This window comes from Microcaecilia unicolor, chromosome 6, assembly GCF_901765095.1.
Source record: "Microcaecilia unicolor chromosome 6, aMicUni1.1, whole genome shotgun sequence".
Taxonomy (NCBI): Eukaryota; Metazoa; Chordata; class Amphibia; order Gymnophiona; family Siphonopidae; genus Microcaecilia; species Microcaecilia unicolor.
Genome location: NC_044036.1, coordinates 137,022,980 through 137,093,882, shown reverse-complemented (window position 1 = coordinate 137,093,882; position 70,903 = coordinate 137,022,980). Strand labels below are relative to the sequence as shown.

Genomic DNA, 70,903 nt, shown 5'->3' with positions numbered 1-70,903 from the left:
GGAATAAAAACAAACCTAGTAAGACAAAGCATGAGGCAGGTACAAATGGACATACTGGGTGGCCAAATAGGTTCTTTTTCTGTCAACATTTTTTATGTTTCTACATGTTTTAATGTTTTGATCATCTTTGGGTATCAGCCAAAGAACAGATTATTTCCTAAGACAATATTTGCATTTTTCAACTGAAATACGATATGTAATGGAGACATATATCTTCAATGCTTGGTTGACAAAATACTTTGGCCATAGAAAAAAAAATCAATTTTATATGTTCAGGCATTATAATTGCTTTAGTCACAGTAACCTTCCAGTTCCATTTATTAGCTGATATGAATAAAATGAGTGACCTATCTTGGGGGTAGGAAGTCATAATTTGTTTGAAATGTAGAGGCTTACATGAATAACCTCCATCGTTTAGTCTGAAAAAACAGCTTTAAGGCCCTTAACTCCCAGCTTGAGTATCACATGACATCTGTGCCCGCCAAGGCACCAAAATGAGGCAGACGTGCTTGTGAAAAGCAATCTTTCTAAAAATTAGCTAGTTTCATTTTGTCAGAATATAAAGTACAAGATATTGTAAACTGCCTAGATGGCCTGTCTATAAGGCAATATATCAAATAAAAATGAAACTTCAAATTTGTTTTTCTAGATTAAAGAATTGCATTTGATCTGTATCTTTGAGAAAAATAGCACAGAAAGCAAACTTTCTTTGCTTTTTGAAGAAAACTGTATTGGTGTTGAGGGAATGAGAAGACAGTGTGCATAAATGAAAATTGGATATATTCTGCAATATTTCAAAAGCACACAAGACAAGTAGTAATACTCATAATTTTCCAAGTCATTGTGTTGTTAATTCTTTAACCTACTACTCCACAATACCCATAAACCCCTACAAACAGCCATGTTCAAAACACTGTCATAAGTTACCATATGTGACAATCTCTATGAAAAAGTGACTAAAGGCACCAGAAACGTTAGGTTTTAATTAATTCTGTTAGAGCAAACAATTTGTAATACAACAGTCCAAATCCCATCCTAAAAATAAAAAAGTTACAGAAGTTCAAATGTAATATTTTTCAGAGTGCTTATGAACCCTATGACATGAAAAATTGACCACTCTCAACATTTTGGATTTACTATTTTAGTCATCTTTTCCCAGAAACGGTCAAATATCTAAAACATAATGAAACTGGTTCATGCAGTGGGCATGGAGTAATATGCTATTCTCTTGCTAACATGGCTGATCCGATGACTATAAGAAATTGCAGCTCAGCTGCTTAAATAACAATAATAATGAAAGAATAGAAAATAATAGCAGATAATGTCCATATGGCCTGTCCAGTCTGCCTATTCATACTATCTATAACCCCTTCCTCTCCCGTAGAGATCCTATATGCTTGTCCCAAGCTTTCTTGAATTCAAATATACTACCTCTATCAGAAGGCCATTCCATGCATCCACCACTCTTTCTGTAAAGAAGTATTTCCTTAGATTACTCCTAACCCCTTTTACCTTCAATAATAAAGGTACATACACAGCCCACCTTTTTGATGCTGCTTTTAACGCCTAACCCTTATTCACTTTGTTCAGAACCCTTATTTTATCATCCTCACTTTAATATTTCCTTATCTCTTGTTTGTTCTGTCTGTCTGTCCTAATTAGATTGTAAGCTCTTTATGTTCAAGTGTACAGCACTGCGTACATCTAGTAGCGCTTTAGAAATGATAAGTAGTAGTAGTAGTACATACCAGATATGCACAACACTGTACAGAGGCACACAAGAAACAGTCCCTGTTCCTGGAAGCATATACTGAAGTCAAAAGAATCAAACGACACATTTATTTATTTATATCATTTATGCCCCACAGTTTCCCACCGTTGACAGGCTCAATGTGGCTTACAACATTTAGTAAACAAACAGTAAAGTACAATAAATTGAAAGTGATATGGGTGGCGTAAAAGTACAGGGTTACGAGAAAGTAGTTAAGTTCACAAGGTCTTTATAGGAGTTGGAGTCCAGGAATCATGGAGGCAGGACGGGATCTGTAGGGTAAGCTTGCCCAAATAAGTAGGTCTTGAGAGACTTCCTGAAAGTCAGATGATCTTGAACCGTTTTTACAGATTTAGGCAATGCATTCCACAAATGAGTGCTGATATAGGAAAAGGTAGAAGCATATATGGTTTTATACTTGAGACCAGAACACGCAGATAAATACAAAAATATCAAAACAAGTAAGAGGCTTTGATTTAACGTGAGTTGGGAGGAAACCATAAATGGGAAAAACTAAGGGTCCTGTTTACTAAAATGTGCTATAGACGTGGTAGTTTTTTTTTAGTGTGCGATAAAAACTAGCATGTGCTAAATGCTAGAGACACCCATAGGAATATTTGGGTGTCTTTAGCGTTTAGCACAAGCTAATTTTAGCGTGTGCTATAAACACTAGAACACCTTAGTAAACAGAGCCCTAAGTAGGGTGATTATGTGAGGGAATAACTGAGAACAGTCAATTTTTAAATAAAGCTGCAAGGAAGAGTTTAGATTTTTTTAAAAAGGACAGTGAGATGGGTAGGTATGATTCTATTTCCCTAATAAGTACTATAAATCTGAAATACACAATACACAGTGGGTACAGTTTTCTTTTAATGTATGGAACAAACACATCCTTCTAGTTCCAGAATTGCCTTTTCTAAATTAAACTGTAAAATAAAAACTGAAAAAAAGAAAATAACATCATAAACATCTGCCTACAGAAATGAACATTCTTGTTCTTAAAATAGGATCTTAATACAGTTTCTTCTCAAGATATGACGTACTACCAACAAAGTAGCTCTTTTAACAATATTTTGCTGAGAAGATTCTAGGAATTTACCCTCCTGTTTACTAAGCCGCACGGCAATGCCAACACAGCCCAGTCAAAATGAATGGGTTGTGTTGGCATTAGCATACCACAGGCGCTAGCGCAGCTTAGTAAACTGTGAGGTTAGTTAAGCCCAATCTATTAGTAGAGTTCAAATTATCAAACTCTCCTCCTGGTTGGTCTGTTTTATCCCCTTAGGCAGATAATATACACTAATAATATTATTAACGTTACAAATAATTTGCAAAACATCTTTAAAAGATACATATTAAGCAGCTCAGCTGGGGACAAAAAATGAGTTACAGGAAAATTAAGCAATCGCAAATTAACAGCTCTCTATGCATTCTCAAGTATACCTGCAGCTTAAAGCATGTGTCATGGCTGCAGGAGGTTGTTTTCTTTCTTAAATTTCCCTGTAGGTGTAGGACCACATTTGAGAACCATACCTACATGTTCTTGAATCCTGCACATTTAAAAACATTTCTTTCTACTAAGACGACTTCTATTAATTCGTCTTAGTTATTGTAGCAGGTTATTTAGAGATTATTAGTTTGTTTGGGGTTTTTTTGCCTGCAAGATTTGTTTACTGAAGTTTTCCTTTATTCATTTCTGAAGCGGATTGTGCTCATTGTTCCCCTCTTGATGTGGGCTTGAATTGTGTGAATTTTATTTGACTTGGAATTTTATTGTATCTATGCTGAGAGACCATATGTAGAGGCTGACTGAAAGCTTTCAGCCAAAACCAAAACTACAGCTGAAAATTAAAATAATCTTTCAGCCAAAACTGAAACCAGGCAGAAAAAAGAAACTGTCGGCCTCTAACCATGTGGTGTGTTATATCTATGCTCTGAGACCAACTTCTGTTAGACGCTTGTTTACACTTCTTTTTTGCACATCAGCAACATCAAAAAATTAAGTAAAGTTTGTACATGTCGCTTCATAGCATAAGTCACACTCACAAGTTCTTATGTTAAAAAAAAACACTACTTATAACCTGTCACATACCAATTTATCTTTACGACTTTGGAAACTCACAGAGACCAGTTTCCCTTGTCAGTTTGGCATTTGGAGGAGGGGAACGGGGAACAAAAAACACTAGGAAATTAAGGGGGCAACCTCCCCTAATGCCTCCAGTGGAGTGCTGCTCAATTAGGTGAGACGTAAACTCTGTCCATCAACAGTCACACTCATTATCAATTCATGATTAAATCAACAATGAATGTGATATACTTGATCATGGTCTTTCTTTGGTGTTTCTAGGACATAGACCATAGACGTCTGGCCGGCTCTGTCCTTACATTCCAACTACTGAAGTTGCCATCAAAGCCCATTCCAGCCTATCTGAATCCGTCTTGTCATTTGCGGGACCCAGACCATTAAAAGTCTGCCCAGCACTTTATTCATTCATTTCAAGTATTTATATACCGCTTAGACCTAAGCGGTTAGGTTTACAGTTTCATTTTACAGGTACTATGTTTGTCCTTAGTGGACTCACAATCTGAGTAGTACATTGTACTACTGTTGTACCTGGGGCAGTGGAGGGTTAAGTGACTTGCCCAGGGTCACAAGGAGCTGCAGAAGGAATTGAACCTGATTCCCAGCATCTCAACCCACTGCTGACCATCAGGCAGCAGCGGGAATTGAACCCAGTTCCGCAACCATTAGGCCACTGCTTCACTCGATTTCCTTGGTTCCAGCTTCCGAAGTTGCCGTTGAAGCCCTTTCCAGCCTATCCTAAACTGGATTGCCATATACAGAACAGAGACCTACAAAGTCTGCCTTTATTGGTCTTAGTTCTTCAAAGCTGGAGTCGCCATCCAAGATCACTAACTGCCACGTGGCCCACAGGTATAAAATAAGATATGCAGCGTTTAGCAGTGTTGTCTGTTAATGTGTTGGTTTACAGGTAGCCCTAGTATTTCATCTATTCCGCTGCAGCTTTTTGGATCCACTTTTCAATCTCTAGACTCTTTTAGATATCTTGGAGTCATTCTTGACTCACAACTATCATTTACATCTCAAATGCATGCAAAACAGGTTTTTTCGTACTCCAACAGCTCTGTATGATTTGGCGATATTTCAGCCATGACATTTTTCATTCCCTAATTCTCTCTTTACTTACCATAAAACTGGAATATTGCAACATAATTTATTTAGGATGTATCCAAAATTCTATTAAAAAGCTTCAGTGCATACAGAACACAGCCATCCAATTCCTTTGTCATGCTCATCGTTACAACCGTACCTCCATTACTGCAACAAAATCACCGGTTACCGATCCGTCAACGCATATTCTTCAAACTCATAGGGCCCTGTTTACGAAGGTGCATTAGTGTTTTTAGCGTGCCTACACTAACCATGTAGGCGCCTGTAGGGATATTGTAGGCACGTACATGGTTAACGCTCGTTAAAAACATTGATGCGCCTATAACGCTGCTTAGTAAACAGGGCCCTAAGTTCTTACATTTCAGTCCCACCGGCTTGGTCTACCCCTTTATCACTTTCATTATTCTGTACTCTCCAGCTTGGATCTTACATTCAATAAATGTTCAACGCCTAGTTTTGCCCAGTCCCAAGTCTGCTCAGAGTCCACTCGCCATCACGCCTTTTTCTTAGCGGCTTCTTTCCACTGGAACTCACTAGTACTAGACATTTGTGCTGAGACCTCTCTTAAAACATTCAAAACAAAACTAAAGACCTGGCTTTTTGCTAAAGCCTTGTCCATGGAGTTAGTGTTAATAGTTACCGTTGATGTCCTCCATTTCCCTGTCCCTGCCTCTCTCTTATTTTCTTTCTTTTCTGTATTCTCTATACTATCCACTTTTCTATGAAATTTGTAGTTCTTGTCATTTTTCCCTAAATTTTGTTTTTAAAATGTTGTAAACTGCTGAGACCTGCTATTTAGCCGTGATAGTGTAGCAAGTTTAAATAAACCATAACCATAATAAAAGGGCTCCAAATAATTTCTGGAGAGCACTAAAACAATCCCATCCTAATGAAATACTTGTTTGTCATCTACTGCGGATAGAAGCCAGAGCTGTGCCTCAGCAGGGAGGCAGAGAGCACAGACCAGCCTCCCATCTGTACAAGTTGTGAGGCTTGAGAATTACTTTGGTATATACTTAGTATTCTGTATAGCATGGTATTACAGTCAGAGTAGAGGCCCTGGGCTCAATCATCCGCGTGTAACCCATTCCTGCTATCCCAGGTTAGAAGGGGCTGGAGAGGCACTGCATGTTTTTATCACTACTCATTCTGATCCTGTCAGCACATCCACTCAGGAACCACATGGCACTCAGGATTAAAAGAACGGGTACATTTATTAACTCTTAACTGATGGTTTCCATTGCATTGGTCTTCCTACAGTCAATTGTAATTCATATTGCTCTCTAGATGATCATAAGCAATAATACATAACTGGGCTAATACTCATGCTTAACCATCATGCCTGTCCTGCAGCTCAGTCAGAACCAAGAGCGGATTTCACACTCCCAATGTACTTCAATACCATCCGGGCTGGACTTCCAGTAACTGCATACTCCCTTTGGGCTGCTACCCCAAAGGTCTCGCTGTCAGCCAGAGGTACACTGCAAATCCACCCAAGCCCCAGTTACGCTGGACTTCTCAATCTGCTGAGTTTCTGGCTCCTATAATGGCTGATGCAATATAACAGCTTACTGTCTAGATAATGAATCTACAGGTTACAATGCTACTGGACTTCCCCTTCTCTTGCAGTGGGTCATCTGGCAGGGGAACTGACAGTAACGCCTAACTCCCATTTCCAGAGCTGCTTACTTTATGAAGAGGCAGAACCAGAGACAAAATCCTTCCCACAAGGTTTCCCTTATATATCCTCAGAGCTCCTCCTGGGTCCTCCAGTCTCTCCCTAATGACCTGCTACCGGGGAGGAGGCGCTCTATCATGTTGTTAAACCTAACCACAGAATATATAGAAATAGGGAATATACAAAATTACAAATATACCTCATAATAGACACAAACATAAGATATACGCTAAATTATGATTATGTGCGTGCTGCTTTAACGTAAATGAAATTAAATTAGCCAAAAATAATTTTCTTTTTTATTTGAAAAAGTGCTCAGTTTTTATATATTGTTTGATTTGATGATATCGTATGAGGAACTACACACTGGACTGAGCTAGGAACTGCACTCAACACTTTGGCGGGACATAAACATTTGCAGATAAGTAATCCACCTTTGTGGCTGTTGACAAGATCTTCATGTGATTGGGCAGGACAGGATTATTATATCCAACTAACTAACTCTCTTGGCTCTAACCCTCGACTTCTCTTCACCACATTGAACTCTCTCCTCAAGGTGCCCCCTCCCCCAACTCCCCCTTCATTATTTCCTCAGACCCTTGCTGAATTCTTTCACAACAAGGTTCAAAAGATAAACCTTGAATTCTCCACCTCGCCACTTCTCCCTCCACTAGTCCGTTCCCCTCTCTCTCCTTCCCCTCATTCCTTTTCCTCCTTTCCTGAAATTACTATTGAGGAAACTACACTTCTCCTTTCTTCCTCAAAATGTACCACCTGTTCCTCTGATCCCATTCCCACCCACCTTCTTAATGCCATCTCTCCTGCTCTTATTCCTTTTATCTGTCACATTCTCAACCTCTCACTTTCCACTGCGACTGTCCCTACTGCCTTTAAACATGCTGTGGTCACACCTCTCCTTAAGAGGCCTTCACTGAACCCTTCTTGTCCCTCTAATTACCAACCCATCTCCCTCCTCCCTTTTCTCTCCAAATTACTTGAGCGTGCTGTTCACTACCGCTGCCTTGATTTTCTCTCCTCACATGCTATTCTTGGCCCACTACAATCTGGTTTTCGCCCTCTCCACTCAACCGAAACTGCGCTTACTAAAGTCTCCAATGACCTATTACTGGCTAAATCCAGAGGTCTCTATTCCATTCTCATTCTTCTTGATCTTTCCGCTGCTTTTGACACTGTCGATCACAGCATACTCTTCGATACCCTGTCCTCACTTGGATTCCAGGGCTCTATCCTTTCCTAGTTCTCTTCCTACTTCTCCCTTTGCACCTTCAGTGTTCACTCTAGTGGATCCTCTTCTACTTCTAGCCCTCTGCCTGTCGGCGTACCGCAGGGTTCTATTCTTGGTCCCATCCTCTTTTCTAACTACACTTCTTCCCTTAGTTCATCAGCATAGAGATGGCTTTTTCTACCATCTCTATGCTGATGACTCCCAAATCTACCTTTCTACCCCTGATATCTCACCTTGCATCCAAACCAAAGTTTCAGCGTGCTTGTCTGACATTGCTGTCTGGATGTCTCAACGCCACCTGAAATTAAACATGACCAAAACTGAGCTTCTCATTTTTCCCCCCAAACCCACCTCCCCACTCCCCCCGTTTTCTATTTCTGTTGATGGCTCTCTCATTCTCCCTGTCTCTTCAGCTCGTAACCTTGGGGTCATCTTTGACTCCTCCCTCTCCTTCTCTACTCATATCCAGCAGATCGCCAAGACCTGTTGTTTCTTTCTTTACAACATCCGTAAAATCCGCCCCTTTCTTTCCGAGCACTCTACCAGAACCCTCATCCACACCCTTGTCACCTCTCGTTTAGACTACTGCAATCTGCTTCTTGCTGGCCTCCCACTTAATCACCTCTCCCCTCTCCAGTCGGTTCAAAACTCTGCTGCCTGTCTCGTCTTCCGCCAGGGTCGCTTTACTCATACTACCCCTCTCAGGTCGCTTCACTGGCTCCCTATCCGTTTTCGCATCCTGTTCAAACTTCTTCTACTAACCTATAAATGTACTCACTCTGCTGCTCCCCAGTATCTCTCCACACTCGTCCTTCCCTACACCCCTTCCCGTGCACTCCGTTCCATGGATAAATCCTTCTTATCTGTTCCCTTCTCCGCTACTGTCAACTCCAGACTTCGCTCTTTCTGTCTCGCTGCACCCTACACCAGGAATAGACTTCCTGAGCCCCTACGTCTTGCCCCATCCTTGACCATCTTTAAATCTAGATTGAAAGCCCACCTCTTTAACATTGATTTTGACTTGTAACCACTCGCCTCCAGCTACCCTCCTCTCCTCTACACATTGACTTGCTTGCTGTATTTTTTGTCTATTAGATTGTAAGCTGTTTGAGCAGGGACTGTCTTTCTTCTATGTTTGTGCAGCGCTGCGTACGCTTTGTAGCATTATAAAAATGCTAAATAGTAGTAGTAGTAGCATTATTCACTATTTGTGTTATCAGTGACATTTTTTCACATAGTTTTTTTCATAGCATCAAAGAAATTCCTTATTGTAGGTTTACTACTTGATTGAGATATTATCCATTTGCAATGGGTATTTACTTATTTTGAAAAGGTCATTCCATCATTTTTTTAAAACATCGGTTTAGCGATATACTGCTGTCCTAGTTATCAGTTGCATGTTGATTTGCATATGATTGTGTTTAACTTCTAGATAAATATCCAGGGGAGAGCCCACTATGTCTCCCAGTATTGAGAACGCCAAAGTGCGATGATGGTTCTCTACTCTGCCATTCTCTTTACGTATAACTGATGGGCAAACTGAGCACTTTTCAAATAAAAAAAGAAAAAACTTTTTGGCTAATTTAATTTCATGTAAGTTAAAGCAGCACGCACATAATCATAATTTAGCGGTGGTGGGAGGCAGGGCTGGTGGTTGGGAGGCGGGGATAGTGCTGGGCAGACTTATACGGTCTGTGCCCTGAAAAAGACAGGTACAAATCAAGGTAAGGTATACACAAAAAAATGGCACTTGTGAGTTTAACTTGTTGGGCAGACTGGGTGGACCATGCAGGTCTTTTTCTGCCGTCATCTACTATGTTACTATCTTATGTTTGTGTGTTAAACCTAACCAACCATGGGTTACAAACGCTTGTGCCTGACTCTGCATCGGTTCCACAAAGCTTATTATATCAGCCCCTGTTTAGGCAACGTTAACAATAACAGGGATTTTTATAACGTGCGCTACTACGAGTTAACGAGTGTTAGTAACTCTGGCCCTTTGTTACACAGCTCCAACAGACTCTTTGCATTTATATTTTTATTTGTCACATTTATATCCCACATTGACTCAGAACACTTTAAATGACTGCACTATCCATAATTAAAATTTGGTCGCAAAAAAGTTTTCAGAGGCTTCATCAGTTCAGGCGTTAGAGAACTTTTAAGGCCCGCCCCTCTCACAAAGCTGTTATAACCCCAAGCTTCGTGGAAGAGAAAAAAAAAACAACACTCTTGACACGTGCGGAAGCTGGTGGGCGGGTATCAAGTGTTTCTCTTAGCCAATAGAAAGCTAGGTTTTCCCTATCGCTACCCAATGGATGCTTACAGTGTGACGGATGTGCTTCCGAGGTCACGCCGGTTCCTGACTCCTTGGTAACCCGCATGGTTACGGGCGCGTGAAACGGAGTTTGGCTTGAGCGTCTGGTCCGCACTTCTTCTAGCACAATTTTTGCTTTACCGCTAGAACAGCAGCAGTAGCCATAGCCATGAAGATCGAGGAAGTGAAAAGTACGACAAAGACCCAGCGCGTTGCCGCTCACAGCCACGTGAAAGGCCTGGGGTTGGACGATGGCGGCCTGGCCAAGCAGGCAGCGGCTGGGCTGGTGGGACAGGAGAACGCCCGAGAGGTGAGGGGGATGGGTTGTGTCTAGTCCTGCTGCGGTCAGGGTCACTGTCACCTCGGTGTCCCGTGGGCGTTCTTGCGACCTTTGAGGAACCCTTTGGGAGCTTATGTGTGGGGTAATGAAAAGCATGTTAAGAAGGGGGGGGGGGGGGTTAATAAGAAAAGTGAAGCCACAGTTAGGATGGTTCATGGTTTTGCTTCGTGCCCTGTAAGCACTGCTCTTAAGTGAAGAGTCCAAGTTGGTTTGTAGCTCTGCTGCTTCTTAGCCATAAGGAGGGCGCTTTTTAATGGCTGCCTATATACGATTTAAAAAAAAACTACATATATTAAGCATCTGAGAAAGCAATAAGTAGCATAATGAGTGCAGTAGAAACATTGAAATAAGACGGCAGATAAGGGCCAAATGGCCATCCAGTCTGCTCAGACTTAGCATCCAGTATTCCCCACCTGTCTGTCCCAGGCTTTCTTAAATTCAGATACAGGCCATGTCTCCACGGAAGGCTATTCCTCTTACACCACCACCCTTTCTGTGAAAGAGTATTTTCTTAGGTTATTCCTGAGCTAATTCCCTCTTCATCCTGTGCCCTCTCATTCCAGAGTTTTCCTTCTTTTGAAAAAGGCTCCTCTTCTATACATTAATGCAGTGGAGGTATTTAAATGTCTCTATTGTGTCCCTTCTCGCCCATCTTTCTTCCAGAGTATACAGTGGGGGAAATAAGTATTTGATCCCTTGCTGATTTTGTAAGTGTGCCCACTGACAAAGACATGAGCAGCCCATAATTGAAGGGTAGGTTATTGGTAACAGTGAGAGATAGCACATCACAAATTAAATCCGGAAAATCACATTGTGGAAAGTATATGAATTTATTTGCATTCTGCAGAGGGAAATAAGTATTTGATCCCCCACCAACCAGTAAGAGATCTGGCCCCTACAGACCAGGTAGATGCTCCAAATCAACTCGTTACCTGCATGACAGACAGCTGTCGGCAATGGTCACCTGTATGAAAGACACCTGTCCACAGACTCAGTGAATCAGTCAGACTCTAACCTCTACAAAATGGCCAAGAGCAAGGAGCTGTCTAAGGATGTCAGGGACAAGATCATACACCTGCACAAGGCTGGAATGGGCTACAAAACCATCAGTAAGACGCTGGGCGAGAAGGAGACAACTGTTGGTGCCATAGTAAGAAAATGGAAGAAGTACAAAATGACTGTCAATCGACAAAGATCTGGGGGCTCCACGCAAAATCTCACCTCGTGGGGTATCCTTGATCATGAGGAAGGTTAGAAATCAGCCTACAACTACAAGGGGGGAACTTGTCAATGATCTCAAGGCAGCTGGGACCACTGTCACCACGAAAACCATTGGTAACACATTACGACATAACGGATTGCAATCCTGCAGTGCCCGCAAGGTCCCCCTGCTCCGGAAGGCACATGTGACGGCCCGTCTGAAGTTTGCCAGTGAACACCTGGATGATGCCGAGAGTGATTGGGAGAAGGTGCTGTGGTCAGATGAGACAAAAATTGAGCTCTTTGGCATGAACTCAACTCGCCGTGTTTGGAGGAAGAGAAATGCTGCCTATGACCCAAAGAACACTGTCCCCACTGTCAAGCATGGAGGTGGAAATGTTATGTATTGGGGGTGTTTCTCTGCTAAGGGCACAGGACTACTTCACCGCATCAATGGGAGAATGGATGGGGCCATGTACCGTACAATTCTGAGTGACAACCTCCTTCCCTCCGCCAGGGCCTTAAAAATGGGTCGTGGCTGGGTCTTCCAGCACGACAATGACCCAAAACATACAGCCAAGGCAACAAAGGAGTGGCTCAGGAAGAAGCACATTAGGGTCATGGAGTGGCCTAGCCAGTCACCAGACCTTAATCCCATTGAAAACTTATGGAGGGAGCTGAAGCTACGAGTTGCCAAGCGACAGCCCAGAACTCTTAATGATTTAGAGATGATCTGCAAAGAGGAGTGGACCAAAATTCCTCCTGACATGTGTGCAAACCTCATCATCAACTACAGAAGACGTCTGACCGCTGTGCTTGCCAACAAGGGTTTTGCCACCAAGTATTAGGTCTTGTTTGCCAGAGGGATCAAATACTTATTTCCCTCTGCAGAATGCAAATAAATTCATATACTTTCCACAATGTGATTTTCCGGATTTAATTTGTGATGTGCTATCTCTCACTGTTACCAATAACCTACCCTTCAATTATGGGCTGCTCATGTCTTTGTCAGTGGGCACACTTACAAAATCAGCAAGGGATCAAATACTTATTTCCCCCACTGTACCTATCGAGATCTGTACGCCGTCCCTATATGCTTTGTGACCTACTCCATCCTGTTCATGTCTTTTTGCAGGTGCAGTCTCCAGACTTGCATACAGTATTCTAAAGGGGGCTCACCAGAGACTGCAAGTTCACTATCACCTGTTTTTTTTTCTTGCTGGTCATCTCGCTTCCTGTTTTCTTGAATCCTTCTTGCTTTGTCCATTACCTTTTCTACCTTAAGATCATCCGTAAAATGCTCCCCCCCCCCCCCCAATCCTGCTCTTCTTTCATATACAGAAGTACTTCACCCCCTTTTATTGGACCTTTCTTCAAGCTTCGCTAGATCTTTCCTCATGCTATCCACACCCTCTAGGGTGTCCACCCTATTACAGGGTTTGGTATCATCCACAGAGAGACAAGCCTTACCAGACAGTCCTTCTGCAATATCTCTCACAAAGATGTTAAAAAGAAATGGCCCAAGGACTATCCCTGCAGCGGTACACCACTGATAACATACTATTCCTCGGAGTAAACTCCATTTATCACTACCCTCTGCCTTCCATTTAACCAGTTTTTAACCCAGTTAGTCATTTTAGTGCCCATACCAAGGATCCTCAGTTTATTTATCAGTCACCTGTGTGGAACCATGTCAGAGACTTTGCTTAAATCTAAGTACACCATATCTTGTGCCCCTCCCACGTCCATCTGTTTGGTCACCCAGTTAAAGAAATCAACCAGATTTTTCTGACAAAACCTGCGTCTAGTGAAACCATGCTGCCTTGGGTCCTGCAGTCCATTCGATTCAAGAAATCTCACAGTCCTCCGCTTTAGTAGCATTTCCATTAGTTTACTCACCACTGGAGTCAGGCTGAGAGGTTTGTAATTCTTTTGCAGAATGACCACATCTGCCGCCTTCAGTCTTCCCAGAACATTCCATACTCTAAAGAAGCATTGAAGAGGTCCAACAATGGAGCTGCCAGAACGCCTCCCAAGTTCCTTGAGTACCCTCAGATGTATCAGGCCCCTTTGCTTTGTCTATGTTTAGTTTAGGTAGCTCCTCACAAGTCTTCTGAGAATCAGTCCTGGTCTACTATACATCCATCCCCATTAGCATTTGTTTTCTGCGGTCCTTCCCCCTCCTTTCGTTCATGAGCACGGAACAGAAATAATTGTTAAGCAGTTCAGCTTTATCTTTACCAGCTTCTACATTTGTGTTAGGAATAAGTGCCATAATAGCATGTCTAAAAAAATGTTTTGTCCCCTAATTTTACTGTATCGGCTATGTTTTCTTCCATTTGCATCTTTGCTTTCCTGACAGCTTTTCCAGCTACTCTTAGCTTTTTAATGTGTTTTTGCTTGTTGTCTTCTTTCTGAATTGTCTTTTTTCCCTTACCTATTCAGCTACTATGTTTGAGAACAAGAGCAGCCTTCTTTTCCTCTTACTGTTTATGTACTTTTCTAACATAAAGGTTTGTCACCTGTAAAATAGCTCTTTTTAGTTTTGCCCACTGATGTTCTACTTCCTTCAGCCGTTCCCATCCACTAACTCTTCCTTGAGATATTTCCCCATCTTGGCAAAGTTAGTTCTTTCGAAGTGTAGGACCTTCAGTCTTGAATAAGCTGTTTCCTCCTGTGTCTTAATATTGAACCACACCATTCGGTGATCACTAGATGCAAATGGTCTCCCACCATAACACCAGAAACATTCTCCCCGTTTGTAAGCACCAGGTCTAGAATCGCTCCATCCCATGTAGGTTCCATCACCAACTGCTGGAACAATTCTTCCTATAGGGAATTCAAGAATCCCTTCTAGTCGACATGCCCCAATTGATATCCAGCATATTAAAATCACCTATCAGTAGTACTTCCTCTTTCCTAGCTATCTTATGAATGTCTTCAATTAAATCTCTGTCCATTTCTTCTGACCATGAAGGAGGTCTGTATATCACACCAATGTCAATATGTTTTTCTTTCTCTCTTTCCAGTTTAACCCACAGTGCTGCTTCCATATGTCTTGCAATTCTGTCACTTTAATATTATTCTTAACATATGCCGCCACTCCACCGGCTTTTCCTACCATGTCCTTCCTGAACACATTATAGCCAGGTATAGCTACGTCACATTCATGGTTCTCCATGAACCACGTCTCTTTGACCACCACTAAATCCATGTTTGGCTTTTATCATTGCAGCCTCTAGATCTAGAAATTTGTGTCCTATATTACGGGCATTGGTATACAAAGCTGTCCATGTATTACTCTTTTTTCCCTCCTTTCTATAAAGGTATTTGGTATCTTAAATTCCTGAGGCTTATTAATGACTGTGAGGCTTTTCTCACCCATCCCTAGCAAATTTAGTTTAAAGCACTCTAGTATATTAGCCAGTCTGTTACGGTAGACACTTCATCCCTTCTTTGATAGATGGACACCATCACTGCTCAGTAGCTCTTGGAAAATCATCCCATGGTCTAGGAAACTGAAGCGCTCATATAGACACCAGCCACACATTTCACCTCTTGGATGCGAGTTTCCTTCATTCGGCCTTTACCCTCAACACAGCCTGTGCACCTGTTTCAGTCTCTGTCCCGGAGCCATAAGTCACATTTGATATGTTAGTAGGATACCTAGCAGTATCATTTGTGCCAGCATGGATGAGCAGCATAGGATAGTGGTCAGTAGGCATGGTGGGTCTCGTCAAACTTTCTGCTACATCTCAAATCTTGGCCCCAAGCAGACAGCACACCTCATTGGACATCATGTCAGCAGATGAGTGCCTCTGTACCTCTGAAAAGAGAATCGCCAATCGCCGCTACCTTTCGCTTATTGGCCACCAATCCAGCTGCTTTGGTATTTTTGATTGTTTCCAACAAATCCTTTATTACATAAGTCAAGAAAACATAATGTATCAAGAATTTAATAAAATATATAAAAACTTAAAACTCAATATGACCTTGTTTTGCTGTCAGCTTGTATCAAGGGTATTGTAATCAAAATGTAATAGTCAGTCTTTAGAGGCAGTTCTTTGTGATTCTTCACCTTCCAAAGATTTGTTCTCAGAACCCCAAAACTAGCCCACTATTCAGTTCTAAAGGAAAACAAAAGGCCTGTCTCAAGATATGCTCTGATGGGCAAATACATCTTGAGTGGAACTGAATGGTGGAGTGCATTTAGGTGTTTGAGAACAATTCTTTGGAGGGTGAGGAGTCGCATGATCCAGACAAGCTGGTAGCTGAGATTTGTACCCCAAAGCAGGTGGAAATACTGATTCAGTTGATTTAAAATGTTTATTCTCTCTGGAAAATTAAATTTATGTATATTTTCTAGAAACTGCTCGAACCATGCCCAGAACCCCCCCCCCCCCCCCCCCCCCCCCCGCCTTTAAATCTATGCATCCTGCACATGGTAGAATTGTAAAACCAGCATGTAGCCACCTCCTTGTCTTTCACACATGTAAATGCCATGCATTCCCTCTAAAATTATCTAATCATTGTTTGCTTGTCTGTACTGTATTATCCCTGTTTTCTGTAATATAGACAGAGTTGTTTATTACAGGCTTGTGGAGTTATAGTTGAACTGATTAAAAGCAAGAAGATGGCTGGAAGAGCAGTACTATTAGCAGGTCCTCCTGGGACTGGCAAGGTATTTCCCACTTCTTCTTTCATCCTATTCTTTGTATCATGGGGTTTCTGCCTAATGCAGGGCATTTCTATCTTACTAAACCAAGCACCATATGTATCAGAGATAATCAGCTCTTATGGCCTCAGATGAGGAAGACGTAGTAGACTTTTAGGTTTCGTAAGTGTGGGAGTTATTCTGAATTGTTTTGATAGCTATAATAACCTGTTTGTATATAAATAGGAAGGTGAAATGGCTGATTTCACATGGTTACTTGTAATAATGTAACACATTTTATATGCCCCTAGTTCCAAGTTAAAGCATTTATATAGGTCTGACTATTCATCTGTTTTCGGTATCTTAAGACTAAAGGTTGTTATTAGTTATTAAGTGGTATTGATGTTTCTCAGCTTGAGACTTGGAAGCTGTGTGTGGCTCTTTAAGGCCCTCATTGGCAAATGCTCAGAACTTCAGTGCTGTAAGGAACAGTGCCTGGAAATACCACAGGAGCAGCACAGGAAAAAGAATTCCCAATGCTCAATACTAATAGCATGCAAATTATATGCACACTGTTAGCATTGGGAAGTTACAGGGGAGGAATGTGCCTGGCATATGCACACAAAAGCTGTGTGGTACATGCCCAGTCAAACTGGGAAGCAGGGAGCCTGTGCTGTATGTTTCAAGTTAAATGAGGACTTTGAACTGTATAGCACAAAAGACAGGATTTATGAAAGGGTTAGTACATAAGTAACAAAAGTATTGCCATACTGGGAAAGACCAAAGGTCCATCGAGCCCAGCATCCTGTTTCCAACAGTGGCCAATCCAGATCACTAATACCTGGCAAGATCCCAAAAAGTACAAAACATTTTATACTGCTTATCCCAGAAATAGTGGATTTTCCACTCTTGTTCTGTACCTGTGATCCTCTCCCTTCCATAACCCTATATTGATCACCCCAGTCTAACCGCTCACCACTGATACCCATCTGGGCAGCTTCTTCTCTGCCTCCTGTAATAGCGAGACCATTCTCTTGATGGAAGGGGGGCCCAGTATAGTTCAGGGTGCTTATGGCGGCCCATCCCTATCACAGAACCGTGAGGCCAGTACCAGGACCTTTTGTTTAATCTCTCTTCAGACATCCTATTCCAGCTCCAAGCTGACATTAGGTTTTCAACGGTAAAAGCGGTGTTCGGTTATGTTCTGTTTCTGAGCTTTGGGAGGGAATATCTAAGGACCTCATTTAGATAGGATTGACTACATTTTAGTGCTATTTGCAGCCATCTTTGGTGTATTTCCCCAGCGTTAGTGCCCTCTGATTATTCTGCACACCGTAACACTGGCGCTGTTCCAATGCTAATCACCTCTAGCGCCGGCGTTAGGTTCTGAGCATCAGCCTTCCAGTTTGATTGTTTTATACCATAAACGTTCAAAAGCAGAAAGTAAGGAAGGAGGTTGATAATTAAATGTTACTGTTTCAGACCAGGGGTTCTTAACATGGTCCTGAGAGCACACCCAGCCAGTCAGGTTTTCAGGATATCCACAATGAATATGCATGAGAAATTTGCATGCACTACATCCATTGTGTGCAGATCTCTCTTATGCATATTCATTGTGGGTATCCTGAAAACCTGGCTGGCTGGGTGTGTCATGAGGACTGAGTTGAAAACCCCTGTTTCAGTTTCCTGGTGCAGTGACAGCATTGAAATGTTTGAAAGTGCAGTTTTTGCATTATTGCAATTTGAAAACTTAGTCTCTCCAATTTACAGACAGCCTTGGCATTGGCTATTGCTCAGGAATTGGGCAGTAAAGTTCCCTTTTGTCCCATGGTTGGGAGTGAAGTCTATTCTACGGAAATCAAGAAAACTGAAGTGCTGATGGAAAATTTCAGAAGGGCAATTGGTAAGAATCTGTTGAATAATAAAAAGTGGCCATGAGTCAGAATTGGGGATAAATGCAGATAATAAAAGTAGATATTATTTATTTGGATTTTGCTCCTAACTTTTTCAGTAGTAGCTCAAGGTGAGTTACATTCAGGTACACTGGATATTTCCCAGGTCACAAGGAGCAGCAGTGGGATTTGAACCAGCCACCTCTGGATGTCAAGTGCTGTAACCACTAGGCCTCTCCTACTTATATTACTTCATAAAGGGGCAAACAGACTGTGACAGTAGATTAGGCGCGTTTTACAACCCATCTTACCTGCACATTTTCTCTGTCTGCGGCTGTACCACATACTCGACGTGACCTGACTTTACTTTTGCTTTGTTATCATTAAACCTTTTGAATTGTTTAATTTGCTGGAAGTCTATTCCATTCATCCTTCATCCTTTTTGCAAACAAATGGTTGCTTGTTTTACCTCCTGGAAACACTTGAGATGCTTATTTTGAATTTTTAAATATATGGAGAAGAAGGAAACCTTCAGGAGAAACATTGCTTTTGACTAGTCAGTTTTTCCCAAACCTGATCCTGAAGACACTCCAGCCAGTCAGTTTCCAGGATACCCAAAAGGAATATTTATGATAGAGATTTGCATGTGGTGTTGTACGCCTATTGTCTTCCCTGTTGCTGTGTATTGACTCACAGAGATCTGAGTGGAAGGGGGGCTGTTTAATTTATTAGTCTGATTTCTGTTTTATTCATAGATAAAAAGAATTAGATTTACAGTAGCTGCAAAAAGGTTTGTTGATAAACAGTTGCAGTTCTGCTAGCATGGATTAAGAAGATGAACTAATTAAAATCTAGGTTTATGCGCTTGTATTTCTCATGATTAAAGATAACTAAATTGACTTATTTAAAACATTGCTGATAATTTTCTTGGCTTTCATGTCATCACTGGCTTTGGATAAGCATTTAGCAGCAACATGGTGAAGACAAATCTTTTTCCTCATCCTAGAACCCAATGAGAGTGACCTTTTTATTGATTTCTGTAAAGAATGAGACTTCAGTATTATCTAGTCTTTAAGTTCCTGTCAAGCCAGGGAGAGGGAGGACAGACTTGACCAGCAGTGAAAAGAGAGGAGTCTGTGGTATTTCCTTGATGTGATGAAGAGCCCTGTCAGAGATTTGGAAATTTGAACCTGCAGATGAAACGCGTGTCAGCCATGTTGTCATTCGTAGAGATAATCAGAAGGGAGTTAAGTCATTGCTAACAGCTGCCTACATTGTTATATGCCACATTCTCTGAATATCAGCGACAGGGCTACGGCTAAACAAATATTGGTTATAATGAAAGATGGAGGATTTTCTGGTGTGGCATTCGTTTTGTGGCATTTTGTTTCATCTGCCTGGTCTAATTATGGTCTAGCATTTCATTAAGAGAACATTTTTTTTTTTTTTTCATTTACAATTTTAGAATCCTCCCCAGAGCGTCGTGTTCTAAGAAATTTTATTGTCGAACTCCCGCTTTCCAAAGGGAGCAGATTGTTCCAGAGTAATGTTTATCATTTGAAGCTTTAATAGAGCAAGGCAATAAAATCTGTGTTTTTGTTTCTAAAAAATGTGAAAAATTGTCTCCCCCCCCCCAAAGACAAATTTGAAAAATAAAGATAGTGAGCAGAAGAAACCACAAAACATGGTTCCCTCTTGTGGACTGAAATACCACAGAGAGCTGGAAACTGCAGAATCTTAGTAGGGGATTTACAACTTAGAAACCTCATCCAGAGTTGCATGAAGCAAGGTGAATCTGACAGCTTGCGTTCTAGTAACCAAATGAATGCCTTTCTAACCACACATGACTGGTTTGTTGTTACACAGGGCTGGCCCTGCAACTGCTTGGACTAGGCACCTGCCGAGCAGCCCAGCTCCAGTGCAGTATTTTATACCTTCTGTAAGCTGGTTCTTGGCCTTGTAATGCAGGCCCACGCTCAAGTCTTGCCACACCTGGCCCCCTACAACGGGGAGTTTGTTAGGGGACAAGTAGTGCTTCAGAGCAGGCCTGTGCTGCAAGGCCCCCCCGCGCTGGCTCATATAAAACTAGAAAGTGCTCTGCTGGCACTGGGCTTTTATTTTACTGCAAATTCTAGAAGTAAACTCTTAGTGCTTACTGCAGCTTAGTAAAAGGACACCTCTCACATGCTTACCATGAGGAGGGCTGAGGCATCCCACAGTAAGTTTCAAATGTGTACGCATGCTAGCCACATGCTAAAAATATATATATATTTTGGCCAAGGGGATGTGTCTGGAGATGGTGTTTTTGTGCTAATCAGCGTGTTGGCTTTGCTGCGTACTAACTGATTAGCGCTCAAGTCCTTACCGCCTACAAAATAGGTGGTATTAAGGGCTGACACACTGATTTGTATTAGTGGCCACATTCTGATGGTAACATTAGTGCATGTCCGTTATTCGAAAAATGAAAAATCCAGTCATTTTCTGGCGCCGGTAGAAATGGCCTTAGCATACGGGAAGGACATACGTGAAGGCATTAAGCCCACTTTCTACCACAGCTTGGTGAAAAGACCCCTAAGTGATGTAACAAACCACCACCTCCTCAAACTGAATGCTCTGGTAGCACTGGGCACCCTTACTTAATCAGAGGGGTGAAGAAGGGTCACCTGAAAGATGATCCCGCAATGATAAGTACATAAGTAATGCCACACTGGGAAAAGACCAAGGGTCCATCGAGCCCAGCATCCTGTCCACAACAGCGGCCAATCCAGGCCAAGGGCACCTGGCGAGCTTCCCAAACGTACAAACATTCTTTCCTCAGCGACCCTCCAGACTGGTCAAGACGCGTGGGTTATGTCCTCCTACCAGCAGAGGGAGACTGAGAAAACACTAAGCTTTTGAAGCCTGTATATATAACCTGTGCAGAACCTCCACTAGCCAGTATTTTCTCAGTCTCAGCAGAGGTAGCAGTTGACAGCCTGTGCAGTCTCCAATAATCTGGTGAGGTAGTTTGTCATTGGGTCGTAGGATTTTTTCCTTCCAAACTTTATTCTGTTGCAGTACCCTGTACGTGTGTGTAAAAAAAAAAAAAAAAAGTGCTTTGGGGCCCTGGGTCTGGGGGGGCCCAGTTTTTTCCCCCCTGGGGTGTTACACCTATGTTTGGGTCCCTCCCCCTGTGCTGCTCTCTATTTCTGTTTGCTTGGCAGCTTTGTGCCTCGGCTGCTTTCTCAGTATTGTAGCCTTGAGTGCCTTACAATTTCCAGATGCCAGAGTTAGAGTACTGTGCCTTTAAGGTCAGTTATTCTATTTCATTTTGCTTGCCAGCTTTGTGCCTCGGCTGCTTTCTCAGTATTGTAGCCTTGAGTGCCTTACAATTTCCAGATGCCAGAATTAGAGTACTGTGCCTTTAAGGTCAGTTATTCTATTTCGTTTTGCTTGGCAGCTTTGTGCCTCGGCTGCTTTCTCAGTATTGTAGCCTTGAGTGCCTTACAATTTCCAGCTGCCAGAGTTGGAGTACTGTGCCTTTAAGGGCATTTATTTCTTTATTTTCAGCGGACCGAACGGGGGTTTAGATTCCTTGCTGGAACGAGGGAGCAGCGCTTTCTTCAGTGCTTTTGCAGTGTGAGTGAGATTTTGGTTTGGCGCGTTTGCTGAACAGCTTTTCCCGTCCCTCATGGTTTATGGCGGCCCAGCTCCTCCGATGTCGTGCGTGCTCGTGGCGAGGGGTAGAGGCACCGGGCGCTCAGTGTAGCTTTGCGGTGCACCTATAAAAGTGGCTGTGGCTCCCCCCGACTTGACCGCGGAGGGATCGATGGTGTCGGGAGTCTCCGGGTCAGCGGGAGCGTAGGCAGGGCCGCTGTCAGCGGGAACAGTTTCGGCGGGAACAGCCGCCATCTTGAGTCCGACGCGGCCCGTGGAGCCAGCTGTTTTTGGGCCTGCGGCCTCCGTTTTTGGCACAAAAGGGCCTAATGACGGTCCAGGAATGGTGGGCTTTCCCTCCAGATTTTGTCTGGACGCGGTATCAGGCCTGGAGATCGGGACCCCCTCCCCCCCCCCCCCAATTGGAAGAGGGGGCTGTTTTCTGCTTGGCTGAGAGACCACGGTTAGAGTGGTCAGAGGACAGGCAATGTTTTTCTCCTGTAGCTGCAGAAGCTGCGCTTAGTGATCTGGGGGAGTCAGATGGAATTGACGGCTCTCAGGAGCAGGATTGTTGGATTCCTGGAGAGGATCCTTCAGTAGTGCGGATTTTCCATAAAGATGAGCTGTCAGAACTCATAGATCAGGTGTCGTCCACCCTTCAGTTTGGTCCTGAGGTGGCTTTGGGGGAAACTGTCCAGGATCCGTTGGTGAAGGGCATTCAGCGTCAGGCGTGATCCTTCCCTATGAACAAGGATCTCCGGGAGATGATTTGTCAGGAATGGGATTTGCCGTGTAAGGTGGCAAAGGCAATGGCGAGGCTTTATCCCCTCCCTCAGGACGATAGGGATTCCTTTAAGGCTCCCATGGTAGATGCAGTAGTGACGGCAGTAATTATAGCTACGGCTATCCTGGTTGATGGAGGAACGGCCCTCCGTGATCCTCAGGATAGGAGGTTGGGATCTTTTCTCAAGCGTAGTTTTGTTTTGTCGGCTCTAGCCCTGCAGGCCTTGGTTTGTGGGGGTCTGGTAGCTCGGGCATGTTTTCGTTGGGCCGAGAAGCTCCTGGATGATTCGGTAGATGTTGGTTCATCCTTTTTGTCTGAGGCTTTTATGATTTGTTGCGTACTTCAGACAAAAAATATGGCTATGGTTGTGGGTCTCTGCCACTTAAGGGAGCTATGCTCTTTGGAGAAGATTTGGACAAGTTAGTGTGAGGTCTTAGTGATACCAAGGTTCTATGGCTTCCAGATTTTCGGTTCAAGGCAGGGGCCAGAACTAGTTCCTCTCGGGGACGGTTTAGGGAGGCTCAGCGGTATAGGCCGGGCAGATCGAGTGGGACCTACCCCTAGCTGTCTGTTCGTCTGTCCAATTTAGATTGTAAGCTCTGTTGAGCAGGGACTGTCTTTTCATGTTAATTTGTACAGCGCTGCGTAAGTCTAGTAGCGCTATAGAAATGTTTAATAGTAGTAGTAGTAGGACCTCTAGGGGTCGGTTTTTCCAGCGCACACAGTTCTTTCGTGAGAGTCGTCGTGGAGGGCGTGGCTTTTCCGCGGGAGGTTAGTATTCAGGCCGCAATTCCCAATGAAGGTGTGGCGGCTTAGGCTCTGTTGCATGTTGGGGCTCGGCTGAGTCTGTTTTACCAGAGCTGGGCCCAAATCAGGTCAGATCAGTGCGTTCTCAAGGTGTTTCGAGGCGGATATGCGCTGTAATTCGAAAGCTGTTCTCCCGAAGTGTTTCTGGAATCCCTCTGTCGGTCTTGGAGCAAGAGGGCAGCAGTGAGGGACACTCTGCGGTGGCTGCTCGCGTTGGGAGCCGTGGTTCCTGTTCCTTCAGATCAGCACCGCTCAGGGTGCTATTTGATCTATTTTGTGGCCCACAAGAAAGAGGACACTTTTCGTCCCATTTTAGATCTCAAAAGGGTCAATGCGGCACTCAAGGTGCCCTCTTTCCGAATGGAGACGTTGCGGTCGGTCACTGGTGCGGTCTGGAGAGTTTCTCACTTCCCTGGATTTGACGGAAGCTTATCTTCACTTTCCTTCGTGCGGCCTTTTGGTTCCAAGTTACAGGGTCCGATTCGTCGGTTCCTTGCAGAGAAGGCGCCGACGGCCCATACTTATCGTCAGGTCCTGGGCCTGATGGCGGCGACCATAGAGGTAGTTCCATGGGCCAGGGCGCACATGCGTCAGGTACAGTCAGCTCGGCTCAGTCGTTGGTCCCCTCTGTCGCAGGACTTGGAGAGGTGGTGTCCGCTGTCGGTGGCCCCTCGTCTCAGTCTCCGATGGTGGCTCAACCCGCGCAATTTGGGAGTCCCCACAGGGGCTGGTAATGGTCACAGATGCCAGTCTGCAAGGTTGGGGGGCCACATTGTCTCAGTCAGGTAGCTCAAGGCCGGTGGTCTCGGGCAGAAGCAGAGTGGTCCATCAACTGGCTGGAACTCGGGCCATTCGGGTGGCGCTCCAGGCCTTGCCGTCGGTGGTTCGCCACAAGGCAGTCCGAGTGCTCTGCGACAACGCCATGGCAGTAGCGTATGTCAACCGTCAAGGGGGGACGAAGAGCCTTGGCGGTGCAGTTGAACTCATCTTCAGGCTCTCTTGGCAGCGCATGTGGCCGGGGTAGGTCACATAGATGCAGATTATCTCAGCAGGCACACTCTAGATCCCAGAGAGTGGTCTTTCTTCGGTCAGTGTTCCAGCGAGTTGTGTCGGTCTGGGGACTTTCGGTGATAGATCTTAGGGCAACGGCTCGCTATGCGCAAGTTCAGAGATTTTTTTTTTCAGTCGCTGAAGAGACCCTCGAGCGGAGGGAATCGACGCTCTTCTGTTGCCTTGGCCTCGGGAGTGGCTGTATGTGTTTCCTCCGTGGCTGTTAGTCGGTCAAGTAATATAGCGCATCGAACATCACTCCGGTCGGGTGATTCTGGTGGCTCCGGATTGGCAGCGTCGACCATGGTACGGAGACCTGGTGCGGTTGGCAGGGGCGGCGGCCCTGCCTTTGTTGGGATCAGTTCTGTGTCAAGGCCCGATAATCAAGCCGGATCCGGCTCGGTTTTCGCTTACGGCTTGGCTCTTGAGCGGCACAAGTTGAAGAAGAAGGGGCTTTCGTCCAGTGGCTTTGCTACGATGTTGAGTTGCCGTAGACGATCCACTTCCTTGGCGTAGGTCCGGGTTTGGAGAATCTTTGAGCACTTGTGTGAAGACCATCGAGTTCGGCCGTTTCGCTCTTCGGTGGTGGAAGTTTTGGAATTTTTGCATGATGGTGTTGATAGGGGTCTGGCCTTGTCTACACTGAAGGTTCAGGTGGCAGCTTTGTCATGTTTTCGTGGGAAGCTTCAGTGAAAGTCCTTCGCTTCTGTGCCTCAGGTAGTGCGTTTTTTGAAGGGTGTTAAGTTGCTGCGTCCGCCTCAGTGACGGATGGTGCCTCCGTGGGATTTGAAGCTAGTTTTGAATGCTTTGATCAGGCCTCCGTTTGGGCCTCTGGTATCGGCATCTTGTAAGGATTTATCTTTAAAGATGGTCTTGTTGGTGGCGATTACTTCAGCACGGAGGGTTTCAGAGCTTCAGGCTTTGTCCTGTAGGGAACCATTTTGTCCTTTCTGAGGGAAGGTTCGTTGCGGACGGTGCTTTCCTTTTTTTGCCCAAGGTGGTTTCCGAGTTCCATGTTAATCAGGTGGTTTCCGAGTTCCATGTTAATCAGGTCATCTCTCTGCCAGTGTTCAGTGATATGGCTGGAGATTCGGAGCAACGTGGTATTGCCAAGCTGGATGTCAGGAGAGTTTTGAGTTGTTATCTCTCTGGAACTCAGGACTTCAGAGCCTCTGACCGTTTGTTCGTTCTTCATGGTGGCCCAAAGAAGGGTGCAGCGGCTCCTAAGGTGACCATAGCACGGTGGTTGAAGGAGGCGGTTGCATCTGCTTACTTGGTGAAGGTCCTGTGGTGCCTAGGGGCTGGTCTGCTCATTCCACTAGGGGAATGGCAGCCTCGTGGGCGGAGAATAGTATGATTTCTCCATTAGATATTTGTCGGGCTGCGGTTTGGTTTTCGTTGCATTCCTTTGTGAAGCATTATAGGATTCCTGTGCATGCGAAGGACGAGGTGCGCTTTGGGGCAGCAGTTTTGACCTCTGGCCTTAGTAGGTCCCTCCCGTAAGTTAGTTACTGCTCTGGTACGTCCCACGCGTCGTGACCGTCTGGAGGGTCGCTGAGGAAGGTGAAATTAGATCTTACCTGCTAATTTTCTTTCCTCTAGACCCTCCAGACCGGTCAAGAGCCCGCCCTGTCTGTATTGGAGGCCAGGAGGTGTGTTTGTTGATAATTCTTGGCTGCTGTAGATTGTTGTTTCTCTAATTGCAGACTCTGTTTATTTCTGTTTTGTGTTAGGAGTCTGGGACAGGTGAGGCTCTTCTTGATAGTCCACCTGTAGAAGCCCAACTGTTTTATCAAAGGCAAAGGAACATGTTTCCGTAAGAGCAAGCGGAAGATGTTTCTTGTTTTTTGCAGTTTACTGTGACCACGTACAGGGTTGCTAGTTGTTGTTAGTGTTTTTTGTTCTCTGCTTTGTCAGGGTTATACTGGCTAGTGGAGGTTCTGCACAGGTTATATATACAGGCTTCAAAAGCTTAGTGTTTCTCAGTCTCCCTCTGCTGGTAGGAGGACTAACCCACGCGTCTTGACCGGTCTGGAGGGTCTAGAGGAAAGAAAATTAGCAGGTAAGATCTAATTTCACCATACATGTTATTCCTGGAATTGTGGATTTTTCCCAAGTCCATTTAGTAGTGGTTTATGGACTTGTTCTTTAGGAAACCGTCTAACCCCTTTTTAAACTCTGTCAAGCTAACTGCCTTCACCACGTTCTCCGGCAACGAATTCAAGAGTTTGTTTATGCGTTGGGTGAAGAAAAATTTTCTCCGATTTGTTTTAAATTTATTACACTGTAGTTTCATCGTATGCCCCCCTAGTCCTAGTATTTTTGGAAAGCGTGAACAGACGCATCACATCCACCTGTTCCACTCCACTCATTATTTTATATACCTCTATCATGTCTTCCCTCAGCCATCTCTTCTCCAAGCTGAAAAGCCCTAGCCTCCTTAGTCTTTCTTCATAGGGAAGTCGTCCCATCCCCGCTATGATGCTCTTTATGGTCCAGCAGAGTGATGGCTTAGGATCCACATGTCATCTCTGCAGCCTGAACCCAGTTAGGCCTGATTGACCTCAGGCTCAAGTCTTGTCTGCTGCATCATAGAATAGATCTTAACCGTAGATTCGCCACGTCCTGATTTCACTTCATCGTGAAAGATTTGTGGCTAGTATGGTACACGTTTAATCTAGCTCTTGCACTGTGGAATATTAACATTATACTGCTGATTCCTAGTTTTCCAAAATAGGAAATGAATAAGTGGAATTCTGTATTTTTGTTTTTTCAGGACTGAGGATTAAAGAGACAAAGGAAGTCTATGAAGGTGAAGTGACAGAATTAACTCCCTGTGAGACTGAAAACCCTATGGGAGGATATGGCAAAACAATTAGCCATGTGATTATAGGGCTGAAAACAGCCAAAGGTACCAAACAGTTAAAGGTATGTTTGTATTACTTCAAAGTCCTTCACTTGCATTCTGTGTGGCTGCAGAGGAGAACCAGACGGTACTGGATTACCTTTCAGGCTTCATCTGTTGTAGAAACTTAACATTTTAAAGAAACAGTTAAAGGCATTTTTATTTGTACAGGCATATTTTGGGATTTAATTCAGTGTGTATTTTGTGCTTTTATGAAGATGAAGAAATTATATTTTCTAATTTGTATGAATATGATTTGTTTAAATTACTGGGGGATTTTGTTTTTTTCTTTTTTTTTTGTAACCTGCCTAGTTAATAGGCGGGCTCTAAATGTTTTAAATAAATGAAATATTTATTTATTTTGAAAAGCAAATTGATTTTGAGCGCTTGTTGGGTTTAGACAGTTTGGTTAAATTTTGATGTTTCTAAAAGTAATCTACATTAGCATAGAGCCAAAGATGTGACTGTTACGTTCCACCTAAGGGTTATGAATTTTGCCTATGTGCTTTGCGTGTTCAAAATACTTTCTATTTGTGGCACTTGTTCATGTCTGTGTGTACTCTTTTTCAGCTTGACCCCAGCATCTTTGAAAGCTTACAGAAGGAGCGTGTAGAAGCAGGAGATGTGATTTACATTGAAGCAAATAGTGGGGCTGTCAAAGTAAGTCTAACAGCCCCTATATTTCAGCCCCAATTCTCTTGCTTCTTTCTGCTTTTGAATATCTGGCTGCAATACATTTTGGCTCCAAAATTATCCTTTTTTAAAAAAATATTTACTTAAGACATTCCTGTTGTTCCCTTTGATTTTGTGATTATCAACTATTATTCATAGAGAGTAAACTCATGACAGGATGTTACCTTCTGTTTTCATTCTTTATAGTGATCGTATCTAGAATCTCATGTTTGTGTTAACCCTCTTTGCACCATAAGCAAGATGAACATGAAAGATGACCCAATTTATTATTTAGAGAAGGGGTTTTTGCTCATAATCAGATTATTCTGTAATTAAAAATTTCATAGATACTTTTCCTGCTTTTGAAAGAGGATACAGTTAGGTGGCATTCCTTCCCCTATCTCATCTGACATTTTAACTTCCTGTAAAATGGACGACAGTATCCAGCATCTTAGGTTACTCACTCACCCACCTGCATAGCAATGAAACCACTTTCCTTGTCTTTAATCATCTGAAGGTGTCTCTTTAACCAGAACTGCACACAATTAGAGGGGAAGTCCTAGTAAAATTTTCAGTGGAGCCCAAACATTAGGATCCTTCAAGGCAAAAAGGAGGGTTGGTTCTTAGCTGTCATCAAAAGCTTGTCAGGGCTGTAATTGTGAAGCCAAGCCCCTTATCTTTATCAGTTACTGTCAATCAGGGACTTGGCAGTGAAACTCACTCTGCACCTGTACTCTTCCTACAGCGGCAAGGCAGGTGCGATACCTATGCCACAGAATTCGACCTTGAAGCTGAGGAGTATGTGCCCTTGCCCAAGGGTGATGTGCACAAGAAGAAGGAAATCATTCAGGATGTCACCCTACATGACTTGGATGTAGCTAACGCTAGACCACAGGTGCTGAACCACATTGGAGGAACTTGTAGATTTGTGAAATGCGAATGCTTTCGGTGGGAGTGTATCATGAGCCCATTTAGCTAATCTGTACAAAGATCGAGATGATTTACATAGAGTAAAATACAAAAACCAGGAGTCTGGCTAATGTCGGCATTAACTGGAAGAATGGAGTGTTTTAATGTGACGTTCAAATTCCGTACTGTACGTTAAACATTTCATTGTTTTTGTTTTGTCAGGTACCATGTAGATGATTGTCCTGAGGCTAGCGAGTGTGCGCTTGTGTTTTGTTTTGTTTTTTTAGAAATTGAGAGTTACAAAGCGGCAGAGTTCTAGTGATAGCTGGGATATGAAGCTGCACAATGTTATTATGTCACAAGAGTGCAAATATATTTGTTTTGTAACTCTGAATTTACTGTTTATTACCCCAGTCATAAGATATGCCATGTTGGGTCACTAACAGCATCTCCTCCTGGGTACAGCACCAGAATGGGGTGTAATGTGATTGCACAGTGGAAGTCTCATTATCCTGTGAGCTTGGCGAGGTGGGCATGAGTTATGCTGCATAGTTAAATATGCCAGTTCTCTTAGACATTTTTTTTAAAAAGAGCTATTGAGTAACTATTCTGTTCCTCTCTTACCTTTTGAATGTTGATTGGTATTCTGTTTAAAACTTTCTTTCATCAGTCCTGGTGATTCCTTTCATCACACATTTAGTATGATGTCTGGGAGGGGGACCCTTAAAGGAACATGTCCCAGCCCCCATTCTGAAAAAAGAAAAACCCAGTGCTGTGAGATGCTGGTTAATTGAGCACCAGATAATGGGGCTGTTCTAGAAACTTACAAGCCAATATTCTGCCAGGGCAGTCAGCAGTGATTGTATTTTGTGGTGCTGTCTTGGCTGCAATAAATCTGGATTAATTCTGCCCTAGTGTCAGGCTAGTGATAGCTTAGTGCAGCGGCCTTTGATCCTGGGGAACTGGGTTTGATTCCCATTGCAGCTCCTTGTGACTGAGCAAGTCACTTAACCCTTCATTGCCCCAGGTACAAATAAGTACCTGTGTATATATATGTAAACCACTTTGAATGTAGTTGCAAAAAAGAAAACACAGAAAGGCGGTATATCAAGTCCCTTTTCCCCTTTCCCATGTTCAGCGGTGACTGCTGGCGATACTGAAGCCCCGCTGTCTGTAGAACTAACCCGATAAGGGTAGAATAGCCTTTTTTTGTGTCCTCGCTATATCCAAATTTTTTTCCGGTTAGTAGGTTGAATATCACAGCTAACAGGATAAATCATAGTGCCCTGGTGCTATCCCGATAGTGCAGAGTGGTCTGTAATAATTTTCTGTGGCATTATCTGAAAATGAAGGACCTTAAATGCATGTATTGCGCAGGAATTAAGATATGACCAGTAACATAAAGTGATACTGTTTTATCTAGGGTGGACAGGACATCCTTTCCATGATGGGACAATTAATGAAACCCAAGAAAACCGAAATCACAGGTACAGTATCTTCATTTTAAAGAGGAGTGCACCCAGTGTCGCCAAGGGTGCTGCTTTTCAGGAATCCTATCCTGACCCTGCGTGTTTAAGTTCAGTCTGCTGGAGCACATAATGCAAATACCAACCTGCAAAGAGTGCTTTGCCCATCCCCAATCGCTGGCATCTGTTGCAGGATCTGACAGCACAATTCAGTGTAATTGTACAACTCTCGAGTACACAAACCTTATGTACAGTGCTAAAATGTGTAGCTATTGATAGATTTAAAAATATGGAGGTATCTGAATTAGGGAGTGCCTTAGGCCTCCCCCCCCCCCCCCCCCCCCCAAATTTCCTCTGGGCCCCTGGTTTTGCTGGCGGGGTCCCCAACTCCCGGTAGCTGAAGTGTTGTCCAGCACCGGTCACCAGTGGCGCCGCCGCGTTGCCTGCCCTGTCTTGCCCTATGATTAGCATGCTCAGTTTCACTAAAAGGAGTGTGCCGGACATGAGGGCAAGATGGAGCAGGGCAGGCAATAGGGCGACGCCAGAGACCAGTGCTGGACAACGCTTCAGCTGGCAGGGGTTGGGGACCCCCGCCAGCCAAGGTATTTGCTGCAGCAGTGGGTGGGGAGTGACAGGGTGGCGGGGTGGCAGGCCAATATGTGCTCCACCGCTAAATCTGGCTACACCCCTGCCTTAAATACTGGTTAAAACTGAGGTAGAGGGAAACCAAATATTTTGATCCAATTTGTTCCTTGTTGGTTTTTGAATTCTTTTTCATCTTGAGGGTAAGAGATCTTGTAGGTTGATATTTGTACTGCTTTTCATCCTGGAAGTGCAGATTGTTCTGAGAGCTTGTGTATGTCCACAACCTCCGCAGAAGAATTGCCAATTTCCTTCACTTTTCTCTTTTAGACAAGCTGCGAGGAGAGATTAACAAGGTAGTGAATAAATACATTGACCAAGGCATTGCTGAACTTGTGCCGGGGGTGCTGTTTATTGATGAGGTTCACATGCTGGACATAGAATGTTTCACATATTTGCACCGAGCCCTTGAATCATCAATTGCTCCTATTGTCATCTTTGCTACCAACCGAGGCAACTGTGTCATCAGGTACAGAGGTTGAATCTGCTTTATATGTAGTGTTCAGTCTGTTTCAAGTTATTCTCTATTGAGTTTAGGGGCATCATGCCCAAATAGTACAGGAATATTAAGAGTTGAGGCATGTAAGCCTGTTTCTGGAATTAGGCCTTATGAAATCAGGTTGTGACTGTTCTTCCTATAAATTTGTTCACACCCTCCTGTTACTTCATTTAAATGTTCGGCTAGAGCACCCAGTGCCTCTCGCCTCCCTTGTCAAATGTGCTTCTTCCCTGGAAGGAAATGGGCCTGTTCAGAGCAGTCAGATGACATCAAAAGATTTTGAATGCTGTTCTGCCATTTGTCAGTAGACATTACATATGCAAATTAGTATACCATAGCAGGACTCTATAATGTTCATGAGCTTTCTTGAGTAACTTTGAGGAAGAGGTACTGATTTTGTTCTAATATTTTATTTTCCACTGCTTTCTTCTATCTAGGGTTTCCATATTTGTGGAGACAAAAACAGAGAACACAAAAATAAAATGCAATCCCCACCCTACTGCACACCTTCTCCAGAAGTCTCCCAATTCCTCACCTTCAGTACACTCTAGGATCACAGTCTCTTCAACTTGTGCTGGCTGTGCCCAGATGGTTACGCGGTGGTGTTGCGCGGGGGGTGGGGGGCTGCAGCAGCAGAGTTCTGCAGGAATGGTCCTCCTGTTCAGCTCAACTGGGCCTCCAAGAGGGCTGACTCCTGGAAGGGCTATATAGCGTCAAAGCTCAGGCTTGTTTCCCTCCTTCTTCCCACAGCCTCATGGTATGTGTTGCAAGGGGGAGGAGGGCTCTTACAGCCACAGTAGTGCAGGAATGGTCCTGGACTGGTCTCTCAGCTGCTTCTCTGATTCATCCAGGTCTGGCTACAGTATCAGGCTCAGGCTTGCAGTTTGCCTCCCTACCTTTCTTCTCAGCCATGCCCAGCCCCAGTGGTGGTGGTGTGTGTCTCGGGGGGGGGGGGGGGGGGGGGGGGGGGGGGGGACCACCATGGCAGTGAGCCAGCCAAGTCAGCAGCTTCAACCAAGCTTGTGTCTACATCCACAGAAGAGTGAATGCAGCAAGGCCGGCATCTTTCTGTGCTCTGTCTTGGGTTTGGCTCTGCCTGCAACCTGGCAGTTTAGGCAGTGGTGGTGAGCTGCTGCAGCTGAGTACAAGTCACTCCCAGCCTCTCTGTTGGACCTGAAGTTTGGAGCAGCAGTGAGTGAGCTGAGCAGAAGACAAATGCAGTCCCGACCTCTCTCTCCTGAACTTGCCAGCTGTGACATGATGTGTGCACTGCACAAGGATCTTCTTGCTGGCCAGGAGGACACATCACACGCATGCATGCCAGAAGATTAGGTGACTCTACTGGCATGTACTTGTGTGCCTGCCACGGCGCTGCCGGAAACCCAGAAAAACAATGAAAAACCGCCCGGATGCCCGACGGTGCCCTTGAAAAGAGGACATGTCTGGGGAAACCCAGACATAGGGTAACCCTACTTCTGCATCCCTGCAGAAGGGGCTGTTACCTAATGCACCTCTGTCTCCTGGCCGCTCATTTATTTTAACAGCGGAGTGCAGCAGAGTGAGTGACTGGGAGACTTTTACTCTGACATGATACATTAACAGCAGACTGTGGCCTTGGAAATCTGCAGTCTGTTTCTCTTTGCACTTGGATGATTACTTGGGAAGTAGCTTGTGGCTGAGGGAAACATTGGTCTAATATGCTTAGCAGGGTTCTGTGAGGAGGAATAATAGGGTCTTAAAAATCTGATGAGAAACTGCTGCAAATTCCAGTGTCGTGCAGCTCTTTGAGGTGGTACAGAGTGGTGCCTCAGGAAAGACGGCAGATCAGGGAGCAGTTTCTGACTGGTGCCATGCAGTACTGTTTCTTCCATTGGGTTCTTTTACTCTGCCAGTGGTAGCTGCCCAGCATCAAGAGTGCAGAACTGGTAGTTAACATGTTACCAGAGTATATTCTCTGCCATGCTGTGTGAAAGCAGTGCTGTGAGGTGTTTAACAACCCAGTTACCTGAATCATTGACGTCATGCACCGCAGAGTAAGCTGTACAGATCCCATTAGGATTCTGCATAACAGGCTAGTTGAAAGTGAAATTGCAACAATAAACTTCCTGACACATTTGCTGGAAGTTTTAAATCTTTCCTTTTGAACTGAGACTCCAGTAAAATTATAGTGAGTGTGCAGAAAGGAAAGGAAAATCTCCTTATTTTAACCTTTACAAAGTTTGTAAAGGTTTTGCAGCTGAATCACCATGCTTTCCTATGTCGGCAGATTTTTCTCACTCAGCTCAGGGTTTATGAAAACAATTGTGATATCCCATAATAAAGAATTGTTTCCTACAGAGCGACACATTTTAATCCTGTTATTTCAGCTTTCTGTAAAACGTTTTAGGCAATCTCTGACCACCTGCTTTCCTTAGAAACGAATAAGAGATTTCCCTATAAACACCTCCAACACAGCACAGATCTCTTGTCATTCATGGGAAAAATGGGTACCAAACTTAGCAAAATTTATTTCTGGGTTCAGCAGTTAGGTTTTCTAGAACAGCCTCAGTGGAGGGGGTGGGGATGAGGACAGTACCTGAATTCAAGAAAAGCATGAGATAAGCACAGAGGATCTCTGAGGGTGATGAAGGGATTATAGAATTGAGCCTGATGGTGTGATGGGCAGACCAGATAGGGATCATTTTCAGTATTTCTGGAAGAGAGGCGGGACAGAGGGGATATGATAGAGACGTTTAAATACCTCAGTGGCGTTAATGTACAGGAGGTGAGCCTTTTTCAAATGAAGGAAAACTCTGGCATGAGGGGGCATAGGATGAAGTTAAGAGGAAATAGGCTTAGGAGGAGTCTAAGAAAATACTCTTTCATGGAAAGTGGTAGATGCATGAAATAGGCGGCCTCCCAGTGGAGGTCGTGGAGGCGGCTGTGTCAGAATTTAAGAAAGCATGGGACAGGCACAAGGGATCTCTTAGGAAAAGGAGGAGTTAGTGGTTACTGAGGATGGGCTGACTGACTGAATGGGCCATTTGGCCCTTATCTGCTGTCATGTTTTCTATGTTTCTGTGGCTTCAGAGTAGTTATAAATGGTTGGCTCCTCCTGCAGGTAGATTCCTCAGCGAGCTAACTTCCCTGGACAGTGATTCAAAGATGTTTTCAGGTCTGGTTTTTCCCATCCTGAAAGAGTGCCATCTACTGGTAAATATCACTATGAATCATAACTATTTACTGATCATTTTCAGTCTTCAATAAAGCTGTTAAAGATTTCTGACAGTTGCTCTTTCTTTATCCGGTAATCTAAGGAGACCTGACAACTTTGAACCTTATACACTTTTTTTTTAAGAAGAACAATCTAATTGAAAGGATATTTGAAATATACAAGTGTTGTATGCTGCTGGTTTGTTTTATAATGGTGTTAATCTTGGGGATAGATATTGGAGTGGAATATACTATATCTTTACACATAATTTATTATTATTTGCTGCATGAGAATTGACCATGATTAAGAAATCCTCACTCTTTGCATGTATGTATGCTCTTATCACGCAAGTACATTCTCCCCGCCAACAAAAGTTTGAGATAGGCAGAATGCCTAGACCCCATATATTATAGCTAGGCTGCAGCTTAAAAAGGCTGGCTGAATGGCATACCATTAGAACAGTGGGAGTTGGCAAAGGGCCTTTTTCACTTCTATGATTAAGAGACAGGATAAATTATTTCATGCTGTTACATTCTATATATTCTGTAGAAATTTTAATTTTGTTTTTCCTCTGTTGTAAATGTAACTCCAAATTTTGGCAAAAACATACCATGTCCTGTACTGTGTACGTGAATGTTTGTTTCTTTTGTGTATGTTTAGAGGCACAGAAGATATAGTATCTCCTCATGGGATACCCCTGGATCTCCTGGACAGAGTGATGATTATTAGAACAATGCAGTACTCGCCACAAGAAATGAAGCAGGTAAGTGACACTGGATTTATTATGCACAGAATCCCAGCATGCTAACAGCTGCTTCTCTTCACCAGACCAGCAGGTGGAGATAGTGAATACAGAATTGTGGGCTCTGCCCTATGAAGGCACTGTGTACATAAGATCAGACTAGTCATACTGGGTCAGACAAATGGTCCATCTAGCACAGTATCCTGCTTCCAACAGTGACTGACTGATTCATGTCATAAGTACCTGGCAGAATCCCAGAGAGTAGCAAGATTCATTCTACTGATCCCAGAGACAAGCAGTGGCTTTAACAATTCAGTATTTCTTTGTCCCCAGCAGGTGAAAGATGGTTTTCTGTGCATCTCGTGGGTTAGTGTCCAGTTGGCTAGCTAGCATCCAGTGGATTCAAGATTTCAGTTTATTTTGGATATACCTCATCATAGTCACTGCTTATTGGTTTACAGATACAAAGCAACAATGAGGGTTAAATTAAACAAAGCGAGAGAGAGAAAGGGAGGAAAATTACATTCCATCAATCAGGGAAAGAAGAGAGGAAAAAAGTGGCAAATCTATTTACCATAAGGCAGAGTGTCACCATGGTTCCAGAAGCACCAAGCATTGTTTCACATTTTGGAAGCAATCTCTCTGTTCATAAAAGGATGGGTAAGTTATTCCAGAAAGATGATAGAGCAAGGTGAAGAAAGTTTGGAGTGGCTCTTAGCCTGTAGGGGGATATACACAGAGGATACGCCCTGCCTCCTTCCCCCAGTTCTACCGTTCTTTTCTTCCTGCCTTGTCACCTGGACGAGAGTTGTTTTTGTTTTTAAGTTGTACTGAGGATCAAGTAAAAAAAAAATTTTTTGTGAAGGATAAGCCTGTTCTTTTAAGACTAATATTCTAAATGCCTCTGTCTCTACTCATCCTTCCTTGGGGGGGGGGGGAGGGGGGGCGCAGGAGTGTGGCTTTACTAGGAGCAGTTCTTACGGTCTTAAGCCGACTGCTCCATTTCGGTTCACTAGCAGCACAGCTCTTGCTCCCATTCCTACCTGGCAGCTTCAGCAGAGGGAGTTAAGCACTGCTGTAGATGTGGTGCTCAGATTGGCACATCAGCAGTAGGGTTACTGGAACAGAAGGACAAATCCTTTTAGCGCTGTCAGATGTGACTGTTCACTTGGAGAGGCTATTCTCTTTTGGGCTGGCCTGCACTTGCCTCACAGAAATTGCTGGAAGCCATTTGTCTTCTGCATATCCACTTCTCCAGTTGCCCCTCTGCTGCCTCAAAATACCTTGGAACCTGAAAGGCAAGGTGCAGACAATCAAACTTTGCATTTTAGAGTAGCTCTAGGAGTTTCTATTACTTTTTTCCTCAGGATTTTGTTTTGCTATCGGACATATTAGCTTAAAGAAAGCTTACAGTTCTTGGAATGGACTTTTCAGAAATCAGCTTAAGAATATTTGAGGTTGGAGCAATTGGATTCAGAATCCTTAGTTTTGGTTTCAGCTATGCCCTCTATTCAGGTGTCAGTGACTTCAAGGACCTCTTGCTTCAATGAGCCCTTGGAGGAAGGGGAAATTCCCATGTGGTAAAGGTCTCTCTCCCTTGATTTCTAAATCCTTTGAAGTTTAGTTTATCATCATTTAATATACCACCTTCTGTAAAATCAAAGTGGTGTACAAATAAAATTGAATGAAATAAGGAAAAGAACTCCAACTATGAAGAAAAAGAGAAAATAAGTCAAGTGGAAGACCAAGAAATTAGAAAAGAGCAAAGCAAGGAGCCCAGGAGGCCTCTACTCTGGGGAATCCCATTTTGGTATGGACTAGGAAGCCACCTCAATCCTTTCCTATACATGAAGCTGACAAACTCTTGTTTTGGCAGAATGAGATTCCCCTAATAGAGGAGGGTTCCTTGTTGCCTGTGCCAATTCTAAGCTCTGTCCTTTCCTTCCTAAGGAAAAGGATAATCTCAGGCAGCCTAAGGTGGATACGCTAGTGACTGCTGTCTGTAAGAGGGCTCCCATTCCAGTTGAGAGCGATACAGCCCCTAAAGATCTTCAGGATTGCAGAATAGAGGCTTCCTTGAAGCTTTCCATTTGACATAGCTACTTTAGGCTTTCAATCATCAGTGTGTAGTGCTTAACACAGAGCAGGACCCGCATATTCAAGATACGGATAACTTTGCCTGTATCAAAGTAAGTTAGCCTATGTAACTGATGCTTTTTGTGATTTAGTTGGCACTTCAGCATAGGGAACAACTCTTGCAGTGACACTAAGGCCTTTCCTGTTGGTAAAAAAATTGGGCTGCAGACTCGGCTTCTGTGTTTTGTCTTAGTAAGCTCTCATTTAGAGGCAAGTTGCTGTTTGAAGAGGAGATTTAGAAATTGGTTAAGAATTTGGGACAGATTCAACTTCAACGGCTTCCAGAGGATAAACCTAAATCTGAGGTGTTGGAGTTGCACAGTTCCCTCTTAGGGCACAGCACACAAATTCTGTTCTCTCTCTCTCTCTCTCTCTCTCTCTCTCTCTCTCTCTCTCTCCTGGTTGGTGGACACAACACTCGCAAGTTTTGACTTTGTGGCTTCAAGAGAAGATATATAGTGTTTTATTTTAAAAGGATCTATTCTTCGTTCAGAAGTGTACCTAGTTTATTCTGTTCCTAGCTGGAGGGAGTTTTTCTCTATAATAATTCTTTGACCTAAAGGTACTGGCAGGTGCCTCATCTGCTGTACCCCTTTATCATGTGGTGATGTGATTGGAAAGTTGTGGTTCTTTGTCTCCACCTGCTGGTTTAAGCCATACTGTCCACACATCTGCACTTGTCTAGCAAGATTCAAAGAGAAGAAATTTAACAAATAAGAATAAATTTCTCCGTAACGGTCCATAGTGTAACTGCGCCTTAAGTACTGCATGCATTATAACAGAACTAGAAAAAGTACAGTGGGTGACACATGATAGCGGGTAGACCATTGTGTGCCAGCAGGGCACCTCTTACATTCCCTTCTAGGTAGAGAAATATTTAGTAATGTTTCATCCACATCTATTTATGCTCTTAAAGTAACAACAATAAAATGTCACATGTATCATGGTATACGAAAAAGATTTTCCTTCACTAAAACAACATACCATAACAGTGATATTTGTATACCAGGAGCGTAGCCAGACTTCGGGGGGGGGGGGGGGGGGGGGGGGTGGTCCAGAGCCCGAGGTGAGGGGGCACATTTTAGCTCCCCCCCCCCCCCCCCCCCCCGGTGGCGCCGACACCCCTCCTGCCATTCTGACACCCCTGCCTCTGCCACCACCAACTTTGCCCCCCCCTGCCGACGACCCTCAACCCCCCTCCCCTCAGCTGGCGGGGGTTGGGGTCCCCCGTCAGCAAAGGCAGGTGACGGCAGGTTGGCGGCTGGAGGGGGGGTTGGCAGGGGGTCCAGGCCCCCCCTGGCCCCACGTAGCTATGCCACTGTTGTATACTACTATAACAACAAAGTTCTAAGCAGTTCACAGCACTTGTTAAGAAGCCAGAACAATCTCCCAGGAATTACTGCAAAAAGAAATCTCTAAATTACTTAAAACAAACTTTTGGAAAAAGTAAGTCTTAAGCTTCCTCCTGAATAAAGCATAAAAATCAAATTGAGAGAAACAGGAAGAAAATTCTTTGCCAGAATTTAGGCGCTTAATGTGCCAGTAGTAATTCATAAATTTTCAATCTCTTACATCCTTTAGCAGAGGGAAAAACTGAAAAGAGAATTATTGTAAACTTGCCTGGACCTGGACAAAAATGAGAATTGGCAGTATTTGGCATTGTTCCATTCTGAAGAAATGCATTGTCAGACACGGACTATTCTTCACACCTTACAGATGCATTGCTCTTGGTAAGCAGGAGAGCAAAGATTTCATATAGCCGGGGTAGACAGACGTCTACGGGGCAGAATGGATGGGTCATTTTGGTCTTTATCTGCTGTCCATTTTCCATCCAGTACAACGTTTTATTGTTGGTCTATGAGGTTCAGAAGTTGTGTGTCCTGGTTTAAGGGTTATGATTTTGTGATTTCATTCACTGTAGTCTCAAAGTGAAGCTTTGTTGGTTGTACTTTGGTTTAGGGAAGGGAGACTGTCCTTGTTTATATTGGAATGCTTTTCCAAGGGATATCAGCTGTAAGAGATTTAATGAATGTTAAGAAGGGTCTTAAAACATTTTATTTCCTCAGCGACCCTCCAGACCGGTCAAGACGCGTGGGTTATGTCCTCCTACCAGCAGAGGGAGACTGAGAAAACACTAAGCTTTTGAAGCCTGTATATATAACCTGTGCAGAACCTCCACTAGCCAGTATTTTCTCAGTCTCAGCAGAGGTAGCAGTTGACAGCCTGTGCAGTCTCCAATAATCTGGTGAGGTAGTTTGTCATTGGGTCGTAGGATTTTTTCCTTCCAAACTTTATTCTGTTGCAGTACCCTGTACGTGTGTGTGTAAAAAAAAAAAAAAGGTGCTTTGGGGCCCTGGGTCTGGTGGGGCCCAGTTTTTCCCCCTGGGGTGTTACACCTATGTTTGGGTCCCTCCCCCTGTGCTGCTCTCTATTTCTGTTTGCTTGGCAGCTTTGTGCCTCGGCTGCTTTCTCAGTATTGTAGCCTTGAGTGCCTTACAATTTCCAGATGCCAGAGTTAGAGTACGATGCCTTTAAGGTCAGTTATTCTATGTCATTTTGCTTGCCAGCTTTGTGCCTCGGCTGCTTTCTCAGTATTGTAGCCTTGAGTGCCTTACAATTTCCAGATGCCAGAATTAGAGTACTGTGCCTTTAAGGTCAGTTATTCTATTTCGTTTTGCTTGGCAGCTTTGTGCCTCGGCTGCTTTCTCAGTATTGTAGCCTTGAGTGCCTTACAATTTCCAGCTGCCAGAGTTGGAGTACTGTGCCTTTAAGGGCATTTATTTCTTTATTTCAGCGGACCGAACGGGGGTTTTGATTCCTTGCTGGAACGAGAGAGCAGCGCTTTCTCCACTGCTTTTGCAGTGTGAGTGAGTTTTGGTTTGGCGCGTTTGCGGAACAGCTTTTCCCTTCCCTCGTGGTTTATGGCGGCCCAGCTCCTCCGATGTCGCGCGTGCTCGTGACGAGGGGTAGAGGCGCCGGGCGCTCAGTGTAGCTTTGCGGTGCACCTATAAAGGTGGCTGCGGCACCCCCCGACTTGACCGCGGAGGGATCGATGGTGTCGGGAGGTCTCCGGGTCAGCGGGAGCGTAGGCAGGGCCGCTGTCAGCGGGAACAGTTTCGGCGGGAACAGCCGCCATCTTGAGTCTGACGCGGCCCGTGGAGCCGGCTGGTTTTGGGCCTGCGGCCTCCGTTTTTGGCACAAAAGGGCCTAATGACGGTCCAGGAATGGTGGGCTTTCCTCCAGATTTTGTCTGGACGCGGTATCAGGCCTGGAGATCGGGACCCCCCCCTCCCCCCCCCCAATTGGAAGAGGGGGCTATTTCCGTCTTGGCTGAGAGACCACGGTTAGAGTGGTCAGAGGACAGGCAATGTTTTTCTCCTGTAGCTGCAGAAGCTGCGCTTAGTGATCTGGGGGAGTCAGATGGAATTGACGGCTCTCAGGAGCAGGATTGTTGGATTCCTGGAGAGGATCCTTCAGTAGTGCGGATTTTCCATAGAGATGAGCTGTCAGAACTCATAGATCAGGTGTCGTCCACCCTTCAGTTTGGTCCTGAGGTGGCTTTGGGGGAAACTGTCCAGGATCCGTTGGTGAAGGGCATTCAGCGTCAGGCGTGATCCTTCCCTATGAACAAGGATCTCCGGGAGATGATTTGTCAGGAATGGGATTTGCCGTGTAAGGTGGCAAAGGCAATGGCGAGGCTTTATCCCCTCCCTCAGGACGATAGGGATTCCTTTAAGGCTCCCACGGTAGATGCAGTAGTGACGGCAGTAATTATAGCTACGGCTATCCCGGTTGATGGAGGAACGGCCCTCCGTGATCCTCAGGATAGGAAGTTGGGATCTTTTCTCAAGCGTAGTTTTGTTTTGTCGGCTCTAGCCCTGCAGGCCTCGGTTTGTGGGGATCTGTTAGCTCGGGCATGTTTTCGTTGGGCCGAGAAGCTCCTGGATGATTCGGTAGATGTTGGTTCTTCTGGGGGTCAGGAGGTAGCCGACTTGGACATGGGTTCATCCTTTTTGTCTGAGGCTTTTATGATTTGTTGCCTACTTCAGACAAAAAATATGGCTATGGTTGTGGGTCTCTGCCACTTAAGGGAGCTATGCTCTTTGGAGAAGATTTGGACAAGTTAGTGTGAGGTCTTAGTGATACCAAGGTTCTATGGCTTCCAGATTTTCGGTTCAAGGCAGGGGCCAGAACTAGTTCCTCTCGGGGACGGTTTAGGGAGGCTCAGCGGTATAGGCCGGGCAGATCGAGTGGGACCTACCCCTAGCTGTCTGTTTGTCCAATTTAGATTGTAAGCTCTGTTGAGCAGGGACTGTCTTTTCATGTTAATTTGTACAGCGCTGCATAAGTCTAGTAGTGCTATAGAAATGTTTAATAGTAGTAGGACCTCTAGGGGTCGGTTTTTCCAGCGCACACAGTTCTTTCGTGAGAGTCATCGCGGAGGGCGTGGCTTTTCCGCGGGAGGTTAGTATTCAGGCCACAATTCCCAATGAAGGTGTGCGGGCTCAGGCTCTGGTGCATGTTGGGGCTCGGCTGAGTCTGTTTTACCAGAGTTGGGCCCAAATCAGGTCAGATCAGTGGGTTCTCAAGGTGTTTCGAGGCGGATGTGCGCTGGAATTCGAAAGCTGTTCTCCCGAAGTGTTTCTGGAATCCCTCTGTCGGTCTTGGAGCAAGAGGGCAGCAGTGAGGGACACTCTGCGGTGGCTGCTCGCGTTGGGAGCCGTGGTTCCTGTTCCTTCAGATCAGCAACGCTCAGGGTGCTATTTGATCTATTTTGTGGTCCACAAGAAAGAGGACACTTTTCGTCCCATTTTAGATCTCAAAAGGGTCAATGCGGCACTCAAGGTGCCCTCTTTCCGGATGGAGACGTTGCGGTCGGTCACTGGTGCGGTCAGGAAAGGAGAGTTTCTCACTTCCCTGGATTTGACGGAAGCTTATCTTCACTTTCCTTTGTGCAGCCTTTTGGTTCCAAGTTACAGGGTCCGATTCGTCGGTTCCTTGCAGAGAAGGCGCCGACGGCCCGTACTTATCGTCAGGTCCTGGGCCTGATGGCGGCGACCATAGAGGTAGTTCCGTGGGCCAGGGCGCACATGCGTCAGGTACAGTCAGCTCTGCTCAGTCGTTGGTCCCCTCTGTCGCAGGACTTGGAAATGTGTTGTCCGCTGTCGGTGGCCCCTCGTCTCAGTCTCCGCTGGTGGCTCAGTCCGCGCAATTTGGGAAAGGAATGCCGTTGGAGTCCCCACAGGGGCTGGTAATGGTCACGGATGCCAGTCTGCAAGGTTGGGGGGCACATTGTCTCAGGTAGCTCAAGGCCGGTGGTCTCGGGCAGAAGCAGAGTGGTCCATCAACCGGCTGGAAACTCGGGCCATTCGGGTGGCGCTCCAGGCCTTGACGTCGGTGGTTCGCCACAAGGCAGTCCGAGTGCTCTGTGACAATGCCATGGCAGTAGCATATGTCAACCGTCAAGGGGGGAACAAAGAGCCTTGGCGGCGCAGTTGAACTCATCTTCAGGCTCTCTTGGCAGCGCATGTGGCCGGGGTAGGTCACATAGATGCAGATTATCTCAGCAGGCACACTCTAGATCCCAGAGAGTGGTCTTTTCTTCGGTCAGTGTTCCAGTGAGTTGTGTCGGTCTGGGGACTTTCGGTGATCTTAGGGCAACGGCTCGCTATGCGCAAGTTCAGAGATTTTTTTTTTTTCAGTCGCTGAAGAGACCCTTGAGCGGAGGAAATCGACACTCTTCTGTTGCCTTGGCTTCGGGAGTGACTGTATGTGTTTCCTCTGTGGCTGTTAGTCGGTCGAGTAATATAGCGCATCGAACATCACTCCGGTCGGGTGATTCTGGTAGCTTCGGATTGGCAGCGTCGACCATGGTATGGAGACCTGGTGCGGTTGGCAGGGGCGGCGGCCATGCCTTTGTTGGGATCAGTTCTGTGTCAAGGCCCGATAATCATGCCGGATCCGGCTCGGTTTTCGCTTATGGCTTGGCTCTTGAGCGGCACAAGTTGAAGAAGAAGGGGCTTTCGTCCAGTGGCTTTGCTACGATGTTGAGTTGCCGTAGACGATCCACTTCCTTGGCGTATGTCCGGGTTTGGAGAATCTTTGAGCACTGGTGTGAAGACCATCGAGTTCGGCCGTTTCACTCTTCGGTGGCGGAAGTTTTGGAATTTTTGCACGATGGTGTTGATAGAGGTCTGGCCTTGTCTACACTGAAGGTTCAGGTGGCAGCTTTGTCATGTTTTCGTGGGAAGCTTCAGTGAAAGTCCTTCGCGTCTGTGCCTGAGGTAGTGCGTTTTTTGAAGGGTGTTAAGTTGCTGCGTCCGCCTCAGTGACGGATGGTGCCTCCGTGGGATTTGAAGCTAGTTTTGGATGCTTTGATCAGGCCTCCGTTTGTGCCTCTGGTATCGGCATCTTGTAAGGATTTATCTTTAAAGGCGGTCTTGTTGGTGGCGATTACTTCAGCACGGAGTGTTTCAGAGCTTCAGGCTTTGTCTTTTAGGGAACCATTTTTGTCCTTTCTGAGGGAAAGGTTTCGTTGCGGACGGTGCTTTCCTTTTTTGCCCAAGGTGGTTTCCGAGTTCCATGTTAATCAGGTCATCTCTCTGCCAGTGTTGGGTGATATGGCTGGAGATTCGGAGCAGCGTGGTATTGCCAAGCTGGATGTCAGGAGAGTTTTGAGTTGTTATCTCTCTGGAACTCAGGACTTCAGAGCCTCTGACCGTTTGTTCGTTCTTCATGGTGGCCCAAAGAAGGGTGCAGCGGCTCCTAAGGTGACCATAGCACGGTGGTTGAAGGAGGCGGTTGCATCTGCTTACTTGGTGAAGGGTCCTGTGGTGCCTAGGGGCTGGTCTGCTCATTCCACTAGGGGAATGGCAGCCTCGTGGGCGGAGAATAGTATGATTTCTCTGTTAGATATTTGTCGGGCTGCGGTTTGGTTTTCGTTGCATTCCTTTGTGAAGCATTATAGGATTCCTGTGCATGCAAAGGACGAGGTGCGCTTTGGGGCAGCAGTTTTGACCTCTGGCCTTAGTAGGTCCCTCCCATAAGTTAGTTACTGCTCTGGTACGTCCCACGCGTCTTGACCGGTCTGGAGGGTCGCTGAGGAAGGTGAAATTAGATCTTACCTGCTAATTTTCTTTCCTCTAGACCCTCCAGACCGGTCAAGAGCCCGCCCTGTCTGTATTGGAGGCCAGGAGGTGTGTTTGTTGGATAATTCTTGGCTGCTGTAAATTGTTGTTTCTCTAATTGCAGACTGTTTATTTCTGTTTTGTGATAGGAGTCCGGGACAGGTGGGGCTCTTCTTTGATAGTCCACCTGTAGAAGCCCAACTGTTTTATCAAAGGCAAAGGAACATGTTTCCGTAAGAGCAAGCGGAAGATGTTTCTTGTTTTTGCAGTTTACTGTGACCACGTACAGGGTTGCTAGTTGTTGTTAGTGTTTTTTGTTTCTCTGCTTTGTCAGGGGTATACTGGCTAGTGGAGGTTCTGCACAGGTTATATATACAGGCTTCAAAAGCTTAGTGTTTTCTCAGTCTCCCTCTGCTGGTAGGAGGACATAACCCACGCGTCTTGACCGGTCTGGAGGGTCTAGAGGAAAGAAAATTAGCAGGTAAGATCTAATTTCACCTTACTGTGCATATTGATTTATTTTTGTACCCCGCACTTTCCCACTCATGGCATATGGCTAAAAGGGAGGAGGATCTTCTGTGGTTTTATAGTTTTGAGATTATATGTAATTTTTTTTTGTCCTATGAAGCTCACTGCATGGAGCAGCTAAATCATATGCAAGGTCCACAAGTTTAAATAAGTTAATAACTCTGCTCAGATACTTGAATTGAGCATTCTGATGTCTAAATCCTTTAAAGTTGTCACCATGTAAAAATGGAGTCTGGTGGCACCTTTTGTAGACACTGATAAGATCTTTTGCAGATGTGTTTTAATGACGTTGCCTCTTGCCCAATAAATTAGTTAGAGGTACCTCCAGCAACCTTTACCCAATAGCATCAGTGTGTTTCCCTTTAACATTTTTCTGCCTGTGTTTTCATTTTAGTTTTAAGAGATAAATCTATAAGCTATGTGTATATGTACAAATGTTTAAACAAAAAAAAACATCCTTGTGCATTATTGCCTAGTAAATTGGTGAATAGAGGTACTGAGTTTTGCTTTTCCTTCTCTTCTCAAATGACTTTCAAATATTCTAAGAAATTCCGTGCCTGTCACTTTTGTTCCATTTTACTTTTAAATATGTGTTGTAGTATGGCTTTAAAACTGTGACAGATCTTGATGGCATTGGGCAATATTTTTTTTTCTGCTTCGCACTGACTGCAGTCTAGTAGCTGTTCGGACATATATGATGTCTGCATAATCCTCTTATCTAGAATATGTATTTCTCTTAGTGTGCTTGTGTTACTTTCAAGTATAATTCATGCTTGCTTGCGACATCAGTCTGGACACTCTCATAAACTATTGTAGTAGGTTATTAAATGATTAAAGATCTAATTTATTAACTGTCCATTTTCACTTTCAAATGGAGGCAGCATGAGTGAGAAAGCACCCACGTGGCATTTACCAATCTCTTACGGTTATCAATAGAAATCAAACAAAATAAAACATGGAAAAGAAAATAAGATGATACCTTTTTTATTGGACATAACTTAATACATTTCTTGATTAGCTTTCGAAGGTTGCCCTTCTTCGTCAGATCGGAAATAAGCAAATGTGCTAGCTGACAGTGTATATAAGTGAGAACATTCAAGCATTGCTATGACAGTCTGACAGGGTGGGAGGATGGGGGTGGGTAGGAAGTATGCATGGGGACATCAAAGCATATCATTGATATTCTAACAGGGTGGGTGTGGATAGGTGAGGGGAGGGTGATCAACAGAGACATACAGCTTTATGGTTTATAATGGGCTAGGAACCCCAGGTCCTTGTTAAGTCCTTTCTGTTGGGTGTTAAAATATTCAATCATTCTGACTTCAAAGGTCTTACGTTCTTGTATGGTTTTAAAGTTACCTTTCAGTATTCTCACTGTGAAATCACTGGTACAGTGTCCTGGTTCTGTGAAGTGCTGTCCCACCGGGGTGGGGGCCCTACTGGCTGTATTGTTCATGTGATGTCTATGTAAATTGAATCTTGTCTTAAGCATCTGGCCTGTTTCTCCAATATAGCATCCTTCATTACATTTTTTACACTGAATGATATATACCACATTGGAAGATGAGCAAGTGAAAGATCCCTTTATGTTGAATATCTTTCCTTTGTGGATGACTTTGGGGTCCTGTGAAATATGTAAAAAATGTAATGAAGGATGCTATATTGGAGAAACAGGCCAGATGCTTAAGACAAGATTCAATTTACATAGACATCACATGAACAATACAGCCAGTAGGGCCCCCACCCCGGTGGGACAGCACTTCACAGAACCAGGACACTGTACCAGTGATTTCACAGTGAGAATACTGAAAGGTAACTTTAAAACCATACAAGAACGTAAGACCTTTGAAGTCAGAATGATTGAATATTTTAACACCCAACAGAAAGGACTTAACAAGGACCTGGGGTTCCTAGCCCATTATAAACCATAAAGCTGTATGTCTCTGTTGATCACCCTCCCCTCACCTATCCACACCCACCCTGTTAGAATATCAATGATATGCTTTGATGTCCCCATGCATACTTCCTACCCACCCCCATCCTCCCACCCTGTCAGACTGTCATAGCAATGCTTGAATGTTCTCACTTATATACACTGTCAGCTAGCACATTTGCTTATTTCCGATCTGACGAAGAAGGGCAACCTTCGAAAGCTAATCAAGAAATGTATTAAGTTATGTCCAATAAAAAAGGTATCATCTTATTTTCTTTTCCATGTTTTATTTTGTTTGATTTCTATTGATAACCTTAAGAGTGGACTAACACGGCTACCACACTCCCAATCTCTTACGAAATCGCATGTGAGGTGTTCCCAATAACCAAGGCATAATGTTATCGTTAATTGTTGTTTGACATTAGTTCTTTGTGGCCAACAGATATTGCTCCTCTGAGAAGGTTATGGAGGAGGCAGTTTTGAATCTGATGCCATTTTGTCTGTAAGATTAATTATTGTTGAAATGAGTGAGCAGTGTACATTAGAAGCTAAATGTAATGTTTAATTTTGGTTGAAGTGCTTGTCTTTAGATGTCCCATCATACTGAATATTTGTAAAGTTCATGCGAATTAACACTTAATCTAGGAGTTGGTCCTTTTTTGACCAGTTTTTCCTGGTAAGTAACATGTTCTAGTTTTAAAGATGCACTGTGTGGTTTTGGCCATGGCATTCACTGTTTGTCTTGTGCCTTCTTATTTATTTATTCTCATTTGCTGAAGCTTAAGGGAAATCTCTGTACAAACCTCTTGAATCAGGGATAAACTTGGAAAAAAAGAATTTAAAAAGCTAACAAACAGGAATTACTCTCAGAAAAACTGTTTTAACTTTTTTATTTTGGGGGGCAGTACACACCCCATATGTGTGTTTATAGGCTTAATTTAACAAGTGCTTCTTGCTATCTTGTTTACGAAGCTGCCAAAGTGAAAAATACCTGTATTATATGAGGCTCACGGTTCCAGAGTTATCTCAGCACTACAACACACAACATCATTATCCAGTCTGCCCCTTATCACTCAGCTGGTAATACAGACTGCACAGAGACTTGTGCACTTCCTGGAGCTTTATATGTAGAAGCTTTTTTGGCACTATCTTGTTCCTTAGCTTTGCAAGGGTTTTTGAATTGATACTTCATAAGCTTTAAGGCTAATCAACAGATTAGATTAAATGTAGCAGGTTTGTGGGTTCATCTTTAGGAGTTAAGCATATTTTGATGAGGGGTGGCAGGTGGAAAGGAAAGCAATGGGGCCTTTACTGTCTCTTTGGCCTGCCAGGGTCATAAAAACATAAGCATTGCCATTGCTCAGCTCCTATATACTCTATATATGAGCTCACTTGGTCAGATTGCATTGAATTTGGGTGAAGAATTATTGTTTTGCACTGATGACATTTTGTTATTGGCTCCAGTTCGTTAGGATTTGCAGGTTATCTATGGTAATGTTATTAGCTGTATTAACAAAATCGGCAAATGGTCTTCGTCTGTTTGACTTTAAACTTAATACAGACAAAACCAAAATTCTTTGATTTGGTTTGAATTTGAATAATCCAAGGTTTATTCCAAACCTTGAGGAAACCCAATTTAGTGTAGAAAATAACATTCCTGGGAATGATTTTGGACTCCTCAAGGACGATGGAGCCTCAAGTTCATAGTTTGGTCCAGAAATCTTTTTTGAAGCTTAGTGCATTCATGTTTTGTTTTGTTTTTTTCCTGGTCATTATAGAATCATTGTCTAGCTGTCAATTTTGTCACTAATTGGCTATTACAATTCTCTTTAGTTAGATATTTCTGCAAAATTAGTACATAGGATTCAGTTTATTCAAAATATGGCTGCAAGGTTTATTTATTGTAAGTCTTACGTTTGACCATGCCTCTCCACTGTTTAGAGAACGACACTGGCTCCCACTGCAGGCTCGAATACATTTCAAGGTGGTGTGTCTTGAGTTTCAAAACCTTAGAAGCCCAGTGTCCCTTTGATTAATTTGTTGTGGCTTTCTATAAATAAACCCAAGTGTAATTATTTGCTTTTGGTCTCCCCTCTGTTAAAAATGTTAGTAACAAATTCACTTACGTATTTATCAGCGAACTCTGGAACAGCTTGCCTAATGAGATCTGATAGTTTCTTTTTTTTTTTCCTTCATTTTAGCAATGATTGTTAAACTGTAATTCCTAGCTATTGTGGCAGTAATTTTTTTTTTTTTTTGTTACCCCACTTCGAACCTTATGAAGGGATTAGACGGGTAATAAGTCCCCCAAGATAAGATAAAACTGGGACAGACCAAAGGTCCATTAAGCCCAGTATCCTGTTTCCAACAGTGGCTAATCCAGGTTACATAGAGGGGAACAATTGAACGACGCCGGCGAAATACATGGCTGGCGATGTATTTTGGCGGTGCCACAAACAGCTGGCCAGACCCGTATTTTCGAAAAAGATGGCCGGCCATCTTTTGTTTCGATAATACGGTTCCGGCCATCCAAATGCCTTGGATTTGGCCGGGGTTTGAGCTGGCCGGCTTCGTTTTTTAGCGATAATGGAAAGTTATGTCGGCCATCTCAAACCCTGGCCAAATCCAAGGCATTTGGTCATGGGAGGAGCCAGCAATTTTAGTGCACTGGCCCCCCTGACATGCCAGGACACCTACCGGGCTCCCTAGGGGTCACTGTGGTGGACTTCAGAAAAGCTCCCACGTGCATAGCTCCCTTACTTTGGGAGCTGAGCCCCCCAACCCCCCCCCCCCCCCCCCCCCCCCCAAACCCACTACCCACAAATATACTGCACCCACTAAAACTGCTCCAGGGACCTGCATACAGCCTCTAGGACTTATTGCTGCTGTATAACTTTGACACACCAGTTCACACCTGAAGACTAATCTCTCTGAAAAGGTCCTTTCTTGAAATATGCACGTTTACTCACAGTTAACTGCAGATCAGAGGTTGTGCCCCACTGGCAAAGAGTCCTCTGGTACTAAGATTAGCAGTAGGTCAGAGCTGGCACAATGGTGTACAATGCCCTCTTTCAGCACCATTCAAGGTAATAAGTTCTGTAATGTGGGTAACACAGGAAAGGGAACTAAAACTGGCTTACAAAAATGGCCACTACCGCATGGACTACAACAGGAAACAAAACAGGGCACACTCTGACCCAGTAAGCAGGGGGAAAGCACCAGGGGAGTAGAGCCTACCAACTACCAATACCTACACCCGCCACAATGCATTGCTGATGTGACTCTGCAGTGCAAATAACAGAAAAGGTGTCACACTCACCCCAGAGGCACATCACAAGCAGGAAAAGGCTGTCGGAGGACAGAACACATTCTGCTGTCATGGAGGTGGGTACGGCATTTGAGGCTGGCATACAGGCTGGGAAAAAAGTGTTTAAAGTGGGTTTTATTTGGTGGGAGGGGGTTAGTGACCACTGGGGGAGTAAAGGGAGGTCATCTCCGCTTCCTTCTGGTGTTCATGTGGTCAGTTTGGCCACCTTTTTGAGGCTTGGTCGTGAAAATAAAAGGACCAAGTAAACCCGGCGAAATACTGCTTAACGCCGTATTTTTTTTTTTTTTTTCCATTATTGGCGAAAGCCGGCTATCTGGTAGCCACGCCCATACCCGCCCATGTCCCGCCTTCACTTCGCCGCCGACACACCCCTTTGAACTTTCGCCGGCGAGGCGACAGGAAAGCGGCGATGCTGTCAAAAAAAGCAGCTTTCGATTATACCGATTTCGCCGCTTTCCCCAGATCGCCGGCCATCTCCGGATTTGTGTCGGGAAATGGCCTGCGATCACTTTCGATTATGAGCTGGATAGTAACATAGTAGATGACGGCAGAGAAAGACCTGTACAGTCCATCCAGTCTGCCCAACAAGATAAACTCATATGTGGTACTTTATATGTATACCTAACCTTGATTTGTATCTGCCATTTTCAGGGCACAGACTGTAGAAATGTGCCCAGTATTAGTGCTGCCACCCAATCTCTGCTAGTTTCTGAGGATCCATTTCTTCTGAACAGGATTCCTTTGTTTATCCCACGCATTTTTGAATTCCATTACCATTTTCATCTCCACCACCTCCCGCGGGAGGGCATTCCAAGTAACCACCACTCCGTGAAAAAATGTTTCCTGACATTTTTCTTGAGTCTGCCCCCCTTCAACCTCATTTCATGTCCTCTAGTTCTACCGCCTTCCCATCTCCGGGATTAATACCTTTCAAATATTTGAACGTCTGTATCATATCACCCCTGTTTCTCCTTTCCTCCGGGGTATACATGTTCAGGTCAGCAAGTCTCTCCTCATACGTCTTGTAACGCAAATCCCATACCACTTTTGTAGCTTTTCTTTGCACCACTACAATTCTTTTTACATCCTTAGCAAGATACGGCCTCCAAAACTGAACATAATATTCCAAGTGGGGCCTCACCAATGACTTGTACAGGGGCATCAACACCTCCTTTCTTCTGCTGGTCACACCTCTCTACAGCCTAGCAACCTTCTGGCTAAGGCCACCGCCTTGTCACATTGTTTCGTTGCCTTCAGATACTTAGGTTACAAGTACCTGGCATGATCCCAAAACAATAAAATAGATTTTGTGCTGTTTATCCTAGAAGTAAGCAGTGGATTTTCCCCAAGCCCACCTTGATGGCTTATGCACGTTTCTTTTAGGAAATTATTGAAACCCTACTGAGCTAACTGCTTTTACCACATTCTCTGGCAAGAATTCCAGGATCTCTTTTTTTAAATCTTTCTGGCCTCATGAATTTGTCTTGTCTTCTTCTATTCCCTCCACTACCTCAAGTTTTCAGGAATGTGGTATTAACTTCAACAGAATAGATGGAGTCATAGAGTGCCTGCAGTTCTCGCAGGAAAGGCCTGTATGCTTGAAGGGGGATTATTTGATTCATGAATATACTACCAGCTCATGCCCTTGAAGAAACCCTTGAATACTATCTTTTATATAAATCTCCCTCTTCTCTCTGAAACCCTGAACCTTTTCCCCCAACTGTCTACAAACAAAACCCCAAATATATCTGACTAGGAGTGGCCTAGTGGTTAGGGTGGTGGACTTTGGTCCTGGGGAACTGAGGAACTGAGTTCGATTCCCAGCACAGGCAGCTCCTTGTGACTCTGGGCAAGTCACTTAACCCTCCATTGCCCCCTGTATGCCGCATTGAGCCTGCCATGAGTGGGAAAGCGCGGGGTACAAATGTAACAAAAAACATCCAGTGATCAGTGGAACCCAATGTTGTCTTTCCCTATACTGGGCTTACTGGTTTCAGTGGAGCCCATGACATTGCCAGGCAGCACATAAGATCATCATGGCTGTTATAGCACATGCTGAGCTCTGGGAAATAGGTGCCATATCAAGAATTAAATGAACTAACTTTGGGAGTCGCCCTTCTGCACTTAGACAAAAAAAAAACAAAACAGGGTCTTCTCTGGTAACAGGAACTTATTGTGCCAAATTGTAAGCCAATTATGAATTGTTTCAACAGATTTGTTGGTAAAGAGAGACGGCAGAGATACATGTTAAGGATGTTTTGATTAAATTATTCTACCACCTCTAAAAACCAATATTGCTAATGAACCCCAAAAATATAGATTCATCTAACCCAAAAATGTGGAGTGTACCAGATGGCCTTTCCAGGGACCGTGCCTTCTCCATCTTCCTCATGGTTGGTATTTTTCTTCTTTCTTGATGTCCTTTGTTCTTCTCCTTGATGGTTTTATCTGTTGTCTCTGCCACTGACTTCATGGCAGTCCTATATTTATTAAAAGCATTGGCTTAAATTAGGTCTCAGGTTCTTCCCACTTGATACAGTCATGGAAAGAGGCTTCTGGGTGAATGGACATCACTGTTTTGCAGGGTCACGCCATTCTGCCCCTCCAGCCCCCACCTACACATGTGCACTGGTAGTCAGATATTTTTGAAGTCTCGGAAACTTGAATGGTAGGCTTTTGCCTTGGTCCTCCCGTGCTCCAGTGCAGAGTGGTTAGAACAGTGTTTGCTAAATTGCTCTCTTTGCATCTGTTGTGACTTCTGTTGCAGGTGATGTACTTTAGGCCGGTGGGCCAATGGTCTGTCCTACCACTTTAGGACTTTTTAGGGGCTCATTTTCAAAGCACTTACTTACAAAGTTCCATATGTTACTATGTAACTTTGTAAGTCTAAGCGCTTTGAAAATACGCCTCTTAATGGACTGTACGTGGGCTTAGCAGGGCATTTGCTTCATCTTCTGCTGGTAGCTTATGATGCAGCTCCCAGTTGATCTCTATCACCCCACTGGTGTCCGCATTGCCTTTGTTATATGCTCTGCATTGATTACCTGTACTGGCCTAGATGTGATTTAAGCTGCTGTGTTTGACTTTTTGGTCTTCATGGAGTGAAACTTGAATGTAATGAAGTCCTGCGGTTTTCAAGAAAGGGAAGATCACTTAGCTTTAAGCCTTGCATAGACAGCATTTCTGTAACAGAAGTTGAAAAAAAAATTGCTTAAAGATTTAACATTTGCTACATTTCCTGTGTGGTCCAATTAAGCTTTTGCTAGTTTGAGATTTTCTCAGGATTTGCCTTTTTCTTCCCCCCCAAAAAATTAGCTACTTTAATTATTGAAAGAGAGGAATCTTTTGATAATGTGATACCACTCTTAGTTGACTTACACTGGTTACTCATTGAACAGTGTATTCATTTTAAGATATGTTTTTAGTATTTAATGCTTTGCAGTTAGAAGGCCCAATATATTTATTTGACCGATTGCAGCAATATATCCAACCAGAGGGCTTAGGTTGGCTTCTCAAGGTCTTTTGGAAAGACCAGGTAACATTAAATTGTAGCCTATATATAAGGGAGCTTTTGCAATCTTAGGGCCTAAACTTTGGATTGAACTATCTTTAGAATTACATCAGGGTTTTTTTAATTATTTATTTATTTGTTGATGGCATTTATATCCCACATTATCCCAAAAAGAGACTCAAGTTCAATGTGGCTTATAGTTTAGATTTAAAAATACAGATACGTTACTATGCTCAATTTAAAACATTTTTAAAGGCATGGTTTATAGGAAATGTTTTTATGAAGCTAAGTAATGTAGTTTTAGGTATTATATGATGACTTGCTCTGTTGTAACTTGCTTTGCTTTGAGCTTAAGGTGAGGCAAACATTAAATGCTGTAAAGTGTGTTTGTCTCAGAGCTTAGTTCCTTATGTCCCAAGGCACTGTTTTTGAGGTCTAGCCAGGGTGCTGTCTTGCGAGCACCTGCAGTGAAGTGTATGCGTTTGGTGTGGTGGAGAATGCAGGCATTTTCATTTCTGGCCCCAGAATTGTGCACTAAGTTGCCTGAGTTTTTAGACAAGGAGCCAGATTATCAGTCATTTAATAGATGGTTGAAGACCTGGCTGTTTTCTGGATCTAGGGGATGATAGTATTAAAGAGGGATTCTCTCTTTGCTGCTGTGTGAGTGTTTGTTTAAGGGGGGGGGGGGTTGTTAATTGAAGATGATTGTTAATGTTTGTTTGTTTGTTACATTTGTACCCCGCGCTTTCCCACTCATGGCAGGCTCAATGCGGCTTACATGGGGCAATGGAGGATTAAGTGACTTGCCCAGAGTCACAAGGAGCTGCCTGTGCCGGGAATCGAACTCAGTTCCTCAGTTCCCCAGGACCAAAGTCCACCACCCTAACCACTAGGCCACTCCTCCACCTGTTTTTGAATTGTAATGGTGTAAACCAATAGCCTCTTTGAGGCTAGTAGGTGGCGTATAAAAGCTTTTAATTAAGGGGTGCCTCTACTTCCCTTTTTCATCTAGTTCTTTATGCAAAATAAGCCAAACATGCCAACAGTTTCATGATCAAAAATGGATTATTCAGTGACCTATGTAGGCCTAGAAGAGTCCATATCTGCTCTGTAGCCCTTAGCTACAGTATTACTGGAATTCAGCAGTGCTAAACATGTGCTCTGCCTATATTTCTTCCTGCCTCAACCTCCCCAAGCATTGTTGTCTCTTCTTTGGCTAAGTCCATTTGACATCTATTTTTTCTGCTCTTCTGTCCCACTTTCCACATGTCTTCCTAGTCTAGTATGTCTCTCTGTAGTTCCTAATGGGAAGAGCAGCAGGCTGAGACCCAGCAAAACCTGATTCAAATTCGGCTGTACTGTCTTATGATCTTGGACAAGTCACTTAACTCTTCGTTGTATCAGGTACAAAATTAGATTGTAAGTCTTCTGGAGACAGGGAAACACCTACTACACCTGATTATAACTCACCTTGAGCTACCACTGGAAAAGATGCGAGCTGAACTCCAGCCATAGCAATAACAGGAGAGTTGCATTGCCCATATGCCCAGTTGTCCTCTGCTCCATTTCATTGCTTCATTATGAATGCACATTGTTGGTAGGTCCTATAACAGTCATGAGATTGAGGTAGTTTAACACGTGATAGAAGAGATAGATCATGCAAGCAGACTGGGGCAAGATAAAATGCCAGTGTAGTATAGTGACATGTATCACCTCGCTTCAGACTGGTTTTGATTTAATTACATCCTTTATCATTAAGTGAATAATCTAGGGCACAGAGTAGCAGGATACTTACTGGATAACCATATGTAGCTTTAATGACGTTGTCTTACTAGCAGGGAACATTAATGACGGCCTGTAGAGTAGTTTTGATGGATTAGTTCATGCTTTACTGCACTTCAGTAGCTAATCTTCATCTGTCACTTTTGTTATCCTATTACTTCAGTTAAGATGTTGATTTATCGTTTGTGAACTAGTAACGTACAAATGTTTATACCATTACAAAAGTTTTGAATTTTTGCATCTTTCTCAGATTGTAAAAATTCGTGCTCAGACAGAAGGAATCAACATCAGTGAAGAGGCATTAAATCACCTGAGTGAAATTGGCACCAAGTCCACATTAAGGTAAACTAAGTATGGCTCAGTGTCATAACATGGCCAGCACAGTAGGAATTGGCAGGTCCAGCATGGGCGGAGAGTCTGGTTCTGAAAGGATCAACAGAGTGCAAGCAGTAGGGCACACTTAGATGGCTCAATAGAGCTGTCATGGCACATCAACCCTGCTCCATAGCAATCCTGGTACCTGAGTGAGAATACAGTTCTTCCTAGAGCCTAAAGCTCTATATATTGGGTGCCACTCTTAGTTTAGCCAGCAGGACTAACCTGGCCTTTCTGAGGTGCAACAACTAGCCTTTGTTCTCAAGCCCAAATCTTCTGTTCAGAAACAGGTCCAACACTTGAGCACATTGTAAGAATTCAGTGTTGCATTGTTAGTGTTACAAGTACGGTGTACTTTCTCAGAGTAGGTGTATTTGCTTTTATAAAGACATCACAAATCACTAATGGGAAAGGAAGTTCCCCAACAAGGGTCACTGGTATGAAGCTGAAGGAGGGGAGATTTGTTAGTAACATAGATTTCACAGAAATAGTGTTAGATGCATGAAGCAGGGTCTTGGTTGCAAGGTAGGAGGCAAGAACTGTCAGAACTGAGCAAAATCTGAGATGAGCAGAAAGGAGCTTTAGTTAATAGGGAAGCAAGGGGAAAACTAGAGGCCATCGGCATTGCAGTATTTAAAAAAGGAAGGGGAAAAACAGGTGATGAACTGGGAGGGGGGGTATTTTAGAGATGAAAGACTATAAACATAGATTTCTTATGGGGTCTTGCGTAAATCTGTAATGGCTAAAAAGCAGGGCCTCTTGTGGATAAACAGGATGGACCTAGTGTTCATTATCAATTTAGGTCCAGAAGTTGATGACGCACCTCACCTAAAGCCCAAGGTATGTTAAGAGATCATTATAAAGCACGATAAAATACTCCTCCACGTACCTATTTCCTGTTTGTGCTGGAACAGAAGAGTAAATGAGTGAATTTCTGATGGGTGCAGAAAGTATGATATTGTTTTTTTGTTTTAAGGGAGAAGGGGGCTGCCTTTTGATATGTATGTATGTATGTATTTCACATTCTGCTTATGTGGTCAGGGATCCGAGGCAGGCCTTTGGCAGTCCCTGGGAGATGGGAAGCATTTCAGTCTGCACAGTGTGACTCAGCCACTGTGCTGTGGTAAACCTCACATATTCCTTTTTGTCACACAGGTATGCTGTACAGCTGCTGACGCCAGCAAACTTGCTTGCCAAGATTAATGGGAAAGACGGCATCGAGAAGGAGCATGTGGAGGAAATCAATGAACTTTTCTATGATGCCAAATCTTCAGCAAAAATCTTGTCTGACCAGCAGGAAAAATATATGAAATAAGAGGAGAGACTGCATGAAGGCCTTACATGGAGCCTTGTCAGCAGCAGTTAGCTGTTAGGATAAGTTTTGTAACTTTCCCAGACAACAGAAATGGATTTATGGCGTTATCCCCAATACTGCTAACTTTTGTTAACCAAAGAAGGCTTTTTGTTTTAAAAAGTGCTGTGGAGAAGGTGGCCAGTGCTGCTTGAATTAGCTGCTCTTCTACCTGTGAGCTTCCTTCTGTGCTGGCACGGGCAGGAGAGAGGATGTCCTAGGCCCCTGGCCATCATTCAATAGTGACACTTACTACCTTACTTTAGAGCAGGGTTGTCCAACCTCGGTCCTCGAGGGCCACGATCCAGTCAGGTTTTCAGGATATCTCCAATGAATATGTATCATCTACTCACTTATCGCACTAATTATTGGTTCTAAATAACATTCTCATTATATCCACCATAAATTTTATTACAAATCCATAAATTACATATATCCACAGACCACCTCACATATTTCTCAAAGCTGTATTTTACCCCAATAACATGTTCCATATATCCCCACTATCTTATATAATAATTCTCACCTCCAACGTTCTAATGTGCCTGGGACCATGGCTCCCTCGGAGGTGGTCTGCTAGGCAGCTTAGAACACACTGATGTCAGTGATGCCATTGACAGCAGATTCCAAGGCAAGGGGAGGAGTAGGGAAACACGCGGAGCATGTTTCCCTACTCCTCCCCCTGCCTGGGAAACAGCTGTCAGTGCGCCGCTCCCTGCCACTTCGGAGCAAGTGGCAGGGAGCGGGGCAACACAGACCCCCCCCTCTCAGCACATCACCAAATCACCCCCACCCGAAGAACATCAACACCCCATGTCCCCTCACGCCCCTCCCACCGAGTTCCACACTCCGCCCTCCCTCCAAATTCAACACCCCTCCGCGTTACGGCCCCCTGGATCCCCCTTCTGCGACCCTGTCGACCCTCCCTTCCCTTCCCACCGAAAACCGTCCACCGCCGCCATCGAGTACCTTTGCTGATGGGGGACCCCGACAGCCGAAGTCCTGTTCTGGCCTTCGCGGCGTTGCTTCCTGATTGCTCTTCTGTTCAAGTTCCTCTGCATGGGTCTGACGTCAGACGCATGCACAGAAACTTGAACAGAAGATCAATCAGGAAGCAATGCCAGGACAGACGAGAACAGAACTTCGGCTGATGGGGATTGGGGTCCCCCTTCAGCACAGATACTCGGCAGAGGACGGTTTTCGGTGAGAAGGGGGGGGTCGACAGGGTCGCGGAAGGGGGGTCCAGGGGTCCATATTGCAGAGGGGGGTGTTGAATATGGAGGGAGGGCGGAGTCTGGAACTCGGTGGGAGGGGCGTGAGGGAGGGCTTGAACTGGGAGGGAGGGGGGGTCTGGAACTCGGAGGGGACAGAGCGACACAGCGAGGGAGGGTAGGGGGATTGCCTTGCTAGCGCCCGTTTCCTTGCGTTAAGAAACGGGCCTTTTTTACTAGTTAAATATAATTCTCACATTTATACAAATGGCATCAGTCCATGACACGGTAATCTGTTCGCATCAACTTAAATCTAAATGTCCTGATAGTCCACAATCCCTTAGTGATCACCTTACCAAGACTTCACACTCCAAAAAATGGTATATACTTCAAAATGTTTTCACAAGTGAGGAAACTGTCCGATAAAATCTTCTCAACAAGACCCCATTACAGGGTCAAATCTCCAGAGGTAACCAAACACCCCACTGCGATTTCTATCCCTCGGCAGGTGTTACTTGACTCCAGCTTCTCATCATTACGGAAATAGCATGTGATTGAACATCTCTCATTCATGCACCATTCATCTCAAAATGGTCCCGGTCTCAACACAGGCCGTGTTTAATTTTCTCTTCATCAGGAGACCTTTTACAAATAACATTAACCATTATATATAAATCCATACATCCACACTATATCTTAAATTACACACATATTATTCTTTGTAACAATTCAATTTCTCATTACCTTACTCAGCTACTTTATAGCTTCTAGGCACACCCGGGATCCTCTCTGTCTCCGGTTACTCCTACTACACAAATCACATGATTTCACCACAACCTCACTTCCTCTTTATATTGTCATCAACAGCGACCAATCTACTTCTTTATTTAAACCATATGGTTCAACGGTACCCCAATTAAATATCATCTGTTATATTTAATAGTGGGGATATATGGAGCATGTAATTGGGGTAAAATGCAGCTTTGAGAAATATGTGAGGTGGTCTGTGGATGTATGTAATTTATGGATTTGTAATAAAATTTATGGTGGATATAATGAGTGTTATTTAGAACCAATAATTAGTGAGACAAGTGAGTAGATGATACAGTGGTACTAATTATAAAATCTATTCTAACCCATGTATGTATAACAATGAATGTATGAGATCTATTTGCATGCACTGCCTCCATTGTATGCAGGTCTCATGCATATTCATTGGGGAAAGTCTAAAAACCTGACCTTGCGAGGGTTGAGCTTGGACATCCCTGCTTTAGAGCTTATGGATACTGGGATTTATGGAAAACCATGGTGTCAAATGCCTCTTTCAGAGAACTCTTGGCACCAGTAACTGGGGGGGGGGTGTATCCCTGCACAGGAAGGATCTGCTTCTGATGGAACTGGAAACCCTGAGGAGCTCTTAGATAGGTCTGTTGTGTTTGTTTCTAGAGCTTTGCTGATCATGAGGCCCAGTTTGATCTTCAGCCCTTTTCTTTTGAGAACTTCTTGCAAAGTACAGTTGTTTTGAGGGAAATCCTTATGCTTTGGTACAGAATAAGTTTGAGGTTTGTGGCGTTCCCAATTAAAGTTTACCAACTGTGCTTTGTAACCAAATGGCTGTACTTTTCTTTAGCCCTGTCTCTTACAATGGAGTAGAGATCATGACATTTAATTTTACTTGCTATGTTTTTAAAGCAGGCAAAATGGAAAGGTTCTTATTAAAAACCTTCGTGTTGGCATCAAAAGAAGATTCAGAATGAAACAAGTAGCTTTGGCAATAATTCAAAAATGTGTGTGTGATTATATAATTTTATTTTGGAAGGTGTCTACAGTGTATATGAGTGAGAGATTTGTGTGTACTGCTTCCGTGGTACACAAATCTATTTCATACATATGTGGTGGTGATACTGAAAACCTGCCTGACAGAACCACTGGCCTAGTGCCTAAATTTGGAAGATAGCTCTAATTCATGAGCCCTGCCCAAAGACTGCAGCTTTGACTCAAGGGTTCTCAACCTAGTCATGTTTTCAAGATGCCCACAATGAATATGCAAGAGATAAATTTGCATGCACTGCCTCCTTTGAATGCAAATCTCTCTCGTGCATTTTCATTGTGGATATTTTAAAAACCAAACTAGCTTGGCATGTCCCGAAGACTAGGTTGAGAACCCCTGTTTTTCTCTTGTATTAACTGATTTAGTTTATGCAATCCTTGTAGTTGTGCATGAAGGCTGTTCTAATTGAGTTGGAGCCCCAAAGCAGCTGAAGGAAATTAGTGGACTAAAAATAACATTGTTCATGTTCAATTTACAGACCACAGTCACCTCTGTTGCTTTTCAAGCACTGCTTCTTAACAGATGTTAACACTGCAAGAAGTGAACTGTTTCATCCTGACTTTTCCTGGGAATCTTACTCAAAGCCAGATCCTGGTCCTGGGGACCCTATAACCAGTCAAGTCTTTAGGATATCTGCAATCAATATACAGGAGAGAAATGTGCATACAATGGGCCTTCGATCCATATGTCTGTCTCAAGCATATCCATCTTGGGAAAATGGGGTCCCCAGCGAAGTTTGGGAAGCGCTGTTCTAACAGACAGGCTGAAGGAATTCTCATTATATACATTTCCCAAAACGTCTGCATGTATTACATTTATATGACTATGGAAACTTTTATGACCACTCGCTTGAGACTAAAAAGTTCTCACACTTGTTACATTATACAAATAGGCCCCACTGTATACAAAAATTTGTTACATCTTATCTGTGTGACATGTAAGCTAACAACACAATTACAGCATTTATTTTCTGTATTTTGTTTTCCATGTGAAAAATAGTTCTTGTATTTAAGTAGGCAGGTTATAGAAAAGAGGTGATTATTATGAACCTGGGCTTTCTTTTAGATATGACTGCTGATATGCCTTGCAGAAGCTGTAAAATGTTTATAGTACAATATTTATTTGCACATTTCAGTTGAAACTTCTAAAGGATACATGCCTGCACTTTACTGGAGTTATGAACGCTGGCCACTGCAAAGCTCTGATCTAGGACACCCTTCACTACTGCTATATTTCTTTAGTGTCACGCGATGTATGCAGGACTGTACACAAAACATGCAAGAGAGTATCCCTTACTGAGACCTTGCACAGTATATCCTCCCTGTCCTTAGCTTTACTCTGAATTTGTTGGAAAAATTCATTGTAACAATACCATTAGCTTGTTTGGCATGTGCACACTGGGTAGCACTATATAATAGCAAATCCCAACTTGGTGAAATATTTGGTTGCAGTTGTATTTTCCTCTTGCCCCTACACTCTCCCAGGGCCAACTCCTAAAGGAACAAGAGAGAAGTTCTTTGTATTTTAGTTTGCACATTGACTACCTCCCCAGACACTTGTAGAACTGACTACCTCCCCAGACACTTGCAGAACTCATCAGCCAGGATGCCTTACAAGGGCAGTTTCATTAAGGAAAGGTGATGCTTGTCTTCCTTTTAAAAATTCTGTTAGCAGCTTTCAAGCCAGCCATGAGAAGCAATAGGTGCAATTAGGGCCTTGAAAAAAAAACTACCTATTCCATTCCAGAACCTGTGGGATAGTTTGTCCACCAACGGGAACTGAAAACTGAGCTGAGACATATCTCTCTTGGCGGCCAGTCCAGCTCCTCAGTCTTTTTTATCTCCAGCAGGAGGATGGACATACTTTTCAGACTCTGGTTCTGAGTGCTTTGCCCCTGGTCCAGTTGGTCAGCTGGTCCCCAGTTGAGCTTTGCAGGTGGCTTGAATCTGCAGAGTCCTAGCTGAAGGTCTTCAGATACTTGTCTATGGTGCCCTGTGAATTTACATCTTCCTGCCCTTCACGTCTTTCCTTTTCCAGCACAACAACCTTCAAGAAGGAATGAGGTGTGCTGAAGAGCATGGGATGGTGTATCCTGAGCCTTTCTCATCTGTGATGAGACAGCATAGGCAGGAGCAGCCAGAAATGGTAAATCTGACTAAAGTTTGACTCGGAACCAGGTGGAGGACTGCGTGGTGTGCTTGGTGGTGGGGAGGGATCCCAACTCACCACTTGGGACATGTACTTTGTGACAGTCTGGGTGAATGACTATTCCCATGGAGGCAGTTAAGTGGTGGGACCCACTGATTAGTATTGGGGTGTTGCTGTGTATGCAAGTCGGGAATCCTGTGCGATGCAGAGGAAATGGTCAGCGCCAGCATGTCTTTGAATTTGGCACAGCATCTGAATATACTACGGTCTTCGGGCTCTCTGTTGGCTGATGCGCAGTTTGATGCAGGAGAGTGCTAAAACAGGTGCCATTTTGTCAGGGCTAACTGGCAGTGAGAAGCAGCCTCTGATCACACATAGAGCACAGCCACCATTTTACAGCCTCAGGGCCTGCCAGAGCATTCAGCTACGAGATCTTTGTTTTCTCCACAGTTTATATTGCTCTTACACCAGGCCTATTTACTGAAGCAGGAACAGTCAGAGTTGCTGCAAGGTGCTTCAGTTTCTTACCCCGCTGTCTGGCTCATAAGAGATCTCATTTAGACCTCCAGGAGTAAGCAGATGAGGCCATCTCTGCTTCTCCCTCCTTATCTGATTGGCCTCAGTCTATTCAGAGGAGCTGTCGTTGAAGGAGCTGTTAGAGGAGGGAGATGATCTGAAAGTACTGAGGTTGTTTCATAAAGAGGAGCGTAGTACTCTTATTTCTGAAGTACTGGCAGGGCTTTCCATTGAAGAGCCTTCTGCTTTGGCATCAGAATTTTTGTATTTGTTGAGAGGGCTTAGAGGTCCTTCTAAGGCCTTCCCGATGCATCCAGACATGCAGGACTTGATTACAGCAGCATGGGTCTCACCGGATGTGGGGCTGAGAGTGGGAAGAGCCATGGCTTGTCTCTACCTGTTAGTTCTGGAGGAGAAAAATAAACTGCAGCTTCCCAGGGTGGACTCCCTCATTACAGTGGTGACATAAGAAGACCACCATGCCGGTGGAAGGGAACATTGACTTAAAAGACCTACAGGTTAGGAAACTAGAAGGCTCGCTGAAACAAAGCCTTTGTCCTGTTTAGTGTGGTGGCTATGGATGAAGTTGTCTGTCTTCAGTTGTAGATACTGAAGTATCGGGGAGGAGAGTTGACACAGTACTCCTTGGAACTGGGAGAATGGGAACTATCCAACCAGAGGTGTCACCTGATAGTGGACACATGGGATCTCTGCTTCTGAACTTGATGGCAATGGAAAAGAATACCAAAGTGGCCAAGTAATTCAGCTATTGGAAAGAAAGGATGGATGCCCTACTACAGCCCTGGCCAGAGACAAATCTACTGTACATCTTCCCTCCTTTGCCTATTGTAGGCAGAGTGTTGAAAAGGATCACATTGCACCTGGGTCGAATAATTCTCATAGGCCTGAAATGGCCACAGAGGCTGTGGTACGCAGACCTGATTCAACTGCTGGATGGAGGTCCTCTCTGTCTTCTACAGGTACACAGCCTACTGAAGCAAGGTCGTGCTTGGGCCAGATCCATGCCCTTTGGTGTTGCGGCTTGGCCATTGAAAGGGCTCAGTTGAGATGAAAAGGTTATTCTGATTTGGTCATGGCTATCTTGCTTCAGGCTTGGAAATGCATTACCTCCATGGTGTAGGCAAGGATGTGGGGGATGTTTGAGGCTTGATAGTCCATGCCAGAATCTACTTTCAATAGCGAAAGACCATATTTTACTGCTAAGTAAAATAGTCTCCACCAAATGGACTGAAGCTAATGAAAACAGAACCTAAAAGCCATGGTGCTTTTACAATGCTTGAACTTCATAACGAGCCTAATTCCTAAGGAGCTTATGATCCTAAACTTACAGACTTAAATTCCTGCTAAAATTTTATATCAAATGTATTTACTTGGAGCACTCTAATTACCCTATAAACTATTGTGTATCTATCTGGCAGAAGTTCTAAAAGCGAAGGGCTTGCCCTTACCAGGGGGGGTGAGCTTCACCCAACATTGGCCTGGGTAGCTATGGTGGGCACTGGGTGAAGTCTTGCTGACCCAGACCAGGACGGGCAGCGCTAAAGAGAAGAACCCAATTGGGAGCCAGCCTACGTGGACTCGGACCCTCCATTCGGGGGTGAGAGTGTTGAAAACTGCTGCTCGGTGGGAAGGCTCCCCCAATCGAGCACCTTCCCTCAAGCAGCTAGGAGGGGTGGAGGGGAGGTCTTAAAAGGGGGGCAGCCTCTGGGGAGCATGCTTATTCCTGCTCATAGGCGATGAGCTACCCATCCGGGCATGCTATTGGAGTAGGCAAGATGTTGCAACTTGTGGGGGTACCTGAGCTAGGGGCACCTTTGAAGGGGGGGGGGGGGCTTGGCATTGACGGGGTGGTCCACGTTAGGCCTGTGCTTACCTGCTCAGGCCTGACCCTTGCCCCTGCTGCTGTGAGGGGGGGGGGGGTAAGATGGTTTAATTATACTATGGTCTTCTTGCTGGATGCCCACATTTTGATATATTCCTGATATATATTTCTTGTTCATGGCTTGGGTCCTATTATCACCATTAAAAGCAAAGCTGCAGCCTTGTTTGCACCAAATTTTGTTTGTTTCTTATGAAGAAGTGTGAGTTGAATACGCTGAGAAAGGTGAAAATGTCTCGCATCCTGTGTTTCTGTTTATTAAAATTAGAGGAGACTGATCAATTCATGTGGAATGTCAACACCCTGAAGGTCTGATTTGTAAAATATCTCTTTTCCATCCTCAGTAAATGTAAGAGCTTTGTGCTGAGTAGCATCACTTCTGTGTGTGGTTCAGAACATACTGTTTCCTTATCCACCTGAGGAGGCTTCAGAGTGCTAAATATGTTCCATTATTTTAGTGAGGTAAGTAAAATGTGTTTGTAATGTTAAATTAAACACTGTGCAAATACACTAAAGTGATACATCTCCTACAACTGGTCACCATTTTCCTCAAGGCAGAATTATCATTGTCTTTTAATTTTCAAGCAGTTCCCCTGAACACCAAGGAGTAGCCATTGTCAGAAAATGGCAGTCACACATTTCACATGCTCAGTCTGATTGGTCCATATTGGCTATAACAGCATCCACAGCTTGAAGTAATTGGCCTATGGTTTAAAATGCTGAAAGCAGTGTCGTAGCCAGACTGCCAATTTTGGGTGGGCCTGAACCCAAAGTGGGTGGGCACAAAATTTTCTCTCTACCCCCCTCCCCCAGGAAAATTTAGTCACACTTTTCAGTGAGCTTTCAGAGGCCAAAACCTCCTGCCTCAGGTCAGTATAATGCTGTTACGGTATCCTCTCCTGACCTAAGGAAGGAAGTATTGGTCTCTGAAACTTTATTAACACAGGTACCATATTACTTTATCCTAAATTAAAAATAAAATTATTTTCTTTACCTTTGTTGTATGGCCATTTACTTTTTCTCATTGTGTTGCTCCCAGTCTCTAGATTCTGCTTTCCTTCGTCTTTTGCCAGGGTTTCCTGTCCATTCATCACCTATGGCTTTTCATCTTTTCCTCACCCTTGTTCGCCACATGCCCCTTCCTCTTATTCTCCAGTCTTTCCCTACTCTGTCCTCTCCCTCTTTCCATCCAGCAGCTCCCCTCTTTCTCTCCCCATCCTTCCAGTGTCTCCCCTCTTTCTTTTGCATCCAGCGTCTCCTTTTTCTCCCTACCCTTCCATCCAGTGTCTTCCCTCTTTCTCTCCTTATCCTTCCACTCATCTACCCTCTCTCCTGATCCTTCCATCTCTAGTGTCTCTATCTCCCCTCTCCTTCTATCCAGTGTCTATCTCTCTACCCTTTTCTGTTCAGTTTCCTCCCTCTCTCCACATCCTTCTAGTTTCTCCCCTTTCTCTCTGCATCCTTTCATCCATCTCCCCTCTTTCTCTCCCTATCCTCCCATGTCCAGCAGCTCTCTTCCCTCTAGTCCCTTCTTCCTCTTCCTTCCTTGTCCAGCAGCTCTCCAGCCCCTTCCTCCTCTCCCTCCCATGTCCAGCAGCTCTCTCCCTTCCATCCAATCCCCTCCTCCTCTCCATCCCATGTCCAGCAGCTCTCTCCCTTCTCTCTAGTCCCTTCTTCCTCCTTCTCCCTTGTCCAGCAGCTCTCCAGTCCCTTCCTCCTATCCCTCCCATGTCCAGCAGCTCTCTCCCTTCCCGCCAGTCCCTCCCATGTCCCAGCAGCTCTCCCTTCCCGTCAGTCCCTTCTTCCTCTCCCTCCCATGTCCCAGACGCTCTCTCCCTTCCCTCCAGTCCCTTCTTCCTCTCCCTCCCATGTCCCAGCAGCTTCTCCCTTCCCCCAGTCCCTCCTTCCTCTCCCTCCCATGTCCCAGCAGCTCTCTCTTCCTTCCCTCAAGTCCGTTCCTCCTCTCCCTCCTATGTCCCAGCAGCTCAGCCACTTCCCCCCCAGGCCAGCGAATCCACATCCTTCCCGCCCTGTCTTCTCCCCAGGCTCCGCTACATCGTCCCTGCAAGTGGAATCCTTTTCCTTTTCAGCTGTCGCGCTGCACTGCCATACACACAGGCAGCTTCGCTCCTCCCCCGCCGCATCCATTCTGGCCCTCTCTGATGCACTTCCTGTTAGGGCCGGATCATCGCGGTGGGGGAGGAGCGAAGCTGCCTGTGTGTATGGCAGCGCAGCGCGACGGCCGAAAAGGAAAAGGATTCCACTGGGACGATGCAGCGGAGGCCGGGGAGAAGACAGTACAGGAAGTAAACGCTGAACGCTGCCTCCGCCAGACAAAAGGGCAGCAACAGCGTACGAAGGATGGGCGGGCCTGGAGGGAAAATGGGTGGGCCTGGGCCCACCCAGCCCCACCCGTGGCTACGCCCCTGGCTGAAAGCGGAGACTCAGGAGCACTGCCTAACACCCTTCAGTTATAACTTCAAAACTCCAACTGGTAATTAATGCATGGTGCATCCTGCCCCTCAGTTTGGAAACACTTCAAAAGTTCTCCTATTACTGCCTGGAACTTTCCTATAGTGTAATAGTTTCTGAGAGTGTATAGCTTTTAAACTACACTTTGAAAATAGAGAGAGAAAGTTTTAACAGGCATGATATTCAACAAGAAAAGAAATTGCCCCTCACTCATGCGTAGTATATTGATGGCTTTGTTGCTCTGAACAGCACATGTCACCTCCAGCATCACTTTTTGATTAATGTTCTTCCAAACTTTTTCCTGGCCTCTCTCTTGCTCCTGCTTTCTGTCACTCTTCTCATTATCTATGTATCTTTGCATCAGGAAACGCGGGAGGAAAATTTGTTCTTTCAGGGTGACAGCTGAACGAGGACTGTATTATTAAAGGTACCAATCATAGGTACTGAGCTATCATTGCACGATGAATGCTGTTGTCAGGAGCCGGAGAGCTACAGAGGCTGCAAGAGGGAGGGAGAGAGACAGAGAAATGTGGTCTTCCTCTTTCTCTCCCTCTCTCTCTCTGCTTTTATAATATTGGCCACCTCTGCTTGCCTGAACTTGGACCTTCAGCGGCGACAATTTCTCTGGCCTCGACAGGACGATTAATTTCTCTTGCCCTCTGTGGGGCCTCCAGGAGCTATGGAAGTCCAGCTGGCCCGCTGCTGATAAGATGTACCTTTTGATTTCCTTTGTCTTTGATTGCGTTTTCTGTCACCTACAATGGCTGGCCGCCTGGAGACCTCCACACTGCCTGACTGACGGATCTATTTATCTATAGGCTGCACCCCCCCCCCCTTCCCACTCTCCCTTCGCCCCCTCTTTCTCTTTCGCCTCTACCACCTTGTACCAGCGAAGTCCCAGCCTAATAGAAGCTGTGAAGCCTCATCCACAATAAAATACATCTGCCATCCTCCTTCTCTCCAAGATAAAAGCCTGTCACTGGTATTTTCCAATTCCAGGCAGCTTGATTAATGGTGAAAAGTCACAGCAAGATCGACTTCTGTTTTTTTACAAGTGCTGTCAGCCGGCCCAGGGTTATGCGAAACACGCACTCATACAAAACAAAATAAAAAGAGAAAAGGTTGTGTAGGGGGGAAAGGGGGGGGGGGGATGAGGTAGAGAGTTGGAAAGGAGGGGAGTGGGGGAGACAGTATAAGCAAATCATATTAGGCTCAAGTCTAAATAAAATGGAGAGTCCAGAGTTATCAAGTCACTGTCATTGGTGGACAAATAGGTTGGCTGTGTAGCGCAGTGTAATAGGCAAATTATGGAAATAATAAATCATTGTTGAAAGGAGATTGCTGATAAGGAGGCATTCTGTGAGGGGCTGGGATGTCTGCCATGCTGCAGGGGGGAGGAGGAGGATGGGGCAAGTTATTAATGTGCCATTCACCCGGACAAGATCCATCGGGGACCGCGAGAGTGAAAGCCTAAAGGAACTGATGTTTAAAAAAACACGAATAACCAAACTAGAGAGCAATGTAAAACTTAGACAGATTGTCTGGAGCAACTTCAGCCATAGGTGAACCAGTAATCCTGGGGTCCACACTGGCACTGTCCAAAACATGCTTTCTATGTGAGAAAACTGCAGAGACTCCAGTCTGTATCTATTCCTACTCCATGCTGCTACCAGTCTGGGTTCTTTTCATATACTGCCCCATCAATGGTTTGCCCTGGAAACAGAATGAGAGAAAATCATTTTGGAACAGGATTCTAATCTTAGAGTTCTTTTAAGTAAAAAGGCGAATAGCTTGTCCAGAGCCCGACGATAATAGGGGTATGAGCTTCATCCAGTGCCGGCCTGGGCGGCAATGATGGGCTTGGGCTTCGGGTGTAGCTTAGCTCACCCAGGCCAGGTCAAAGGGTGCTTAGGTCCAGGTGCGGGGGGATGCTGGGTGTTGGAGTTGTCTGCAGGCAATGCGGGACAGGATTGGCTGGTGACATTCAAGCGGGCAATGACGGAGAGGATATGCCTATCAGATCCTTCCTGTTCCTTAGCAGGGAGGAGCTGTAGGGGAGGTTTTTTAAATATGGGACCTCCATGGATCAGGACTCTTCCTGCTCTTTGGAAGCATCCTGTTTCCCCTCCTGCCCCCCCCCCCCCCCCCCCCCCCCCCCCATCATTTGGAAAAGTTTGGTTTGTTGTAGCTTGGAAGGGGGGTACACAAGCTAATAGCAGTTTCAAAGGATGTCCTTTGAAGTAGACCTTAACATTCACCTGGCAGCCAACATTAAGTCTATGCTTGCTCTACAGGACTAGAGGCCTAGGCCAGTACCTTGCTCTAACTGACATGACGAAGTTAAGGATATTTTGAGTGGTTATTATGTTGGCTTCCTAGCTGGACATGGCAGGAAGTCCTGTGATGTTTTTGTTATGCTTATTTCATAGCTCGAGTAATTCAAGTTTCCACCAACAGGCGAAGCTGCAGCCAAGTATTCCAAATAAGTTATCTTGAACTGTGCTGTTGTTTGCTTATTGTTGTTTGGCAAGGAGGGTGAATGGTCTCACATCCCCTGTTATTAGGTTGCACAGGAATTGCAAATCCTTCAGAAGACTCAAATGACAGAACGTGGAGAGATTTTTCACATTCTCTTTATTACACTGGAATAAACTTTTTAGGAGAAGGTTGCAAAAATATGAATGTGTGTTTTGACTCAAGAATCTGGGCTGAAGAGAAAAAGTTGGGATGTTATACATATGTGCAGTATGCATGGCAGCAATTATCAGGGCAAGCGCTTCTATTAGATGGATTAGGCGGTTGCCTACAGTGGTGAGATTTGGTGAGGTGGCAAAATACTGGGCAGCATAGACAAGTATTAAATCCCACATGTGCATACTGAAGGGCTTCTATATTCCCCCCACCACCACCACCTTCAACACTTCAACGCAGACTTCCTGTTATGGAATAGATAGGGATATTTCAGCCTTTAGCCTGCACAAGTACTGAGACCCTGTGTTTTCTTATTTAGCTGCTGGCTTGCCTGCTTGTTCCCACTGTTGCACCTGTCGTGGCACTGGCACGATGGCAAGAGACAAGAGGAGATGGGACAAGTGGGGTATATGATGCTGGACTATGGGAGAGATGCTGGACTGCTGGAGGAGGGGAAGGAGAAAAGC

The 70,903-nt window shown here is 44.5% G+C and overlaps 1 protein-coding gene across 1 annotated transcript; it reads left to right on the top strand.

The window, feature by feature from the left end:
• The first annotated feature begins 10,247 nt into the window (after positions 1-10,247).
• Positions 10,248-58,237, top strand: RUVBL1 (RuvB like AAA ATPase 1). The gene is made up of 11 exons (XM_030207226.1): positions 10,248-10,515; positions 16,340-16,426; positions 18,170-18,302; positions 27,345-27,496; positions 28,044-28,133; positions 28,891-29,040; positions 30,478-30,541; positions 31,433-31,631; positions 35,515-35,617; positions 56,192-56,283; positions 57,472-58,237. Exons 1-11 carry the CDS (start codon positions 10,375-10,377, stop codon positions 57,629-57,631), a joined length of 1,371 nt encoding a protein of 456 aa, XP_030063086.1. The 5' UTR covers positions 10,248-10,374; the 3' UTR covers positions 57,632-58,237.
• The last annotated feature ends 12,666 nt before the right edge of the window (positions 58,238-70,903 follow it).

Excerpts from the sequence above, each read along its gene's own strand:
- RUVBL1 (XM_030207226.1), top strand. The coding sequence starts at position 10,375 with ATGAAGATCGAGGAAGTGAAAAGTACGACAAAGACCCAGCGCGTTGCC. Across the intron at positions 28,134-28,890 it reads CAAATAGTGGGGCTGTCAAA|CGGCAAGGCAGGTGCGATAC; the intron begins GTAAGTCTAACA and ends CTCTTCCTACAG. Across the intron at positions 35,618-56,191 it reads CGCCACAAGAAATGAAGCAG|ATTGTAAAAATTCGTGCTCA; the intron begins GTAAGTGACACT and ends CATCTTTCTCAG.